Source organism: Mesoplodon bidens (assembly GCF_964165515.1).
Source record: "Mesoplodon bidens genome assembly, chromosome: X".
Lineage (NCBI taxonomy): Eukaryota > Metazoa > Chordata > Mammalia > Artiodactyla > Ziphiidae > Mesoplodon > Mesoplodon bidens.
Window position 1 is genome coordinate 129,407,617 of NC_138163.1, and position 60,948 is coordinate 129,468,564.

Sequence of the window (60,948 nt, forward strand, 5' to 3'; positions counted from 1 at the left end):
CACTGGGAGTTCTGTTTTTATTCAAGTGGAAATTAGGACCTTTTCATCTCTGTTCAAAGGTGGATTAAGTGGTCAAACTAGTGCTCACTACTTGTTTGGAATCCTTCTCTTTATTGGGAGCTTTCTGCAAATTTAAACCTTTGATGATAAGTATTAATCCATGATAGGATATTTTGTGCATCACACAAAAATTTCTAGTTGGGTATTCCTTTATGCATTCTTCACAGATAAAGACTTCAAAATGGATCTTGAAAGTAGCTTAAGAAAACAATCTAGGGCTTCCCTGGTGGTGCAGTGGTCGAGAGTCTGCCTGCCGATGCAGGGGACGCGGGTTCATGCCCCGGTCCGGGAAGATCCCACATGCCACGGAGCGGCTGGGCCCGTGAGCCATGGCCACGGGGCCTGTGCGTCCGGAGCATGTGCTCTGCAGCAGGAGAGACCACAACAGTGAGAGGCCCACATACCGCAAAAAAAAAAAGAAAAAAGAAAACAATCTAAACACTGAAATTCAGTATGCCAGAAAATCTATTGATAATGGTAAAAATGCGGAAACAAACATCCCGCGACAGAAGAGTGGTCTAGCAAATTATACTGTAGCCATTTAAAGAATATTTTGAAGCCATTTTAAATGTTGATTATGAAGGATAGCAACCTGGAAAGTGCATATCAAATAATGTTTTTTAAAAACAATATACAATCAACACCACACTGATATGCCACTTCATAACCACTAGAATGACTAAAATCAAAAAGATAGGTAATACGGGACTTCCCTGGTGGCACAGTGGTTAAGAATCGCCTGCCAGTGCAGGGGACATGGGTTCGAGTCTGGGAAGATCCCACATGCCGCGGAGCAAGTAAGCCTGTGCGCCACAACTACTGAGCCTGTGCTCTAGAGCACTCGAGCCACAACTATTAAAGACCACACACCTAGAGCCCGTGCTCCGCAACAAGAGAAGCCACCGCGATGAGAAGCCCGCGCACCGCAACAAAGAGTAGTCCCCACTCGCCACAGCTAGAGAAAGCCCGCGCACAGCAAAGAAGACCCAATGCAGCCAAAAATAAATAAATAAATTTATTTTTAAAAAAAGACAGGTAATAACAAGTGTTGGTGAGAATGTGGAGAAATTTGAATACTCATACATCGCTGATGGGAATGTAAAATTGTACAGCCACTTTGGAAAGCATTCTGGAACTTCCTCAAAAGTGCCATGTGACCCAGCAATTCTACTCCTAGATATATACCCAAAAGAATTGAAAACAAGTGTTCAAATACTTGTACACAAATGTTCATAGCAGCCCCATTCACAAGAGCCAAAAGGTGGAAACAACACAAATGTCCATCATCTGACAAATGAATTGAAAAAAATGTGATCTATCCATACAATGGGATGTTATTCAGCCATAAAAAGGAATGAAGTACTGATACATGTTACAATATGGATAAACCTTGAAAACTTTATGCTAAGTGAAAGAAGCCAGACACAAAAGATCACATATTGAATTAATCCATTTATATGAAATGTCCACAATAGGCAGATCTATAGAGACACAAAATCTCCAGAGCTGGGAGGATTGAAGGGAAATTGGGAGTGACAGCTAATGGGTACGGGATTTCTTTGGGCAGTGATGAAAATGTGCTCAAATTGATTGTGGCAACAGTTACACAACTCTGTGAATATACTAAAAACCATTGAACTGTATACTTTGAATGGGTGAATTGGATGCTATGTGAGTTACATCTCAATAAACTTCTTGTTAAAAACACCTAGTTATATGCACACTATGACTAGAGAAAAGCACACGCGTAGAGAAAAAAATCAAAGTTTAAAGTGTTTTGTAATGTGATTATATAATTATAATGACAGAAGTTTTTAATGAATCCAATTAATGGAGAGCAATTAGCACAGGGATTTCCAAGTTAATTTTGTGAGCATTCCATACAGTCTTCAGTAAAGATTCATTTTATCAGTTTCAAGCCAGACTTAGAACATCTGGAGACGAGGACTGGGGGAGTAGGAGACAATCTCCCGAAAAGTCAGATGTAGGTGATCGATTGGAAAGATGACTGGCAAGCACACAGTAGGTTCATATTAGCCAAGCAGAGGTTTCCTTCTCTCTTCTCCCTACACCCGCCCTTACAGTTTCATTCTCTCCTGTAACTTTGATTGCTTCTGAAGTCATGACCCCCAAATCTGTTTCCAGCACGGAGCTCTTCCCTGACTTTCAGACTCCTGTAGCTATCTGCCTCTTGTTAATAATAAGTTTATTAATAAGCCGTGTTCATTGCTATTAACTGTCTTCCCTTAGAATCAGCACTTGTAAGAATATCTCTGACTTTTCTTTGACCCATTGCAAGCTTGTTTATTTGAACACTCCACCTCAACACAAGGGTCATGCTAGTGGTAAGGTGCGAGGGCAGCGTGCAAGGTGGGGGAAGGAATTTAGCAGTCTTCTAGGGGACTCTCCTTTGAATTTCCACTTGGAATCCAAAACATGTGCATGTTCCAAGACAAGTCCACCCTGCAACCTCGTTCCCACTCCTGCCGTCAAATAATGAAGTATTAACATTGAGATTGTCAAGAATAGGGTCAAACAAATGATCTCAAGGATGCTGGCAAGAAGCCATAAGTGCCCCAAAATAGAAGGAGACATATTTTGGAGCTAATTTGCTCCCTGGCACTGTGTTAATGTTTCACATGCATTAGCCCATTTAAACCTCACATCAACTGCAAAGCGAGTGCTAATAATATTCATACTTCCAGATGGATTCAGGCAGGCATAGTAAGTTGCTCAAGGTTACACAGCTAGGAAGTGCGAGAATGAGAATTCGAATACAGGCAGTCAGACTCCACAGCCTCACTCTGTAGATCAGAGTTCCTTCACCTCGGTACTAGTGACATTTGGTGCCAGATAATACTGTGCTATGAAGGCTGTCCTGTGCGTTGTAGGATGTTTAGCAACAATGCTGGCCTCTACCCACTAGAAGTCAAAGGCAACACCCCAGTGGTGACAATCAAAACGGACTCCTAGAGGCCACAACAGTGAGAGGCCCGCGTACCGCAAAAAAAAAAAAAAAAAAAAAAAAAAAAGGACTCCTAGGGGGTAAAATTACCTCCAGTTGAGAACCACTGCTATAGGTGGGGAAAAAAACAAACCTAGCTTACAGATTAAATAAATTGCCGATCTATGATAACTAGTAAACAGCCTGTATTCAAAATCTAGGATGACCTCATGCCATATGCTATTAGGCTACATTGATCAATATAGCAGAAAAATCAAGAGCAGGGAAAAAAAAGGAATAAAAGAAAACATATAAGAGTATTATTTTGGAATGATTTGCTTTTATTTAAAGCAAAAGAAACAGAAAGGGTCCCTAAAGACTATTAAACACACTGTTAAGAGTGTTCAAGAAAGAGCCCCTAACCTACTTAAGCTTAACTGAGAGTAAGCAGGGATTTTCTGTAATGCAGTGTTTCCCAAACTCAGCTACATATAAAAATCACCTCGTGAGCTTTGAAAATACTGATAACTGAGTCCCAGCCCCAAGAGATTCTAATTTAAATGGTCTGGGATGCGGCCTGGGTTTGGGGTTTTCTAGAGCTCTCCAAATGCTGCTAGTGTGAATTCAAAGCTAAGAACCACTGCTATAAATGATTCAACTAGTACTTTATTTCTATGGGTCTTACCAACTATGCATATTCAATTGATTGCATTTGTTTAGCTTAAAAGAAAACCAATGGTTACCTAATAAATTGAGTACATACATTATTCTCAGCAATTATTGAGCTACTGATCATCAAATTTGTAGATATTCATAGCATCCTATAGGCAGAAAGGAAAGTATTCTCTAGTTCCTAACCTTTTGGTCATCTTGTCTCCTGTCATCATTTCCAATAGAAAATGAGCAAAAAAAGATGGAAAGGTTATTGATTATGTCATAATTTTTTACAACACTCTAAACATGTGATGGAAGAATTTTTAAATTATTGAGTAAAATGTGGTTTGGAATTTTTTCAGGGCTCTAAATACTTTCTTTTTGATTATTCCAATATGTTGGATGAAATTATTTTTCTAAAAATTAACCTTGTCCCTACCATCATGAAAAATCCAGAATTCAATAGATGTATCAGTTTCCAATGTGCGATTTATTCAGATAACAACAGGTAATTGCAGGTTTTCATTAATATAGCTTTCAAACTATGGAAAAGATAACCATAAACTCAACTTTCTATCACAATGAGCAGCCAATCTTTTCTAATCTAGACACAACACTGCTGTTCACTCCAAATATACACCCTTTCATTCCCTGGACAATCTACACCTGCCCATAGTAAGCAATAAAAGAATATAGACCTTCCCATCATTTCTCCAGTACTCATGACCATTTCTAACCATGGTGAACAAAAATTTGTCCAGCAATTTGCATTGATGCTTAGAAGATAGTCACTTCTCATGCACTGATCTAAGTGTAAGTCGCTTCTCACACACAATCCATGGAATCTGCAAGTTTCTTCAAAACTAAGCAAAGGAAACCAAAAATTATGTCCCATTGCGAATTATCTTTCAACCACTACTCTGAAGATTACAGGGTGGGTTTGCTTATTTTCTCTCATGGTTATTGACAATTTTGTTGTGTATTTTTTGGAATGAAGAGAAGGCTTGGAAGTGTAATAAGTTTTCCCAGACCCAGGAAGTCCATAAATACCTTCAAGAGTGGGGTGGAATTCAAAAATTATGGTAGAAACTCTCTTCAAAAGAATGGCTACAGGGCTTCCCTGGTGGCGCAGTGGTTGAGAATCTGCCTGCCAATGCAGGGGACATGGGTTCAAGCCCTGGTCTGGGAAGATCCCACATGCCGCGGAGCAACTAGGCCCGTGAGCCACAACTACTGAGCCTGTGCGTCTGGAGCCTGTGCTCCGCAACAACAGAGGCTGCGACAGTGAGAGGCCCGCGCACCACGATGAAGAGTGGCCCCCGCTTGCCACAACTAGAGGAACCCCACGCACAGAAGCAAAAACCCAACACAGCCAAAAATAAATAAATTAATTAATTAGTTAATTAAAAAAAAAAAGAATGGCTACACACCCAGTGTGGCCACCGTTGAGTTGAAGTCTTACTTTAGACACAAGAGCTAAAAGAAAATAGCACTGGCCCTGGGTAGCAGAAATAACTGAATTTATATAACACATATATTCCCAGAGAGTTAAGTGTTATTTAATTTAATTAATTACATTTAATTCCATTTTAATTGAACAAATGGTCCACTCTACTACAGTTCGTTATTTTGCAAAAAAAAAAAAAAAACCAGTCAGAGGAGGGAGCATAAATGCATAGTTCTTTTGAGTCTTCGTGGCATCTAGCAAGCTGCTTTGTATGTTAAAAATATGCCTTAGGGCCTCCCTGGTGGCGCAGTGGTTGGGAGTCCGCCTGCCGATGCAGGGGATACGGGTTCGTGCCCCGGTCCGGGAGGATCCCATATGCCGCGGAGCGGCTGGGCCCGTGAGCCATGGCCGCTGAGCCTGCGCATCCGGAGCCTGTGCTCCGCAACGGGAGAGGCCACAACAGTGAGAGGCCCGCATACCGCAAAAAAAAAAAAAAAAAAAAAAAAAAATATGCCTTATATGTTCAAAATCTGTGGTATTTATTAGTTGGCTAAGGGAAAAGATCCTTGAATCATGTAAATTATTATTCTCTAATTTGTTTTGTACAGTTTCTGCTTTGCCTTGTTCCATTGTTCCTTTCTAAACTGGAGGTAAATTTGTACCAGGAGGAAGTCTATGAATAGAAAGGATGACGTGACACAGGAAAAGAATGAAGCAGATGCAAGGGTGGGCTTTTGATGACTACTGATGGAATGACTCTGCTTTCACTTTCCATTGATCTGTTGGCATTGCCTGGATTTACAACTACTGTGCTTTCTTTTTTTTTTTTTTTTACTTTTTTTTAAACTGAAGTATAGTTGATTTACAATGTGTTAATTTCTGCTGTACGTGAAAGTGACTCAGTTATATACACATTCTTTCTTTTTTTTATACTCTTTTCCATTATGGTTTATCCCAGGAGATTGGATATAGTTCCCTGTGCTATACAGTAGGACTGTGCTTTGTTTCTGAGAGCCAGTATTTTATTTTCCCTGTAGCAACATGTCTCTTGTGCATAGGTCATTTCCCTGAGACCTCAGTGTATCCAGGAAACAGCCAAGAGCTGAGAAAGAAGCCAAAATACCTTTGAGCAACCAAAATAGATATGGCTGTGTCTCCACTGTCCAAACACTTACACAAAACCAAAAGCCCTTTGGAGCTCTCTGCACATAATTGCAGTAAACTCGATTGTGTGATTTTCTAACAGGGCATATTAGAAGCAGCAAATCTGTAGGGAGATTAGGAAAGAAAGGCTGCCAAAGACTGAGACACTGGCAACCACAAAAATGACACCTGATAGCCTGCAAGAGAGGAAAAGACCAAACAACAAAAAAGAAAACCCGTCAAAACACGAATCAAGGAAATCAAAACTCAGCAGAGGGCTTCCCTGGTGGCGCAGTGGTTGAGAGTCTGCCTGCCGATGCAGGGGACACGGGTTCGTGCCCCGGTCTGGGAGGATCCCACATGCCGCGGAGCGGCTGGGCCCGTGAGCCATGGCCGTTGATCCTGCGCGTCCGGAGCCTGCGCGTCCGGAGCCTGCGGGAGCCTGCGCGTCCGGAGCCTGCGGGAGCCTGCGGGAGCCTGCGGGAGCCTGCGGGAGCCTGCGGGAGCCTGCGGGTCCGGAGCCTGTGCTCCGCAACGGGAGAGGCCACAACAGTGAGAGGCCCACATACCGCAAAAAAAAAAAAAAAAAAAAAAAAAAAAAAAAAAAACTCAGCAGAGGTTAGATCATGCCATGTAGAGGCAAATAACCCTATACCTGAACTACACACGAAGACATCATTGTATTCTAGGGTGAGAGAGAAATTGATATTCATCATGGTAAATGTGAGATAGAAAGAAAAGAATATGATATGTGCAGGAAACTGTAGGAGAAGGCAGGAAAATATGCAATACGTTTTAGAAAGATTTCTAGCCAAAATGGTTTTGTTATTGTTTTTGTGTTAAGAGGAGTAAGAATCAGTTAACAGAAAAATATCAGGTTCATAAGTCGTTTACGTATGCCACTTCTTCCCTAGCATACTGGATTCACTAGGCATTACTGTATTTCAAACAAAGCATGGAAATCTCTTTAGAAGTGTCAGGTTCTGCAAATATCACTATGACAGCAATAATGTCATTTAGGAAGGAGAGAGGCACACACAGAGATAGAAATACAGAAGGAAAGAGAATGCTAACTCTCTGACATGTCAGGGGTTAGTACCATTCCGTCTTTCCTGCCATTTTTTCACAGCCACATATGCTCTCGATTTCAACACAGTTATTAACATGACACATAATTCATTCTGCTTTTAAATAAAAGCATTAGGGCTTCCCTGGTGGCACAGTGTTTGGGAGTCCACCTGCCAGTGCAGGGGACACGGGTTCGAGCCCTGGTCTGGGAAGAGCCCACATACCATGGAGCAGCTGGGCCCGTGCACCACCACTACTGAGCCTGCGCTCTAGAGCCCGTGAGCCACAACTACTGAAGCCTGCGCGCCTAGAGCCCATGCTCCGCAACAAGAGAAGCCACCGCAATGAGAAGCCCGCGCACCACAACGAAGAGTAGCCCCCACTCGCCACAACTAGAGAAAGCCCTCGCACAGCAACAAAGACCCAACACAGCCAAAAATAAATAAATTTATAAAAATAACAAAATAAAAAATAAATAAAAGCATTATTATCATTCACTAGACCATGCACTTATATAATATTCATAATGTTCTTTTTTTTAATTTTTTTTTTGTCCACACCACGCTGCATGCAGGATCTTACTTCCCGGAACAGGGATCGAACCTGTGCCCCTTGCAGTGGAAGCGTAGTGGCTTAACCACTGGACCACCAGGGAAGTCCCCATAATATGCATTTTGATGCCTGCCTAATATTCCATGTTCCTAAATCGCTTCCAATTTCACTAATTATCCATAAACAGTACTGCAATAAGCATCTCTACATATATAGCCATAATGGCCTTTTATTGTTTTGAATTCCTATCAAAAGAGAAATTCCTCAAAATACAATTAGAAATAGATCTAAAGTAAACTAAGAAACATATGTGAAGAGTGACCTACTTTACAAGGCTGCGGTAAAAGAGAAGGTTGGGACACTCATCAAAGCCTTCTTCCCAGATAAGCAGAAATCTAACTTCTCACCTGGAGCCTGCTTCCTTCCACTGCCCTGAATTGCCCAGGAACCCAGAGACTGATTCAGTCAACCTCTTCACAGAGGAAACTAGAGACTCTGGCCGCCATCTGGTGGACACTTCGTGACAGCGGCTGTTGCTTCAGATCCTCTGTCCTGTGGCACAGATGACCCCATGCATCTAAGGAGCACATATCTATGGCTCTTACACGTTGAGCACACATCGCCCAGCTGGGAAGAGGGTCTGGTGGGCATCACTGTTCCTCTAGTAACAGATGAAGATAGACTTGGAGAAGTAGTGACTTAAGGTCACACAACCAGTAAGGGACAAAGCCAGATCTTCTGTCCCCTAGAACAATTCTTTGTCCATTTCACGAGCTCTTGTGTACAATATCCATGCCAAGCAAAATCTGAAAATGTTGGGGGGGCACTATGAACCTGATTATCTCTAAATCTCTAAGAGGGATAGTGCACAGTATCTGTAGGTGGATGTGCTTTACTGCTGTGTCATGACCTGTAAGATATCTTGTGAGAACAGAGAACATGCCATATGTGAACTGATGCTCTCAAAAACCCCTACACGTTGTTGGGCGCCAATGATTTTAGCCGGGTGAAGTTAACAGTATTATTTAGAGATTAACTTTTACCTAATCCTGAGCTTATTGAAGATAAAATAACTTTTAAAAACAATGTGAAAGAAGAGAGCTGGAAGCTCAGTCAACAAAAAATATTTTATGGAACTTTTGATGTACAGTTACACTCATTTATGTGTGATGACATATGTCACTGTAGCATGTGGCCGTGAGAATAACACACTTCCTCCTTTTACTTTAAAAGTGTTTCTCCGTCAATAACTATGTACAGTGTGCCCTCTGCTGGGTGAAGATGGGTACTATTTTGTAGGTTTATCCATAGACATAATACAGTGCTTTGTAATCATAGCTATTTAAGCAAAAATTTTTATTACTTGAATTCTGGATAACCTTTCAGAAATTAGTTGGTTCTATCCCACACCAATCCCCTGGTCCTCTTTAAAAATTACTGATAAAGAATGTCATCTACCAAAGATTCAAAACACCGTTAAAGATAAGCTCAGAAAAAAATTAAAGGAAGTGTTTCCAAAAAAAAAGATAAGCTCAGAATGTTTAGTATGATCAGTTGATAGGGACCCTTGTTACTTCTCAAAAAAGTACTGGTCACTTAATATAATAATATAAACAGGGATTAATCTTTTGGAAGTTTCCCACATCTCAGAAAATACATAAGAAGCCCTTCATTATAGTATTTAAGTTTGCAAATATCCAAATAACCACAATTATTGTCCCATTTCATTTCTTTTTTTTAATTTTATTGATGTATAGTTGATTTACAATGTTATGTTAATTGCTGCTGTACAGCAGTTATCCATATATATACATTCTTTTTCATATTCTTTTCCATTATGGTTTATCACAGGATATTGAATACAGTTCCCTGTGCTCTACAGTAGGACCTTGTTGTTTATCCATCCTATATAAAATAGTTTGCATCTTCTAATCCAAACTCCCAATCCATCTCTCCCCCACCCTGTCCCATTTTATTTCATTCTTGCATTTAACCAGTATTCATTCCCAGGTAGTATGGTAGGCTGTGATGACACAGAACCAAATGAGGCCCGACCCTAGTTCTCAGGAGCTGTACCATTGAATGGAAGATGGTTTTATATGTTCTTATACACAGGAAAGAGAGTAGCATGCACATGCTTAGATGGATTAGTCTAGAACAAAAATGGGAGGACATACACTCAATATAAAGAGTGGTTATTTTTATACCATATGATATCCCTTATATGTGGAATCTAAAATATGACACAAATGAACGTATCTATGAAACAGACTCACAGACCTAGAGAACAGACTTGTGGTTGCCAAGGGGGAGGGGAGGTGAGAGAGGGATGGATTGGGAGTTTGGGACTAGCAGATGTAAACTATTATCTGTAGGATGGATAAACAACAAGGTCCTACTGTAGAGCACAGGGAACTATATTCAGTATCCTGTGATAAACCATAATGGAAGAGAATATTTTAAAAAGAATGTGTATATGTGTATAACTGAGTCACTTTGCTGTACAGCAGAGATCGGCACACCATTGTAAATCAACTACACTTCAATTTAAAAAAATTAAAAGATCTAAGAATAAATCAAAAAAACAAAAGTGGTTTCTTTTAAGTAGTGGGAGTGTCTCTTGTTGTTCTCCTTCATGCTTAAGCACATGTGTTTTTCTAGCCTTGTATTTTTGTTCTTGTGTTTGTTTTCTTCTTGTGTTTTGTGCATTGAGCCCAGGTTACTTTTGCAGTTTGGTGAGGGAAAATGTGGTAATTGCAAAGAAAGAGGCATGATCAATAGTATGAAACACTGCAGAGAGGCCAAATGAGAGTGGAGAGTAAATAGGAAAAAGTCCGCAGGGAGCCTGGGTCAGACAGATATCCTGTAACGGATGCGCCAGAAGAGAAATGGAAGTGAGTTGAGTGGAAAGAAGGCAAGAGAATCATAGTCGCCCACTTATTACAGAAGCAGGACCCAAAGGAGAAGCAGAAAGAACAGGACGGAGCGAGAGGTGAAAAATCAACCAAGACTACTGTAAGGATCAAGGAGCCTGAGTGAGGTTGCTGCTGAGGGGGAAGGGAAGCGAGGAATGCTAATATAAGAGAGAGGTGCATAACTGAGGGAGCGAGGTGCCTGTGAGGACACGGGCCTGGATCCAGGGAATAAAAGAATAGGACCAGCCTAGGCGGAAGCCAAGATACTTCTTTCTCTAAAACAAGAGGACAGTGAATGCGGAGTTCAGATGGCAATATATTTTGAAGTGATGGAATCCGCACCTGGGCACCTTCATTTTGTCCTCCACTGAAAGGGAGAGTGTGGGTGGTGGGACAGGGGCTTTCGAAGGAGGCGAAATCAAAGGGAAATTGGAGGAGAGACCTCAGAGGGGCCGAAAGCCGGGTGTGCTAGGGGATGCTCCTGGGAAATTGACCTTTTCCCAGCTTCCAGGAAAAGACTCGGGACTGTTTCCAGGCAACGGAACTGGCTCCCAACCAGTTTCTCCACAGTACTCAGGTGACAGAGGGGTGCCCGAGGGATCCACAGAGCCCCACAAGATTAGCTATGGCTTCCCAAACCTGGCGGGACCATCCACACCTGCGCATCCCTAAGGGGGACTCTGGGGCTGAGTGTCACACTCTGGGATGATTCTGAGCTACTTCCGGCTTTAGGCGTTGGCGTGTGTAGATTTCATCGCCATGGGGTTTAAAGAAAGGCTACACCCTCTCACCAGGCCTCTTGGCATCTCTCAGTCAACCTCATCTCCAGCTCTTGGGACAAGCAGAAGCAGAGCTATCCAGAGTGTCCACAACAGAATGTGTCATGCTGCAGCTGGAGCTGGAGTTTTCTCCCAGCAGTGTCTTCCCATCCCTCCCAGGCACACCGGTCCCACTCCCAGGATTCACTGACATGAGACGGCCATGGCATATGGCTTCATAGATGGTGGAATTTAGATACTCTCCTTCAAGGAATGGTTCTCAACTGGGGGCGAATTTGTCCCCCCCGCCAAGGAAGATTTGACAATGTTTAGTTGTCACAAATGGTGCTACTGGCCTCCAGTGGATAGAGGTCAAGGATGCTGCTAAAAATCCTACAGTACAAAGGACCTCAGAAGGTCAGTCACGCCAAGGGTGAGAAACCCTGCTTTGAAGAGTCCCTCCTCTTAAAGGACGCTTTAAAACTTTGCTGAAATCCAGTTAAGGGTTATTTATAATTTGAGGTTTAGGGCTGAGACTAATGAAAGAAAATACCAGACAAGAGGGTGAGGAACGGTAGGATTTCTATATTTCCACCAGATGGCGCCAAAGCACAAGTCAAAAATCCAACCTCCAGCCTCCATTTCAGAATCCAGTTTCTCCTCATGGTCAGCTCTCTGGAGTAACAATGTCCATCCTTTCCAAAAAGATTGTTACTTTTTACGTGCTTAGTTTTCCTCACCATCAATATTTTCATGCAAGTGAATCACAATGAATGATGATGAAAACTCTGCCTGGAAGATGAAAAAAACAGGGCCACCTCCTGAATCAGCTATGGAATTTCCATTCCCTGTAGCAACCAGGGTGTGGGAGAATCAGCTAGCTTCTCGCCTTCTTCTTGAGCTCGCTTTTAGCCGGGTACCTGGCCAGCAGACAGTGCCAAGATTCCTTTACCCTTAGGATGGCTGAGTGATGAAGTTCTGGCCATCAGCGGGATTTGAGCAGAAGTGTTGTAGGAAACTTAATAGTTAAAGCAGTGGTTCTCAACTGCTGTGGTGTGGACGGAACGTGGCGCGGACGTGATGTCAACCGCCGGGGGGGGGGCGTCATTTTGCCCCCAGGGGACATTTGGCAATGTCTGGGGACATTTTTGGCTGTCAAAACTGGGGGATGATGCTACTGGCATCTAGTGGGTAGAAGCCAGGGATGCTACTAAATATCCTACAACACACAAGAGAGCTCCCAGAACACAGAATTATCCAGCCTCAAATGTGAATTATGCCAAGGTGGAGAAACCATACTTTAGACGGAAGTGGCATGTCCTGGCTTCACCTTTCTCCCTTCCCACCGGCTAGAAGGTGCAGTGAAGCACCATCTTGGACCATGTGTGCCAAGGCATCAAACCGGGGAGTCTGGACCTACAAGGTAGGTGGAATTTGAGCCCCTGGCCTGGTGGGTCTCCCTTTCGACTCTGAACACCTTACACCCAGAGAGAGAGAATATATACACACACTCGTAGTACTATTGTATATGAATCATAGTACTCCAGTAACTACTCAACCTGAAACACGTCCATTCCAGGCCTGCTTTGTTCTGCTTTTACCAGGGGCCCCCTAAGCTCTTTCTCCCTGGTATCTTACCCCTCTTCTCTCTTCCCTTCCTCCCGTGATGTGGTTTCTTCCCTCTGGCAAAGACTCCACCAGGACCCAATTGATTTATCAGCCTCAATCCATCCCTGACTTCTTCTAGAAAGCACCCCTGCTATCCCCCCCACCCTTCTATCCACAAATATCTTAGTTCCTCCCACATCCACTTTCTGGAGGACGAATCTTGTCTAAAATAACCACCCTCAAAATAAACACACTTTCTGGCCCTTACCCTGCTATATTTTCTGCAAAGAGCTTATTACCATGCTGTACAATGATGTTATTTACTGTCTGCACTCTACTCAGTGGTGCTCATTTTAGGAGGTCAAAAACTGTCTTGTTTACCACCATATATCCAGTAAATGGAATACCGCTGTCCAATAGACATATATAATTATATATTGCATGCCCCATATAGAATGCTGAATGTTCTAGTAGCCACATTAATAAAGTAAAAAGATAAAGATGAAATTAATTTTAATCTTATATTTTACTTAACCTAAACAGTCCTTCTCTAACATGTTGTTACTCTTTTAAAATGAGGTATCTCACATTCACTTTTTCAAACGAATTCTGTAATAGCCACTGTGTAATTTACCCTTCCAGCCCACCTCAGTTCAGACTACATCTCAAGCTCTCAGCAGCCATGTATGGCAAGTGGCTGCAATGGACAATGCAAATGTGGAATCATACTTGACACACAGTAGGCATCCAGTACTAATTTGTTAATATTCTTCTATAGTATTTGATTCTTCTTGAGTATAGGAATAACATGGTAATAATGTTCACACCATTGATAAAGTCTAATTGAGTTAGCCATTTACTCTTATTAGGCATTTAAGTTGTTTCCACTTTCCACTTTTTGAAATAATTCTGCAATGAGCATCCGGTTTACGTCTGTTTTTCCTTGGAATAAATTCTCGGAAGTGAACATTCTAGTACAGAAATATGCCCCCTTTTAGGGCTCTTGGCGCAATTTGCCAATTTACCCCAGAAAGGATTATGCCACTTAGGCTTTGAGTGATTTATTCTTGGTTATTATTGATCCTCTGCGATGCTAACAGGACAGGTATTGCTGATCATGATTGTGATGATTTAAAAAATGTTAATTAATAGGCACCAATTTTTGTCAACTATCGCGCACCAGGCCCTGTGCACCAGGTATTTCTCACCTGTTCGGGGCGAGAACCCGAGGCTTAGGGTGGTTAATAAACTAAGCGCTAGAATCGCACTCAAACTCAGATCTGGGTGACTATTTTCAAAGCCTGGGCCACGACCACCCTCCGTTTTAGTTTTTAAAAAAAAAGCAAAGGCTAACTAAACACAAGGGAACGGAAGTGAGAAAGTTCAGAGCGAAGAGTTAAATGCCAAGGAACTGTAGCGGAGGCGGAAGCCGTGCAGAAACGACCGTCGTCTTCCCGACCCACCGCCCGACCCCGAGGCACAGGAGTGCCCCCCCCCACCCCGCGCCCCGAGTGCCGCGATCTGGTCACTACACTCTGCACCGGCCGTCCCCACGCTCCGCCCCGAGAGGCGGAGCCCCCATTTCGCGCCACTCCCGCTGCGTGGTGCGGAACGCGGCGAGGACGTGACGTCAACCACGGGGAGGGACTTCCTGCGCGTCATGGCCACGTGACCCGCACCGGACGCTCACGTGTAGTCGCCCCGGCAACAGCCTCTCCCACGCTCCACGTCTCCTGTTTCCCACCGGAAATAGGTCCCTGCTCGCCCACCGCCCAGGATTCGCAAGCTACGCGCCCTCGAGGTGACTCCGGGGGCGGCTGGGTTTCATTTGGGGAGTGAAGGAGGACCCTGGAGGCCCCTGAGCCTGGCGGCCTCTGAGCCTGACTTTCTCTGAGGCCGGGAGAGGAGAGGGCTTTCCTGTCACGTTATCGTCGTAATTATCAGCATCCCGCTAATTGTGAGAGGGAACTGGTTCCAGAGCCCCTCGGCTCTGCCGTGCGCCAGAATCACTGGATGGCTTTTAAATGCCCGGGCCTCCATCCCAGACCAGTTAAATTCGAATTTCTAGAAGTGGGCCCCCGGCATCGGTATTTTTATGAAAGCTCCCCAGTGTGATTGTGATGTGCCAGGTAATACTATGTCAAGCTAGGTCTGGAAGGTGAATTCGGACTTTGCCCATCCAGCCCAGAATCAGAACAGATCACCCAGGTCAGCCTCATCCTTAGAGGGAAGTCTAGGATATTGGCCCGTCTATTCAAAAATTGGGGTTTTCTTTTCCTCTCTTTTCCCTCGCACGTTGACCTCTGTGGGAGGTCAGAGGTTTTGATGGCAGTTATCTGGAGAACATTTGGCACCTGCGGTCTTCTGTGCGCCTTACCTGTGGAGGTGGAGAATGTCTTTTCTCTCTGTTCTTCCTCAGTAGTTAAGTGAAGTTGCACCAGTGGCCAACGAAGTACCTTTTAGCTCTGAAATCCTGAGAGTCCCTTAGTACAGACCAGATGGTTCTGAACAATTTTATTTTTTTCAGGAATGATTTTTAAAGTTGTTTCACAGGCTAGAGTCTGTATTCAGCTGTTTTGCACCTTAAGTCAGAATAACATTACTTGAAAGTTTAGACTGAAGATTAATAACACAAATAACATTTCTGGAGTTACTCTCAGAGTTCCCATGAATTATGGGGTGGGGGTAACCTTTACACGTACAGTTTTTACTAATATAGTTTATAGGAGTAACAGCCCCTTTGGGATGGCAATGTGAACAGAAACCATATATTTTCCAAGACTGCTAGCTAGTAACTATGGATAGGCATAACGGAAGGCAAGTTCACAGTAAGGTGTATAGATCTCCCCTGAGTATTCCTCGTTGTGCTGGGAAAAGATATAAACTGAAGCTCCAGAGAGAATTTTCATTCTAAAAGTGTTTTCCAGAGGGTGAAGGATTATTTTGGTTTTTAGGGTGCAACATTTAAGGATAGGGTGAAATGAGAAGGATAGGGAGGAAAACTGAACAAGTAAGCATAGAGTAGAGGTTGGAGAATTCACAAAATAGATGCGGAACTCTGGAAACTTCCTTCCGCATTCGCGGATACGTAGGGCCGACTCTACCACGCCATTTTATGTAATGGACTTGAGCATCCGCAGATTTTGGTCTCTTGCGGGGGGAGGTCCTGCAACCAATTCCCCACGAACACCGAGGGACGTCTGTACTTCTCTACAATAGGAAATCCAGCTATAGAACAGTGTAAAAAAGTGAACAGGTGAAAAAAGAGCATAACTTGTTGATCAAAGGTCAGATGATTTGAAAATATCTTTGAAAACATATTAATGTATTTAGATATCTACTTTCCGAAAAGATTTGGAGCTTTATAGCCAGAGTTATTTGAGTTACTAGCTACTCAATGATTTTAGGGAGGGTAGAGGTTGGAGGAGAGTGTTAACAGGAAATGGCGATCCCAACAGCATCCAAGGGCAGGAAATATTAGCTATGATTTTTTTATGCTGGAAGGAAAAAAGGAAATTTAAAAGGAACAGATGGCAGAATCCAGGCCTACAAGTAATTGATTAAATGCCCAAATGAGAGGGGCATAGTGAGTGCCGTTTAAATTCAGAAAAGAGAGATTAACGTGGAATTACCCTGTATGTGTTTATGGAAGGAAAATTTGAAATAAGGTTCCTGACATCCAGTGGTGACTTCCACCACTTTAAACCAGTCGTGGTTTATGCTCTTAACTTGTGTTACCTACCTGTCCAACCCTTATTCCTTCATGGTCGCACTAGGTTTTGCTGTTTGAAGAATATACTTGCAGTGAAGGGAACTTACCTGTTTCCTCTTTTGTGTTGTATTCAGTCCTTGTCGGTTACCCCAGTTTTCAGCTTTCACATTGCCTGTTGTGTTCAGGAGTCAGGGGCTAACCTTGTTCTGGGGCTGTCCTCATATTTCACTTCTGATTCTTATGTTAGTCACATGGGGATTTGGTGAACCTGCAAATAAATCCATTCCCAAATCCATCACCCTTGCTCACAAATTAAACAGTGCCGTTCTATGGGTAGAATATGGTTTGTATGAAAAAGAAGAATTGTTAACTACGTCCTTTCGGCCTTCCTCCTTCCCCATGCTGTGCCTTCATTGTGACATTGCTTCTTATTGCAACAGCCAGAAGGGTAAATTGGGGCTTGGGGTCGAGAGAATGAAAGGGAAATGAAACTCAAGTTTGAGGCTCCCTCACCCATCAGTTTTAACTATTATAGGTGGACAGAGGCAGGCCTTCTAAACACAGTAGCTTGTGCACTTGTAGGAGGCCTGTGTCTGGAGGAAAGACGGAGCTTGGACTGCTGAGGGTGGGCAAAGGCCGTTCAGACTTGAGCCATCTCTGATGTCTGAATCACTAAGCCGGGACCACGCCAAGCCACGGGAGGGAGCCTCTGAGGGCAGCAAGCCAGATGAACTTGCCAGCCTCAGATCGAAGCTGGGGGTGATGGCAAGAAGCAGGGCTCTCCAAAACACCTCATTTTCTCATTTGTCTTAGTTGAGGAAGTTCCTACCAGTGTGTGTGTTTATTGGGAGACATGTTCTCTGATAGGGTTATTACCGCATATACCGAGATTCCGTAGAACTGCATATGACTCAATGAATGTAATTCAGATTTCTCACCATACCGTCAATATTTTGAGCCATCTCCAACAGACCCCGTTTCTTCTACCTTGAAACCGTGTGTCCTGAAAGCCTAATTAGATCCCCCCAATTCTCTGGTTGGCTCAGAGAAGCAAGTTAGGGAGAGCCTTATGGGCAAGTTGCGTATCTTATTTAACGACCAATGTTGAATGTGTTTCTATGCAAAAATCAAAGCCGATGAATTTTCATGTATTTAATTTTCAGAATTCTAGTGGAAAAGGAGGATAGAGAGGAAAATCCAGTTACAGAGGATACATTATCATTTTGAAGGGAATTTGTGTTTTATTTATCTGGTTGCTATGATGCATCCTAGATCCTATATTTATAAGAATCTAAATAGGCAGTAAAAAGAATTTGTACAAGGAATTCCTTGGTGGTCCAATGGTTAGTACTCCGTGCTTCCACTGTCCGGGGCACAGGTTCAGTCCCTGGTCAGGGAACTAAGATCCCACAAGCTGTGCAGCTCGGCCAAAAAAAAATAAAAATGGAAAATGTCACTACCTTTCAACAAAGCCACATTCCTTATTGGTGGAAATGTTTAATGACTCAATGGAAATAGTCACATTTTATCCATTGAAAGCCACAAAGCTCATGTCTGTTGTTGTTCATGTATATTTATGCGTTTAAAAATGTGTCTCCCAGGATAAGCAGAGTCACTGAAGAATGAGTGCAGTTTTTAAGAAAGGCTATACGAAAAAATATACCATTCGAGACTCAGAGGCACTGCCTTTTGCCTGTGGGCCTCAGCAGTGTTTCGTGAATGACCTCAACGCTGTTTTTTTCCTTCCTCTTCTGGTGGCTGAGGACAGACGATGAATTCGGTCTCTGTACTCGCCCAGGCTCAGCTGGGCAGTGACTGTCGTGCCATTGTCCTCCCTGGGGAGTGCTGCCCAGTTGGTAGTGCCGTGAATCCCGGCCTTCCCTGACATTGACGCTCTCTTTTCCTTCAGCTCCCCCATCCCATTAGGAGAAAAGGTGCTGCGCAGTACACGGAGCCGGGTGCCAGAAAAGAGTAGGAGACACTCCGGGGAGGTGGGAATGAAAGATAAAATTAAAAACCATTGAAAGGGCAGCTCAATCTGCTGCTACCTTAAGCTTTCTTTTCTTTGAGCTGGTGGTGGTGTGTGACAGTATTGCTGTAGTGTCTAGAATTATTTTAATGTTGGCTTTTCAGAAGCCCAGGCATTTTTATTAGGTCCTTAAGCTCCTTTGTGGAACCCAGCTTTGAAAAGCTAACAGGGCCCATTCTTAGAGTAGGGTCTCACCTTCCCTTGGGTGCTAACTGATGCAGTCAGCCGGGAAGGATATGGGTTCCTTCTTCCAGGGAATAAACACTCACAACTCTCTCCTGCTTCCCAGTTCCTGCTTCCCGTCCTTGTTGGGTTCCTGCCTAGCCCAGGGCAGCTAGTAGAATCTCCATCAGAAATCATGGCACTACATATGCTTTCTAAGCCCTGTTGATTGATCCTGTTTTGCAGGAGTTAGGGTGGGGTTTTTTTTTTGGTTTTTGTTTTTCTTAATTAAGTCTTTAAATGTCTATGGAGCTCTTTAAGAAATGGTCCGATTTGCTTATTTAGTCACAGAGAGGATTCTTCTGTCCCCAGTGTTAGGAACTGGTCACCAAATTGCTGTTGGTCATAATCACAGTTTTCTCGCTTCCACTAGTCTTATTCTGAGCCTAATAACTTATGAGATGGGTGAGAATCTCAGAGTTCCTCCACTGATTTCCAAGTGCAAAGCGAGGAACAATTAGGATGCTCAACATACTGAGGGCAGAGTCTATGGAGGCTCGTAATGCATTAACATAAAGCAGGGGTGGGCAAGTGATGGCCCATGGCTAAGAATGATGTTTACATTTTTAAAGGGTTGTTTTTTTAATTTAAGAAAAAGAGGACGGCTATGTAACAGTATATGTGACACACAAGCCCAGAATATTTACTATTTGGCACTTTAGAGAAAAAAAATTGCTGATATAAAATACCAACAGTAATACTGGAAATAGCGAGCTCATAATAAAGTCCTATGCAAGCTGCTCTTTCTTTAGATGTGTTTTTCTATATATATATATATATTTTTTTTTTTTTTTTTTTTCTGTACGCGGGCCTCTCACTGTTGTGGCCTCTCCCGTTGCGGAGCACAGGCTCTGGACGTGCAGGCTCAGCGGCCATGGATCACGGGCCCAGCCGCTCCGCGGCATGTGGGATCTTCCCGGACCGGGGCACGAACCCGTGTCCCCTGCATCAGCAGGCGGACTCTCAACCACTGCGCCACCAAGGAAGCCCTATACTTTTTCTTATTTGATTTGAGAGAGACTGATTAATTTGTCATTCATTCTCAGGATTATTTTGTTCAACTTGAAGAAAATTTTATTTATTTATTATTTTTATTGAAGTATAATTGATTTACAATGTTGTATTCGTTTCAAGTGTACAGCAAAATGATTCAGTTATATATTCTTTTTCAGATTCTTTTTCCTTATAGGTTATTACAAAATACTGAGTAGACTTCCCTGTGCTATACAGTAGGTGCTTGTTGGTTACCTATTTTATATAGAGTAGTGTATATATGCTAATCCCAACCTCCTAGTGTATCCCTCCCCCCCTTCCCCCTTTGGTAACCTTAAGTTCGTTTTCTGTCTGTGGATCTCTTTCTGTTTTGTATATAAGTTCATTTATTATATCATTTTTTTTAGATTCCACATATAAGCGATACTCTTTTTAATTGAGTATCTACAGGATTTTAGGAATCTTAAAGATACTTAAAATGTACAAGGATATGATACATAGGCTTTGGAATTTGGGGAGGGAAAATAATAAATCCAAGGGTGACATGAGCAGCATATTGAACATAGAGCCTGAGGACTCTAAACATGCTGTAAGATGGCAGCAGATTTGATTATAAGTGTCCCAGTGGACAAAGCAGTGAGGAAAGCATAATCAGAAGAAAATCGATGACAAAGGTGCCTGTGTTCCATGATTAATGTAAATTCATCTTTCCTTAATGGCCTGGGTCTTAAAAGAGGTCAGCATCTCGGCAGATTAGTTGATATGCTTTATAGGTAGTCAGCAGCCTGCGCTGAATCTGAACGGCTTCTGGTCCAAATGCTGGGACTGGCTTTCTTCAGCCATCCCAGCTCTTAGTCCTGGCTGCTTTCTTGCAAAAGTGCTCAGGGTGCCTTTCGTGATTTCTGACGCAGTGGAACATGGCAGCCGTTCTATCAAATTATTTGTTGAATCAAAGGCATAAGTAAGTAACCACTCCTCAAATTAGCACTCCCATCCCTTTTTAATCACAGCCATTGGCATTTGAACAGCCTGGGGCACTCGTTGAATTACACTTGAACCTCTTAAACAGTTGTTTACTCTACCACGCATGCCTAACTTCTAGCTCTGCAGAAGGGAGCCTCTCATAAGCCATCTTGTGCATTTTCAGAATACTGGTCCTACTGCTTCTAGAGCCAGGCTGGATTTTCCCAGTTATAAATAAAAACAGGATCGTCTGAGGTCTGTAGTAGTGTTCAATCACAATAATAGTTATTACATATCTGAAGTTGTCAGATCTCCCAGTTCGAGATAATTAATATTTACATTGATCTGGTTCTAAGTAGGTATTTTATAAGGCATAGAAGTCTGGATTCAAAACTCTTAATTTCCCCAAGATGCGCAGATGTCTCATAGGCTTTTTAAATTTAATTCCTATGCTAATTGTTAATCTCTAAAACAAATTTGATTAAGATACCCATGGAGTTCACTTTAATGTCATTTTGTGCTTCAGGCACTCAGAAAGCTGTTCAGATTTCAGTGGTAGACATATAAAACCTGGCTGGAGTGAATTAGCCACTTAAAGGCTGCACCTTACACTTTAGCACTCAAGTGTATACTGATTTCTACTGTAATTTCTTTTGTGTTGGTTTTACTTCTGTAGGTGGTTAGCCCCTTAGTTGTACTGACTGTTTTTATATGTATTTCTTCGGTAGCCTATAAAGCACATAGCAGTTAGCCAGGTTTTCAGGTAATTGTTTATGTTTTAAGCCTTTAAGTTATAGTTGTAAAGTAATGTGAACAATAATTTACACTTGTATTTTCACTGCATTTGTTAGCTTTTCCCCGGTTTACATTCACTGCATGTGTGTGTCTTTGTGAATTTAGAACAGGGAACAGGAAGTGTGGGCTGTGTTTAAGATAAATTTACAGAAGACCGTGTCAGCCCTCTTGGAAATACCCTCTTTGAAAGCTTATTATATTTAAAAAGAATGTGAATCGTTCTCTTTAGGCTAAATCTTAAAAGATGTGGTCAATTTAACATCTCAGTGTTCCGCATTAACCATAGCAAAGCATCTGGTGGAGATTACAAAATAAGTCAAATTTATTTCTTAAGGCTTGGAGATTTTAAAATTCTACCCTATAATTAAGTAAAGTAGGAAAAATAGGACTCCTTCAGTATCTGATTTCCAGAGTTTCAAAACCTAAGTACCTGTTTGCTCAGCATCACATTGTATTAGGGGTTTTGTCTCATAGATGCTTAAATTCTCATGCATTTTAGGCTATTGCTTTTGTTTAACTTTTAAAGTACATTCTGGTGTCAGCTGGCACTTGAGCATCTCTGAACCCTTGAACAGAAGGGAAGAAATTGAAGTGTGTTTTAAATAGGTTGTAAAAGGTGCAGATGCAGATTAAACTTTACCTTGAGGTGTTTCCTGCCATATCAGTAAATCACAAGAGGTATATAGTACGGAAGGGAGTAAATCCTGGTAGAGCAAGGCTGTTGGGCAAAGGTATTCTACGCGATCACTTGGTGGAGTCTCCAAGTGACCAGTTCCTCCTCCCGCAGAGACGCAGCGTGGGTAGGCAGGGAGAGTGTAGTGTCACACGCTGGCTGGAAGATGCTTTTTGCAATCAAAACCAAAGCAAGGTGCATTTGGGGGGCTTAAAGCCCAGGGTACAACCCAGCCGAGAGAGTTGTTTTATTTAGAGAGGCTTCTCCAAGTCCCAGGCCTGCAGCAAGACCCAACAAAGGTTTCCAGTGAGTTGGCAAGATGTATCCTATTCTACTCAGGCCTCTGGGAGATCCAGGGTTAACTTATTTTATTTTTTTATGAACTTTTTTTTAATATATAAATTTATTTATTCATTTAATTTTTGGCTGCAATGGGTCTTTGTTGCTGTGCGCGAGCTTTCTCTAGTTGCGGCGAGCGGGGGCTACTCTGTTGCGGTGCGCGGGCTTCTCATTGCGGTGGCTTGTCTTGTTGCGGAGCACGGGCTCTAGGCACGCGGGCTTCAGTAGTTGTGGCTCGCGGGCTCTAGAGCACGGGTTTCAGTAGTTGTGGCTCACAGGCTCTAGAGCGCAGGCTCAGTAGTTGTGGCGCACAGGCTTAGTTGCTCCGCGGCATGTGCGATCTTCCCGGACCAGGGCTTGAACACGTGTCACCTGCATTGGCAGGCGGATTCTTAACCACTGTGCCACCAGGGAAGCCTTCCAGGGTTAATTTAAATAGGCATTGGCATGAACTATGGGTTAGTAAATAAAGTAATAGTTGTACATTTTTAGTTCATGTTCCGCGTATTATTTTTTACATACATATGACTAGCTATTTATGTGGTTACTCTCGTGGACTTTACTTTCAATAGGGAAACAAGTACTATACTTGAAAAATGCAGTGTCCTTTGAGCCACTGAATCACACCTAAGGGGATCCCTCCTTTTCAGACCACTCACCCAGGTGTCGGTGCTGTCGTGGTGTGTTGCATGAAGATCAGGCACCGTCCTGGGGAGGTAACAGCCTCTGAGGAGCTGCTGTGCAAACCGCAAAATAGCTACAAATATCACAGCCCTGGACTGACCAGACGTCTGCACTCTGCTTGTTCTTTCCTAGTTTCGGCGCTCGTTTGGACTCTCACAATCAGAGATGGCAGCAGAGGTAAGTTTTTTTTTTTTAACTGATGAGAGAAAAGGTAAGTTTTAGTCTTTAAGGTCTTGGTGTCTCACTGCATGATGGAGAAGACCAAAGAAATACATCAGAAAACTAAAGGGAGAGCAGCATCGGGTGTGTTGCTCGTCAGCTTTTGTCCCAGGCACTGAGGAGTGGGCCGCCAGCACGTGTTTAGGGGACAGAGAGGGAGGGACCGGAGAACATCATGTTCACCAGTCCACGTGGTTCTTGGCAGGCGTTTCTAACTTGGAATTAGTCATTTAATCACAGTGGGTAGAAAGGCCCAAGATGATAGACATCAGGTCCTCTTGCCCCCTGCGTCTCATCTAGAAATGATCATTATTAGCCTCTGTCCCCACTTTATAATGGGCCGTAACCTCAAACTAATTGTTCTGTGTGTGCCTCATGCGCATGTACTTCAGAGCAAGTGTGCACGTGCCTGGCGCCCCTCGTGGGCGTGGACCCATCTTATATTCTCCTTGGCCCCGTAGCACCCTCGTGGAGAGGAGATATTTACTAGATACCCAGTAAACACATGGTTAGTTGATTGAACATTTGAAGGTTTCTCTTGAAGCTGAACCATGTGGTGTCTAGCCTACATTTCTTTTTGTTTTGTAGCCAGCAACAGCGCAAGCTCTGGCGTCTTGGTCCTCTCATCCGGTCTACGCAAGATACTGGCAACATTACCATCAAGCGATGGCGTGGATGCGCAGCCACCAGATTGCCTATCGGAAGGCCATGGAATCTTTCTTCATGTCCCCGTGGTACTCTTCCGCCATGGGCCTTCCCCAGAGTGCTTATGCTAAGGAGGGCAGAAGGCCTCAGTCCCGCTACGAGCATCCCCCGGCCTCCCGGGGCTCCCACCACAGTCATTCACATGCTGGCGGGCGTGGACAACGTCCACGCGGCAGAGAAGAGCCAGCTTGGTCCGCAGAGGAGGAGAAGGAGAAAGAGAGCGAGTCCGACGATGGAGGCATAGAATGCGACGTGAGCAACATGGAGATCACGGAGGAGCTACGCCAGTACTTCGCCCAGACCGAGAGGCACCAGAAGGAGCGCCGTAAGTGCAGCCCGCCCCCTCCGCGGCCCCGCCCCGCCCCGGCCTTGTCTCCTGCCCACATTTATTTTTATTTATTTATTTATGTTGGCCGCCCTGGCTCTTACTTGTTGCATGCAGCATCTTCATTTCAGCACTCGCTGGCCTGCAGGCTTCTTAGTTGCAGCATGCATGCCGGATCTAGTTCCCCAACCAGGAATTGAACCCAGGCCCCCCTGCTTCGGGAGCATGGAGTCTTACCCACTGGACCACCAGGGAAGTCCCGTCCGGCCCTCATTTATAACCTTCTAAGTCCTCCCTTGGGTACAGATAATATTTCAAACCCAATCCTAAGCCTGGAAAAGCTCTGGTGATGTGGTACCTCACTTATATTAGTTTTCAGGGTTGTTTTAATATAGGACTTTTTTTTTTTTTTTAGTTCTAGAACAAAACTTATCCTAATAGTACCTCTGCCATTTACTGAATTTCAGACACTACACCAGATGGGGTGTGTGCATGCATGTGTGTGTGTGTGTGTGTGTGTGCATTCCCTACTCTACACAACAGTCCCTCAAGGTTTTAAGCCCATTTCACATATAAGGAAAGTGAACCTTCAGGAGCTTCATTGACGTGTTCTGTGGTATCAACTAGTAATTTGCTGTTAGGATTCAAAGCAAGGTGTGTGCGACTCCAGTTCCTGTGCTTGTTCCTGTAGCACAGGCTCAGGGCTTAGGGCCACAGGTGCCTGAAATGCCGCTGCCGCCTCACTGGTGCACAGCTCAGAGACCGCCCTGGTGTTGCAGAGCCACCGGCTCTTAAATCTCAAGCTCCCTTCAGAGTAGACACCAGTGGGAACCTAAAAAGAATAACAAAATGCCTGGTATTGAACTTCTCCGGTTTGATCCTGTCCCGTGGCTGTCTGTTCCTGGGGTTAGAGAATGGTGATAATGGCCTGAAATCTTCAGTCGGAAAGCAGGAATTTTATTTTTTGAATTTCTTACTAACTTGCCACACAAAACTAAAACTGCTTTTTGTGCTTTCCTTACTGTTAAGGTTCACCAGCCCATTTACATTTTCAGTGTCTCTAACAGACATACAAATGCTCTTCTCCCTATTACGACATGCCGTCTCAATATTGTTTTTATTGAGTTCTAATTATATATTTTGCCTAGAACTTTCTAGTAAACGGAGACATAGAAGCCTGGGGATGGGTGCATTTCATTTACATCTTGATTGATCTGTGTTTTCCTAATGATGGGTGAGCATTTATTGATTCCCCCACTGGGTGCCAGGAACTGAGCAATGGGCTGTGTATAAAGTCTCATGCCTTTTAGTGTCTGCCTATGATTCTTCACTGTTCATTCAGCTTTACTTCCCTTCTTTTGATTAAACCTTTGACTTCTTTGATGCATATTAGAAAGTATATGCAAACAAGTATTTTTAAAACAGTACTTTCTATTATGCATAGAATGCATGTCTTTCCTTGATCTTCGGGAATAAATTTTACCTTTTTTCAAAATACAGTTGAAATAACTGTTAGTCTCGTTTAAAAGTATGTGACAGATGAGGGAGACTTGGCATTGGAGCATGTCCATGTGTGGTTGGAATGCTGTTTGTTACAGCTTTTGAAAAAGAAAATATGATGGAGACAGGGCTTGTTTCTGTTGTCCGTACCCAAAGGCAGAAGAACATGTTTTTCCCACGAGGGAGAGTGCCACATTTATGATAGAAGTTGTAATTAAGGATGGGAGCAAACCCCAGCCATCTAAAAGGCCATTTTGAATGACCTGCTAATTTAAAATAAACCTGACAGAGTTATTTAGTGAAAAATAGAGATGAGTGACGTGAAAATAGAATAATGAAATGTGTCCTTCACGTGTCAGCAGTTCAGTTACAGATGTCTGGTTAAGAACCATCCCTGTTTCTCCGTCTTGCCATTGTCAGGTAGAATTCTAGGTAGGTTAAGAGAAAGTCATGAAAATTGCCTGCTAAGTTTTGCCTGGCACTTAATATTATTTTGAATGAATGAATGAAGTCTTTCAGTATCAATTATGAGCCTTAAATCAGAACTTTTCAAACCTTATCCCATGAAGTGCTAAACTTGCTGTGGTTCTTTGGGCCATTTTACAAGGTGAGGTAGGCATTGAATATTTTATAAACTTGAGGAACTGCATGTTTCATTTGGTATCATCCCTAGATCTGCTTAGTTTACATCAGGGCTCCAAGTCCTATTATTATCATCACTGTTATGGGTTGAATTGTGTCCGCTAAAAAAAGATTTGTTGGAGTCCTAACCCCCACCCAGACCTCAGGATGTGACCTTATTTGGAGAGAGGGTCTTCACAGAGGTAACAAATTAAAATGAGATTAGGGTGGGCCCTGATCCAGTATGACTGGTGTCCTTATAAAAAGAGAAAAATTTGGAAACAGAGGCAGATGCGCACCCAGGGAGAACGGGATGAGAGGACTGGAGTTCTGCTGCCACAAGCCAAGAACTGCCAGAAGCTGGGAGAAGGGCCTGGAACAGACCTTCCCTAGCGCCTCTGGACGGGCACGGCCCTGCTGACAGCTTGATCTCAGACTTCTGTCCTCCCCAGCTGTGAGACAAGACATTTCTGTTGTTCTAAGGCACCCAGTGTGCTGCATTTTGTTACAGCAGCCCTAGGAAACTAATACAGTCACCCTGTCAGAATTTTCTTTGTTTCCAAATGCAGTCTGTGAGTGGGACGTAAAGTGAACCACACAGGTCTTGTCATTGCTGTGAAGAAAATCTGGTACGTGTTTGTTTTACCGTGGTCTAGATAGCAAACCAACAAAAAAGGGAATTTTATGGAAACTATTACAACCTCCATCCCTACTCACCAATACTTACATTATTGTTAGTAGAATTACACAGGGGTAGCTGTGGCAGGACTGCTGGAATCAGAGGCTTCCAGCCCCACTCCAGCACTTACTAGCTGGAGGTTCTTATCCTGTGCACCGCTACCCTGTGCCTCAGTCTCCTCATCTGTGAAATGGGGATTCTAATGAATGGGGTGGTAACTATGAAGATTAAATGAGATAAGAAAAGTTATACAGCAGTGCTCTGTGCGGAAGTCAGTGCCCAAGAAGTGTTAGTGTTATGGTTTGTTGCTAATAACTCATCCTTTAACATGGATTATTAACCGTGAACTGGTTTTACTCTGATACTGTCTTGATTAGTGCTTGATTGTTATTTTTTTAATTGAAGTATAGTTGATTTACAATGTCATGTCAATTACTGCTGCATAGCAAAGTGACTCAGTTGTACATTTATATATTCTTTTTCATGTTCTTTTCCATTATGGTTTATCACAGGATATTGAATATAGTTCCCTGTGCTCTACAGTAGGACCTTGTTGTTTATCCATTCTATATAGAATAGCTTACATCTGCTAATCCCAAACTCCCACTCCATCCCTCTCCCACCTCCCCTCCCTCTTGGCAACAACAAGTCTGTTGTCTATGTCCGTGAGTCCGTTTCTGTTTCATAGGTTCATTTGTGTCATATTTTAGGTTCCACATATAAGGGATATTATATGGTATTTGTCTTTCTCTGTCTGACTTACTTCACTTAGTATGATCATCTCTGGTTGCTGATTAGTGAGTGCTTGATTGAGATTCTGCATATTTTTAATAAAGTATTCTCTGACTTCGAAAAAAATGAAGTCATATATTTCTGCCCTAGGCAGCACTTTTCAAACTCTTAAATTGATTTAGAATATTTAAAACATAAAAGAATGAAAAGCTTTGATATCTGTCGAATTGAGCCACTAATACAATTTTGTCAAAGTAGTCATTACCACAACTTTTAGTTCTGTTCCGAGGACATTCTTGCTTGATATAAGTTAATATAGTAAACTACACGGGCTGGGGAAATGAACCTGCTTCCACCTTCCTCATAACAGCACTAAACGCATTGAGCTTCCGCTACTTTGTGCTTTAAAAATGTGTAATTGTAACATAATTCAAAATTGCTCGTGCTGGGACCTCTGGTGCTCTTGTGTCCTGCAGTCCGCCCTGAAAGCTTTATCAGGTCCCCGGGAGACATGAGAGTTGTCTGGCGAGGGTGAGAACAGGCTTTGGTGTCGGAATCTAATCTTCCTGCGAAAGATGCGGTCTCTGTGAGAAGCAGCTGCCAGGGCCTGACGCTGCCCCACCAAAAATAATGGGCAGCACTTCACCAGCGCTAGGTTTTTCACCAGCACTTTGAGTGGCTTATAGGATCAATTCGTGTTCCTTGGAGCAGTCCTGAGTGATGGCATTCAGACATAAGGAATCAGAATGCCCGTGGCGCTTCCCAATCCGTTACCTTCGCTGGAAATGCTCACAGAGGTTTAGTTACATACACAGTTGGGAAATGTTTGAATAAAGAGATGAGGGACCTGAGTCATGTGAATACTCGGTTCAAGTTGTTTTGCCCTTTGAGCCACTAGAAACTACTTATTCAATTAGGACAAATTCAGCCCTGAACATGAATCATTTAGAGAACACAGATTGTATAAAATATTACTAGCAAAGGAAGATGTAGCTAAACTGGAAAGATTTCGCTTTTCAGGACTATTCACCTCCAGAGGAATGTATACGTTCTATAATTCATCATCATCTGAGTCTTATTTAATATTTTCTTGGGATAAAATCCTTTAGACTGGACAACGTGTTCTTGTTTGTGATTACTATTCCTCCAGACAGTCTCTCATTTCACATATTTCAGCAATAAAAACCAAAAAAATATTAAGTAGCATAAACAAAGAACTCTTTTTTGTGCAGCGGTAACAGGCATGCTTTTGATTATATTATATGTCATCGTTTCCTAGCGAGGTATTGCTGTTATTTAAAACTTCACTGGTAACATTACTTATGGGAAAGTAGACAGTTGTGAAGTTTTAAAAGGTCAGCTGTGCTGTCAGTTATTTCTTAGGAAAAATGTTTATTGTTAGGTTAAGGAAGGTATCATTTTTTAGTCATAAATATAACCATCAGTTGAGACTGCGAGGTCCTCGTCCCAATACTTAGAGGGAAAATGAGTGAAAGTTCTCATTCCCCGTAGAGAAGCAGGCGCCCCGAAACAAACCCTTGCCACTGTTGTCTGGGCACGAGCCAATCAGATAGTTGTCACCTGTGTCTTGGGGGTAGATGTCGGGCCCAAACAGGGACATTTCTCAAAGAGCATAAACCCACGTGGGAAGAGAAGACAAAATCAAGTTTAAAATGACACCTACAAGAGCCCTTTATGGTGTGGGCCACGGGTAGTTTTGCAAATGAGGGGACGAGCCAGTGAGTGGACTCAGTGGTCAGAGGAGCTCCACGGGCTGGTGGTGGAGAAACGGAGTGCACACTAGGCTTTGAGGGATGGGGGCAGTGTGGAATGAGAGGGAAAGAAAGGGCTCAGTGCCTTCCCCGCCCAGCACTCAGAAAGTGCTGGTCTTACCAAGGGCCCAGGTGTACCTTGTAGACATTTGATGGGCGACATCTGCTCCTTTACGTCATGTCCACCCGAGCAGGAAGGTTTAGACTCTCGTCTTCCTAGCGAGCCTTCAGTCAGTCTGCTGGAACCCGTCCCGCTCTCCCTCATTCCGCCCTCACAGAAAACCTAGAAGATGTAATGAAACCTACGGCCCAGCGCTTAGGGAGCTGGCTTAGTTTCGTCAATGAGATTCAAGCGTGGAATCAAACTGATTGAGCACAATTCCGCCATGTGTGTGTTTCATCTAGTCCAGATGTTCAGGGCATCAAACCAGTCCGTGAGAAGATACGTGGCCATAGAAAATGGCCATAGAAAAATGGAAGGGAGGGATGGAAATGCACTTTTATTCTGAAAGTAAACATGGTGATTGCCCACGGACTTGGGGATTACATCTGTCGTCGAGTGAGGGATGTGGGGTGAGGCTGGAAGACCCGTCAGTAATGGCTCCAGCTCTGCTGGCAAGCACCTGTGTTCTGGGTGTGTTGCTGACAAGCCAGAAACGAGGCATTCGTGATATAAATCAAGTCTGTGCTTTCGCTCGGTTGTGCTGAGGTCATTAATTCTGGCAACACAGCAGAGAATATAATCAGACATGCTAATCCTAGGAAAATGGGGGGAAATCACATTCTTTAACGCTCATTTGTCTTAGTGCTTTGTCCTCCAAAATGTTCTGCCTTTGAGCTAATTATCTTGGGATACTGAATGAATGTTTTCCTGCTATGTCAGGGTCTCTGAAGTCCAAGTCACTTCCCATGATTGTTTTTTCCTTTATAGACTTTAAGCCTACATTGGTAACACCATGTAAATGTATAGATTGAGGCAAAAAATATCAAGGTTATATATCCTGAACACAGATGGAGTCCAGTAGAGTTTCTCCTTAATAGTATAATCCTGTTTTTCCTGTTTTAACTCTGTATGCATGTTAACCCCTGAATTAGTTTCCTAGTACTGTTGTAACAGATTACCACAAAGCATGTGGCTTAAAACTACAGAAATTTATTCTCTTACAGTTCTGCAGGCCAGAAGACCAAAATCAAGTTGTCGGCAGGGCCACGCTTCCTCCCAAGGGCTCTAGGGCCTGCCTCTTCCAGCTTCTGGCAGCTCCTGGCTTTCATTGGCTTGTGGCAGCAAGGCTGCCATCTCTGCCGCCATCTTTACATGGTTTCCCCCTGTGTCTGTATGTGTCCTTTTCTGTCTCACATAAGGACACACTCACTGGATTTAGGACCCACCCTAATCTAGAATCATCTCATCTCAATCCTTAATTACATCCCCAAAGACCCTATTTCCAAATAAGATCACATTCTGAGGTTCTGGGTTGATGGAAATTTGCGGGGAGGCTATTCACCCCACTACAACCCTGTTTTAAAGCTGAAATTGAAAAAGATACTCTGATTTGTGTTAACACAAATTGCCTTGGTCAGATATCCTACAAGAAAAAAGTGCTTGGTAACATTGAGTCCCACAGCCGTTTTGGGGAAAAATGACCGACCTCTGCATGACAAGGCCCCTGTTCAGCTATTTCTGAAGTGTGTTGTTCGACTTCCCTGCTTCAGTCAGATGACTCTCCATCTGGCTGGCTGAGTCCTCACCTTGTTTTGACAGGAAGAAAAACTGCCAGTGATTGAGAATCCTGTCTTTCATTGGGAGGGAGGAAGCAATAAATAGAACCTAGAATAAGTGGATGCCTTCAAATGAGTATTGCATCCTAAGGCTTGCTTGGTCCCCTAGGTCGGTATACACTAAAGTACTTTCACGTGCTACCTGTAGCCTCCAGCGCGCAGCTAGCCTGAGGGTCTTTAGTTTTAAGCTGACTGGTTTTCAAATTTATAGTCTAATGTTAGAACTTTGTGTGTGTGTGTGTGTGTGTGTGTGTGTGTAAATAGAGGCAAAGCAACTCGAATGTAAGTGAACAAAATCAGACCCCCAACTCAGCGGTGCCCCGTCCTTCCCCCTCCCCCAACCTCTCCCCCATGGAGACTCAGGGACCTGCGGGAGGGGGCTCTACGTAGCGCCTTTTGAGAGTTGAGCATCTCTTTCTCTATCCCTGGGTTGTCATTTTTCTCCAGTAGCATCTGGAAGGAGCAGCTGTTTACAAAAAATAATGTCTGGCCTTTGTCTGAGCTCTCTTTTGACAACCTCTGAGCACCTGCTTTGGGTCGGGCATTGCGGCCTCCCCCAGGGCTGGGGAGATGGTGAGTAAAGGCCACAGTGCCCTCCCCCGTAGTGGACTCCCGTGGTGGGCCGCTGGTGCCAGGGGACCCGCTTCCCGTCCCTCCGCTCTATGTTTGAGGGCAACTACCTGCCGTGCAGGAAACCAGGAAACCTCCACACTTCTTGTGAGACTGGGAGGGGACCAGGGTTTGGGCCTTAAATTTTCATGAGGAAACCTGGATGGGAAGGAGATAAAAATAGAGAACCGAGAGCAGAGGGCCGTGTCTTTTATTCTTTTATTCTTACACCGTATAAAGTCTATTAAGAACTAAAACCCTGTGATGGTTGCCGTGATGAGCACATGCTGAGTGCAGACTTGGAAAACAGCACAGGCTTCACTGACGGCCAGCCAGCTGGGGTTGCTTTGGCGTCACGTAGCATTTCGTCCACAGCTGTCAATAAGAGGAAAGGGCTCTTGGCGTATAAATTGTTAGACCGATTGAACGTCTGCAAGATAGTTTTTGTCAGAAGGGCAGCAGAAAGAAGCATCGTTATAACCATGTTGAGTTATAAGGAAAATAAAAATAAAGATGCAAAAGTAAAAAGGTTAAATTCACATATCCTAACGGCAGAGAGCAACACTTATAAGACAGCCAAGATTCCAGTGTTTATTAAAACTTTTAAACTGAGACACTGATTTCAACAGGAAGTTGAACATCTGTTGTGTCACTAAATCTGTCAGTGAGGATGATGGTAGTCTTGGGACAACTTCGAGAGTGAAAGGCCTGTGGTCTGGGAGCCCCTGTCGTCTACATGCAGAGGCTCTGAGGGATCACGTGGGATCGTCCCCTCGGGGCCGAGGATTGGTAACGTGTCACAGGTGGCAGAGGGGCTCTTCTGTCCCTGGCTCGGGTGGAGATGCCAAGCCTTTGGAAGAGTAGTCCCCAGGGGAGGAGGGGGTACAATGCAGACACCCATGAGAACTGAACGTCTTAAATCCTGAAGTTTCAGATTTGCCAGAAAGACCAAAAATGAGAAACAAATGCTTGTTGACCTCCCATTCATTTGCATATCAGGCCAATATTTTGGTTTAGTTCCGCCTTTCACGGTAGGTCAATTCTGTCTTTTTCATGGATAAGGTTACAGTTACATTGCATGTCTTTTGCGTGACAGTCATTTGCCTTGTTCCCATAGTACTTCCTTGTATAAAAACAAACTGCAGAAGCGACGGTGGAGGTCAGTCCCAGCCTCCTAATTTTACAAATGAGAAACTCCAAATCTAGTGAGGCAAAGTGCCTTTTCTAAAATTGTAAGCAGTAAAGCTTGATGTAGAGCTGGAACCTTTTATCTTCACGTCCCGCATTCTTTTCTCTGTTTGCAGGGGAGCAGCATCACCAAGTGTAGGGGGAAGATGGTGGCACTGACTCCAGGGGGAAAATTTTTTTTAATTAAAAATAAACTGCAGATGTGCTAAGAGACAAATGGCCGTATGTATTTTTAATAATGTTTCCAAGAGTATAAAACTCCTTCCCTCCAGCTCCAAGGTGCGATTTATAAAGAACGGGATTTGTGAGTGTCTGTGCCTAGCCACATAAATAGCATAGCCATGTAAATATCTTGCCAGTCACTTGATTTGCTCACTGTTGTGTTCCCTTCCATACTCAGCTTTCATTCTACTACTTTTTTTTTTTTTTTTTTTTTTTTTTTTTTTTTTTTTTTTCGGTACGCGGGCCTCTCACTGTTGTGGCCTCTCCCGCTGCGGAGCACAGGCTCCGGGCACGCAGGCTCAGCGGCCATGGCTCACGGGCCCAGCCGCTCCGCGGCATGTGGGATCTTCCCAAACCGGGGCACGAACCCGTGTTCCCTGCATCGGCAGGCGGACTCTCAACCACTGCGCCACCAGGGAAGCCCCTACTACTTTTTTTTTAACGAAGGAAAAAATGATTTATATCATGGTTTTATTCCCCTACAACCATCTTCCACTCCTTAGTATTTCTCTTGCTAGCGGTGGCTACAGATGTGTGCATTCTGCTATCAGTTTCTCTGTTCTTGACAGTCACAAAATCTGTAAGTTGGCTAAATTTGACCTTATGTTTTGTTGACATTTTTATGTTGTTTCTATTTACATAAGAATACAAGTTATGATACTAGGACTTGTTACAGTAAAAATCGAGAGGGGAGAATAACCTGAGTAAATCTGTCTTGCTTTACAAGAATCCATTTAAATTCGTAGGATTGGAGCATATCACCTCCCACCTGAAGTTTAGCCTAAGCTGACCTGGGAGGTGACGGGGCAGGTCCCATCCCTCAGTGAGGCAGGGGGCCGGCTGCTGCGGGCAACACAGCAGCAAGACGAGGTGGCCAAGGCCTCCCTGCCATCTGCAGAATTATCCTTTCTTGGCCCTTTTACCTTCGACAGGGGTTGGATCGGTTAGCCTTTCCTTGTGTGGTGTGGTTTGCGTTTGCGACGCACGCAGGGATCATGATCGTGGTGGAGTTCTCTAGCTGCTAGCCTTGCCCTTTTCCGGATGACCTCAAACCCATACCTCTTGCAAAGAGGTGACTTTTTTCCCCACCATCTCATTTGTGGTGGGAAGTACTACTTCTTGCAACACTGGACTTTTCCGGGAAGCGTTTCCTTTCCCTGCCGGCCTGGTGCAGTGTTTGAAACCATGGGAGCGCCACCAGCCATGCCCCACTGGGCAGCTTGTGGGCAGCGGTGTAGATGAAGAGAGAGACCCATATGGTTGCATTTCTCTCCTCTGTTTTCAGGGCCCGTTGCAGAGGTTGGATAACTTGGGCTGACACGTTTCCTGGTGGCTTGTTGCCACTTCTATTTGCCTGTAGCCCTCTGATAAGTGAGTGAGCGATGTGCCTCCTAACTAAGGAGACAACGATAATCCAGCGCAGGTCACGCCGTAGAGTCCGAGAACCACCCAGCCGGCGGGGCAGGCGCGGGGCACTTAGAGGGGGAGGGCGGAGGGGGCCGGGGGCCAGCCGAAATCACCCGGCTCACGGCGCCGGCGCGCGTGTCACTTGCTTCCCAGGGCAGCAGCAGCAGCTGGACGCAGCGCGCCTGGACGACTACGTGAACGCGGATCACGACCTGTACCGCGACACGCGCCGCCGCTCCGCGCTGCCCCCGGCTGAGCGGCCGGGTGAGCGGCGCCGGGCTGAGATGCGGCAACTGTACGGGGCCAGCGCCGCCAAGATCCAGGCCATGGAGGCGGCCGTGCAGCTCAGCTTCGACAAGCACTGCGACCGCAAGCAGCCGAAGTACTGGCCAGTCATCCCGCTCAAGTTCTGAGCCGCGCCCCTTCCTCTCGCGGTCCCCCTGTCCCCCCTCTCCCGTGGCTCTTCTCTGGGTAAGGCTGACTAATGAGCGCATTCACCAAAGTCCCCCGGGGGCGGGGGTAATGTCAGCCACCTGGGGGTGGGCAGGACGTGTCCTGCTGCCAACATGAGAGATCTTCTCTTGAGGTAAAATGAGAATTTCATATACATCCCACTGGTTTGTTTGTTTGTTTGTTTGTTTGCGGTACGCGGGCCTCTCACTGCTGTGGCCTCTCCCGTCGTGGAGCACAGGCTCTGGACGCGCAGGCTCAGCGGCCATAGCTCACGGGTCTAGCCGCTCTGCGGCGTGTGGGATCTTCCCAGACCGGGGCACGAACCCGTGTCCCCTGCATCGGCAGGCGGACTCTCAACCACTGCGCCACCAGGGAAGCCCCCCACTGGTTTTTAATGTCAATACGAGCGACCAGTTCATTAAAGTTCTTGCTTGGAGATATTGCCTAGTTGCTGCGTTTCTGTTTTCTTGTATCTTTAACCCAACCGAACTAGGCAGAGGCCTTCAGTGAGTCAGGTGTCCTCTCCCACTCCAAGTCCTTTAGCCCCGCAGAAAAGGATGCAAGCCCGCTGGACGGATACAGCTTCTCCAGCACAGAGCTCAGCGTGCGTGTTCTGTCAAGGGCCTGAGAGTTCCTAGTTTTGGCTTTCAGGCCAGGTGGGCTGTGTCCTGGCTCCTGCGTTCTGCCCTTGCAGCAGGAAAGCAGCCAGAGATGGTAAGTAAACAACTGGGTGTGGCTGCATGCCAATAAAACTTTATTTATAAAAACAGGCCGCAGGCCAGATTTGGCCTGTGGGTGGTAGCTTGCCAACTCCTGCTCTAAAGGAATGAGAATCCCTGTCTGATGTCCTTCTGGTTATCTGTTTGTCTCTACAGAGCTTGAATGTCATCCAGAATTGAGAGCCGAGGACGGTAGTTCCCAAACCCGCTCACCTCTGCAGTCTCCTCTGTTGTAGAAAAGGTATAACTGAGCTCTTACTACAGGGAGCGACTATTGTTTTGATAAAAGAATACATTTCTGAGAACGAAAACCTAAAAATGGACGCGACAGTCCATTTGTAAAAGCCACCTGCCTTTTAAATAAGTTATTACAGTGTGTTGCCGGGTGAGCCGCGCTGACCTGAGAATCTTACCGCGTCCATCAAAGGTTGGTGAAAAGATGTAGTATTAACATGCTTCTCCCTCGGAACACTTAGCTGCACATTTCAGCCCCTGCCCTGAGACAAATGCATTACTTTCATCAGCCCTGGGTGCTTATTTTTCCAAGTTCCTGTTTTATTACTGGAGTTGCAGTTTGTGCTTGGGTATTGCAGACAAAAATCAGAATTAACTTCCCCTGAGGTGACACGTGACCAAAATTTCAAATCTTTACCAGTTCTCTTTTTTTATTTGAAACCCGTACGCCTAAATAGAAAATTAACGTGACTGAGGCACACATACAAACCGAAGTCTATAATTGCAGCAGGTTCTTAGCTATTTGAGAGTGAAGTGTTTCTCTTTCCAAAGGACTCTCCTACCTTCCCCCAGAGAAACCACCAGGCTGGTCCCACCCCTGCTGGCTAGTTACTTCCACCTCCCAGTGCTTGGTGTTCCTCACTCTTGAGGTGGGCATTCATGATTCCCCCACATGCGGTCCTTGTGTGGACCACCTGGAGTTAGTGCCTGGAAAATGCACAGCGCTGGCCACACGGTATATACTCAGTCAGTGTTGACACTTATTTATTCTCTGTCTTTAATTTTTATTTTGGTTGCTCTGGTTCTTAGTTGCGGCTTGTGGGCTCCTTAGTTGTGGTTCGAGAGCTCCTTAGTTGCAGCTCATCAGCTCCTGAGTTGTGGCGTGTGGGCTCCTTAGTTGCGGCACGCGGGCTCCTTAGTTGTGGCCTGTGAACTCTTAGTTGCAGCATGCATGCAGGATCTAGTTCCCTGACCAGGGATCGAACCCGGGTGCCCTGCATTGGGAGCACGGAGTCTTATCCACTGTGCCACCAGGGAAGTCCTATTCCCTGTCTTTAAAGATTGCCAAAGAGTGCCAGCTATGGAACTTCTTCCAGATATGGAGACATGTCTCTCTGTCAGCAATTGGAATGGATGGACTGGCTCTTGACACCTGAGTCCCACCTGTCCTTCCCTGATGTCTCATTTGTGATAGGAGGGACCCATGACTTGTTCATTAATTTACACAGCAGGTGGTTAGTCCTTTCCATCCCAGTTAGCTGGACCATGGCCTCTTCCCTCGGGGAAGTGGCAGCCTGGGAGGGGCAGGCAGGTGTGCGATGGTTGTAGTATGTGCACAGTGGAGAGAGAGGTGAGGGCAGGCTTTGTCGGCCTCAGCATTGGTGACATTCGGGGCTGGATCATCCTTTGTTCTAAAATAGTACATACCATGGATGCATACATATGTACTCAAATTGAGAAACTCTCTTCAAAAAGATTTACACACACCAGCTTCAGAATAGAGGTTAGTTCTGAGCAGGGAGAGGATAGGAGTGCCAAGCCAAAGGGGTTTTTCTGTTTCCCTGATGTAATTTCTTTATAACAGAAAAGCTATGGCAGCAACCCAGCTTTGATGGAGGCCCCCAAATTCATCAAACTTCTGACACAGAATAGTTTATCTTTCACTTCATTTTTAGGGTTAACTGTAACATGAAATGTTTATTTATCAAACACTGATACAGGGTTTACTATGGGCCACATACTTTTCTAATTGCTTTACAAATATTAATGTCTTTAGCAATCAACCTATGACATACCTATGAAGTAGCTATTATAGGTATACAACCTGTTTTCCAAAACTCTTAGGTCAGGTGTGTTTCAGAATTCAGACATTGTACTTCTGAAAAGTAGAACAGCATATTGTGGAACTTGTCCCAGTGGGCTGGGGCAGCAGCCTGCCATCAAAGCCAGTTGCAGTAAAATGGAAGAATATTCTAAGTGGGATAAGTAAAGACCATAAATATCCCCAATTCCATTCACGTCAGGTTTTGTCATCAAATCCTTATAGTCAAGTCAGGTTTGGCTGCCAAACAAATTATTTAAAAACAAAACGTAACACAACTTCCTGTTTCCAGAGATTTGGGGATTTCAGGAAAGTGGTGAAGGAATATTATTTCCATTTCACAGATGAGGAAAGTGAAGCACGGAGAAATTAACCAACTTAAGTTTGCTCTCAGTGGTGGAAGTGAGGGTCAAACCCAGATGTTGTGACTCCTGAACGCCCCACTTTTAGCTGCTCCACCCTGCTGAACTTGGCCTCTACAACCATATTCACAATATGTGTAAAGCACAGTGTATCCAGAGCACGGTGAAGAATCTGGAGCTGATTATGGCCCTCAGCGAGATTCCAGTGTGTTCCATGCTGGAGCACGGAGTTAGGCTCTAGTCCTGCTGGAGAATGTGTGACTCTGGATAATGTACTTGTTCTTTGTCTGAATTTTAGAAATGAGCCTGTAGCAGCAAGAAGAGGGGACACAGTCGAGCTATGGAAGAAATGGATGTTCTGGGGAAATTTGGGGCAGGTGAGGAAAAGTCTAGGATGGCTTGGGTTTCTGTCTTGGATAGTGGTTCTCATCATTGAGCTAAAGAAAACACTGAGAAACAGGTTTAGGAAGAAGGATAATTAACTCCATTTGGGGACACAGTGAGTTTGAATAGCTCACAGCATATCCAGTGACATCCTGTCGGTCACTGGATATTTGGGCTTGGAACCCAGTGGAGAGGGTCCGCATCAAAGACACAGACTTCTGGGACTTCCTTGGTGGCACAGTGGTTAAGAATCTGCCTGCCAATGCAGGGGACACGGGTTCGATCCCCAGTCCGGGAAGATCCCACATGCCGTGGAGCAACTAAGACCGTGTGCCACAACTACTGAGCCCGCGTGCCTAGAGCCCGTGCTCCACAATAAGAGAAGCCACCGGAATGAGAAGCTTGCACACCGCAACGAAGAGTAGCCCCCGCTCGCCACAACTAGAGAAAGCCCACGCGCAGCAACGAAGACCCAATGCAGCCAAAAATAAAATAATATATATATAGACTTCTGAGTCCTCAGCCTTATGAATATGGAAAAGGGGACCATATACAGACTAGGAGGAATGGACCAGTGACAGTGGGGCACTGAAAACAATGACTTTAACATGCAGGTAAAGAGGAGTCTGTAAAAGGAACTGAGAAGAAATGGCAAAGACAAAGAAGAGGAGAACCAGGAGCCAGAGGCGTTTCAAAAGGGAAAATTATAAGTGGGACAGGTGGACAATATGGCTTCTACTGTGATGCATTAGGAAGTTGACTTACCCACCAATGAAGTATTTTTGTAAATATATATATATAAATAAAGATATAGATAAATTGATTTATGTATCAAACATATTACAAATATTTTTGTAAATATGAAAATCTAATTAAGACTTTACATCAAATTACCAATTTATAGGAAGTTCAAGGACTAGACTAATATGTTACAAGGCACCGTGAAGACACAATCAGCCAAATCCAGAATTGGGAAATTTGATAGGACAGAAAACCCAATTTCTTCAACAAATGGACTTTTAAAAAGTGTGTGTTGGAGAAGGGGTCATGGCGGAGGGAGGGACTGTCAATGAGATGTAATGTGTGGCATGAAAGGATGCTCAACATCACTAATCATTAGAGAAATGCAAATCAAAACTACCATGAGGTATCACCTCTCACCAGTCAGAATGGCCATCATCAAAAAAATCTACAAACAGTAAATGCTGGAGAGGGTGTGGAGAAAAGGGAACCCTCTTGCACTGTTGGTGGGAATGTAAATTGATACAGCCACTATGGAGAACAGTATGGAGGTTCCTTAAAAAACTAAAAATAGAACTACCATATGACCCAGCAATCCCACTACTGGGCATATACCCTGAGAAAACCATAATTCAAAAAGAGTCATGTACCACAATGTTCATTGCAGCACTATTTACAATAGCCAGAACATGGAAGCAACCTAAGTGTCCATCGAGAGATGAATGGATAAAGAAGATGTGGCACATATATACAATGGAATATTACTCAGCCATAAAAAGAAACGAAATTGAGCTATTTGTAGTGAGGTGGATGGACCTAGAGTCTGTCCTACAGAGTGAAGTAAGTCAGAAAGAGAAAAACAAATACCATATGCTAACACATATATATGGAATCTAAAAAAAAAAATGGTTCTGAAGAACCGAAGGGCAGTACGGGAATAATTACGCAGACGTAAAGAATGGACTTGAGGACATAGAGTGGGAAGGGTAAGCTGGGACGAAGTGAGAGAGTGGCGTTGACATATATACACTACCAAACGTAAAATAGATAGCTAGTGGGAAGCAGCCGCATAGCACAGGGAGATCAGCTCCGTGCTTTGTGACCACCTAGAGGGGTGGGATAGGGAGGGTGGGAGGGAGATGCAAGAGGGAGGGGATATGGGGATATATGTATGCGTATGGCTGATTCACTTTGTTGTACAGCAGAAACTAATATAACATTGTGAAGCAATTATACTCCAATAAAGATGTTTAAAAAATTAATAAAAATAAAAGATGTAATGTGTGGACTTTGTATGGATCCTAACTTGAACAAATAAATTATTAAAATTTGGGAGGAAATTTGAATATGGACTGAGTATTAGAGGATATTAAAGAATTATGAATTTTGTTACATGTAATCATTGTTTTGTGGTTATATATTTTTTTAAAGTTCTGAGCTGTTGAAGACACAACTCTTTACAATTGAACTCATATGTTCTTTACAGTTGAACTCTTATGATGTCTGGGGTTTCCTTTAAGGTTTGTATTCCAGTGGCAGAGCATGGGGGAGGTGAAACGAGTTGAAACAAGGTGGGCAAAATGCTGAGAATTGTTGAAGCTGGGTGATGGATACATGGAGATTCATTATGCTCTTTTCTCTAGCTTTGTTTATGTTTAAAAATTCCATAGTACATTTTTAAAAAATGAAATGGAATTTGAAAGAAAGAGATTAATAGTATTGTCACAGAAAGGTCTGCAAACTAAGAACAGACAAATAGACTTTGGCCTGACAATCTAGAAACCATTGTAACATAAAAGACCTTAAAGCAATTTCAGTGGATAGGTGGGGAAGAAAACCAAAGTTTACATCAAAAGCTAAGATACTGGGGAAAAAAAAGGATTGCACCATGTCAAAGGGACATGGGAGCCAGTCTGAAAGATCTCCCACTGGCCAAACTGGAGCGATTCAAGCAAAAAAATATATAACAGAGAATTGGATTATAACCCAAATTATAAAAGAAATACACACAAGTCCGTACTGATAAGTGATTAAATAAAAAATGGCAAGAAGAGACACATCTTCTAGAATTCTAAATAATGGCTGTAGATACTGCCCCCTCGAGGGGGGCTGACCTTCCTCTCTTAGAGTAGGGGCTAAACTAGTAACAATTCCAAAGAACAGAGTACAGAAAAGGGAAAATAACAACCTTCAGTGGAGAAACTTTGCCGATACCACATTATCCAAGTGTTCGAGGTCAACATCACCAGCGATATGTTCTACAGGTACCTTGTCCTACCACCTGATGTGATCTGATGTAATGAGAAGGGCACTTCACCCCCGTGGTAGCCTCAAAACCTATAACTGCAGTCTCATCATAAGAAAATATCAGATAAAACCCAACTGAGGGACATTCTGCAAAATACCTGACCAGTATTCTGAAAAACCCTCCAGGTCATGAAAAGCAAAGAAAGACAGAAACTGTCAGAGGAGACTAAAGAGACATGATGACGAATTGCAGTGTGGGAGGCTGGTTGCATCTTGGAGCACAAAAGGGTATTAGAGGAGAAACTGGTGAAATCCAGATAAAGTATGTAGTTGTACTGAATAGCAGTGTGCCAGTGTTAATTCCTTACCTCTGATGAATGTCCCATGGTCAGGTAAAAGGTTAACAACGGGGGAAACTGGGTGAAGGTTCACAGGAACCGTATTATCTTTACAATTTTTCTATAAATCTAAAATAATTCCAAAATAAAAAGAGGCTTAAAATAAAAACAAATTTAATACAGGTTTTTGCTGATGGTCTTTAGAGCAGTTACTCTTCCACCTTTCAAAGAGGGGAAATACATTTTTATTTTTCTAAAGAAAGGAATTTACAAAGCCTTTTTTCTTCTGAATGCTGTAGACTCTGACATCCAGGACACCAGAATGACGAGACCGAAGGCAAAGTGAAGGAAGGATCCGACCTTTACTAGGTACCTGATGTGTGTAGTGCTGGGCAATTTATACACATTACCTGCGTTGTTTCTCTTAACAGCTTGATAAAGCAGGATCCCCAATTTTCTTAAGAGCAGATTGATTCAAAGTAAGAAGTAGTAACATGTCTAATGGCTGGGGGGTTGGATGGAAATTCGGGGGGGGACTGCAGATGGGAGTAGGCTTTTCTTTCGAGGTGAGGAAAATATTTTGGAACTTGAAAGAGGTGGTGTTTACACAACACTGTGAATGTACTAAATGCCACTGAACTGTTCACTTGAAAATGGTTACTTTCATGTTATGTGAATTTCAGCTCCATGAAAGAAGATGTAATATTTTTAAAAGGTTGAGAAGCTGTGGTCTGGGGATGGGAGAAACATGTGGAGAGTGACTTGCAGAAATCACGTGGTGTGTAATAGTTCCAATTTTCATCTTTTTGGCCAAAGAACAGTCCCACAAATAAGTATTAGTATATGACAGAACACTACTACTACATAGAACACAGTTTGAGAAACACCTTTTCGGGCTTCCCTGGTGGCGCAGTGGTTGGGAGTCCGCCTGCCGATGCAGGGGACACGGGTTCGTGCCCTGGTCCGGGAGGATCCCACATGCTGCGGAGCGGCTGGGCCCGTGAGCCATGGCCGCTGAGCCTGCGCGTCCGGAGTCTGTGCTCCGCAATGGGAGAGGCCACAGCAGTGAGAGGCCCGCGTACCGCAAGAAAAAAAATAATAATAAATAAATAAAAAAAAAATAAAAGAGAAACACCTTTTCATTGAATGAGGCCTCATTTTAACAAAGAGAACAATGTAGGGGTCTTATTTGGCTGCAAGTGCCATAGAAGCCACCCACGTGGCTTCAGGAAATAGAAGAGGACCCAAGACCAGTTTGAAGAGAAGCTGTACTGGGGCTCATTCTATTCCTAGAACTGATATGTCAGACAATATGGAGATGGTACGGACACACACTCCAGGTAGAGCGACCAGCGACAGGCAGAAATTTTGGTTGTGTATGGGAAACAGAATGGAGATCCATCTGCCAAACTTCTAAGGTTCTCAGACCTGGGGGCATATTAGGGTCACTTGGATCCACTCCAGCCAATTCCATCAGCATTGCCAGGGTTAGGGGCCCAGGCACCGGTATTTTATTGGAAGCTCTCTAGGTGATCCTGATGTGCAGCCGGGGTTGAGCCCACTAGTCTGGATCAACTGTTCTCAAAATATGATGTAAGAGCCTAGTGATGTTCGATTTGCGGTGTGAACATCTCCAAGTTTAGCATGTGTAAGAATCACCTGGGGAGCTCGTTACAACACAGATTCCTGGGCCCTACTGTCAGATTCTGATTTCGCAGTCTGGGGTGAGGCCCATAAACTTGCATCAGTATCAAGCTCCCAGGTGATGCTGCTGGTCCGTGGACTCCACATCGCGTAGCACTGATGTAAGCCCTGTGATACAACAATAAAGGAAGTTTGCCAACGGTTTGCTTTCTTCAGGTGTATATAACAAAAATAGATTAAAGTGAATGGGAGACGATGTGGTGGTTTAAGGGTCACCACGCCAGGATTTGCAAATATCCCACAGCTTTTCATCCTCCATAGTATGTACATCACGATGGCGAGGACGTGAAGCCCTGGGCGAGAGTGATGGGTTCATGAAGGTGAGTAATGACCCAGAAGTGGGGGAAAGGGCCAGTTTATGAAGGGTCTTCCATGCTAGACTATGGACTCTAAGCAACCGTAAGGTCTTTGCAAAGGCCTGGACTGAACAAAGCCATTTCTCAAGAAGAAGGTGTTTGCAGCATCTGTTTGAAGGCAATTACAGTAATGGGAATTAATGGGGCGTGACTAGAGAAGTGGCAGTGGAACTGGAGAGAGAAGATGGGTGTGAGAGATGGGGCAGAAATGGCAACTCCATCCTTCCAAGTGCTCAAGTGACTCTTTCACTCCTCCAACCAATCCATCAGAAATCCTCTCACCTGCGTTCATTCAGCGGCTTCCTAACCACCTTTGCCCTCCTACAATTTGTTCTTAACACAGCTCCTGCAGAGATGCCTTTAAAACATACGCCAGATCACATCACTTCCCGGCCCCCATCTACTTCACAATGACAGCGCAAGTCCTCACAGTGTGCTCTAAGGCATGGTGAGATCTGGTCCTCTATTATCTGTCTGACATCCGTTCCATTTACTTGCCCACGCTCTCATTTTGCTCCAACCCCACTGATGATCTAACTCTTTCTAGGACCTTGCTCCTCAAAGTGAGGTCCCTGGACCAGCAGCATCATTATCATCTGGGAGCTCATTAGAAATGCGGTGTCTCAGGTCCCATCCAGACCTACTGAATCAAAATCCGCATTTTAACAAGACCCCCAGGGTATTCCTCTACACAGCTCTGTGCACACTGCTGTCCGCAGGATTTTCCATTTGTCGTTCCTCTACCCAGACGGCTTCGCCTCTGAGTATCCACAAAAATCATTCACTCCTTTATTCATATGGCACCTTTTCCGTGTCCTATTTAAAGCTGCAAAAGCCACTCCACCGGGAGGGCACTCCTTAAGCCCTCTGTTGCCTTTCTTTCCCCGACGTCACTTATCACCACCTGAAAATTGTGGCCTCTGGGGAGTGGAATCAGGTGTGGAATGATGGGGGCTAGGTCTGTGACTTTTCTGAGCCCGTCTTGCAGGATTATTTGACTTTTAAACTCCGCGTGTATACACCTTTCATTTGTTGAGATTAAAAACTGCAGAGTCTGGTTCCACGTGTAAGGAGGCTGGGAGTCCCCACTCCGTCTCAACAACAAGTAGAAGCTGAGCAGCCTGAAAAATCAACAGTTCTTCTTGGATCTGTAAGGGGAGGAAAGCAGAGCAAACCGCTGCCCCCAGGATTGGAGAGACGAGCGAATACAAGGAGTCACGGCTACCGCAGCAGAGACTCCGGAGCGGAAACCTCGCGGGAACCAGTGTCGGAGTAGGAAAACAGGAACTGCAGCTGACAAATTGCTGGAGGCTCCGTGTGGACAAGTCTGAGGGTTAAAAACTCCAGGGGGTCCAGTCATAAGGGGGTCCCCACACTACATGGTGGTATTTCTCTCCAGGAGCTTGACCAGATTCCCACAGTGAATACTGGAGAAGGATCCCCTCGGTTTCCAGCCAGGGAAGAGGAACGGTGAAATTAGCCAGAGTACTTCGTTTTTCTTTGCAAGGCCTGCCCTCAGGGCAACGAGTTAGCCACAGCCTAACCTGCTGGGGTGTTATCAGAGCCTAACTGACCTGGGGATGGGAAATACCCAACTCCAGCCATCCTGTGCACCTAAGGGAGGAGAAAAAAACTGAGAAGCATTTGTGAAGTTCACAGTCGAGAGACATAGGCTCATTGAAAGACTGAGACCTAATCACAGGACTATAGAATGCTTCCCCTCCCCCAACTCCTCACCACATTACTAAAGGCCCACTTATAGCATTTCCTTTTACCCGGTACATCATGTCCAACTATCAAGAAAAGATTAACGAGGCATACCAGAAGGCACAAAACATAGTTTGAAGAGACAAAGCAGCCATCAGAACCAGACATAGCAGGAATGCTGGAATTATCAGCCCAGGAATTTAAAACAACTCCGATTAATATGCTAAGGAGTCCGATGCATAAAATCGCATGTAAGAACAGATGGGCAGTGGAAGCAGAGAGATGGTAATACTAAAAAGAACCAAAAAGTAATGCTAGAGATCAAAAAACACTAACAAATGAAGAATGCCTTTGATGGGCTTGTTAGTAGACTGGACACAGTTGAGGAAAAACAGCTCTGATCAATAGAATCCTCAAACACCAAAAAGCAAAGAAAGACTGAAAAAAGCGACAACATAATATACAAGGACTGTGGGACAACTAAAAAAGGTGTAATACACATGTAATTGGGACCAGGAGGAGGAGAAAAAGGAACAGAAGAAATATTTGAAACGATAATGACTGAGAATTTCTGCAAGTCAATATCAGACATCAAGCCATAGATCCAGGCAGCTCAGAGAACACCAAGCAAGATAAATAGCCCCCAAAAACTACAACTTGGCATATCATCTTCAAATTACAGAAAATCAAAAATAAAGAAAAAATCCTGAAAGAAGCTAGACCAAAAAAACAGCTTTCCTATAGAGAAACAAAGATAAGAATTATGTCCAAATTCTCTGCAGAAACCATGCAAGCAAGAAGAGAGTGAAGTGAAATATTTAAAGGATTGAGAGAAAAAAACTCACCAACTTAGATTTCTGTACCCAGAGAAATAAAGAATTTCTCAAACAAAAATTGGACAAATTTGTTGCCAAGGTACCTGCCTTGCAAGAAATGTTAGAAGTTTTTTAAGAGAGAAGGAAAATAATACAGGTCAGAAACTCGGATCTACATGAAGAAAGGAAGAGCATCAAAGAAGGGATAAATGAAGGTAAGACAAAACTTTTTTTTTTTTTCATTTCATAGTTGGGTTATTTTGATGCAATTTGTTTAAGGTGGTATGGCTATGTTAAGTGGTTCATTCCCATCCTGAAGAAAACACTAACAGCCTCTATCCTATGTAATTTTGTCAAATTCAAACATGACTCTTTGGCCAGTTTTTTAAAAATATTTTTTTACATATCTTGATAAGATTTTTTTTTCCTGGAACTTTTTTTTTTTAATGTTCATGGATCATTTTTTAAGTCTTCAAGTAGTTTGGAAACATTTGCTGATTTGCTCATTCCTCTGGCTAGAGCGTGTCAGAGCATTTATCCCACCTGTACTGAAAATCTCTGTTCTCCCTGCTGGTGGTAGGACAGCTTGATGGAGGTGATCAGGGAGAAATGAGGAGTGAGCAAGCTTTATAAACTTCTAATTCTCTTAATCAGTAGGCTCTGATCCACCCCAGCTTCTGCAAAATCAGACCTGAAAATACTTGGCCAAAAAGCAGGATTCTAACTAGTACCAAAATAAATTTTAAATAAAATACAATCTCTATAGGAAAGAGAATTAGATTATGCTTCCCATTCCCACTCTTGCTTTAAGATATCTGTATATTTAAGTCCAAGGGGGACTTAGAAAGCTGTTCTGCCTCAAGTAAAAATTTGGAATGTCTGAGTACATTTATTTTGCAAAGTTACAGGGAAGTTTCTTTGGGAAACGCTGCAGCACGTCCCCCCAAAATGGTTGGTGATTAACGATACAGTTGGTGTGCAAACAGGTGACATGTAAGACATGGAGGTCAAAGAGGGTGAGGCCTAATCATGGGCTAAAAAACAATTCTGAAATGTGATCATTTGAAAACTTGAGCTGATTATAAAGCATCATCATTTAACAGCATGTCTTGTTAAGCTATCCAGCTACCTCTTTTGCAAGCTGAATTCCAACATGGATCTTACTTAGAATTTTCTTTTTACTTTTTATTTTACTTAAAATTTCTAAAAATTTTTAATTGCGATGTAGTTGATATATAACATTGTATTCATTTGTGGCATACAGCATAATAATTTGATGTATGTATGCAATGCAAAATGATGACCACAGTAAGTAGTTAATATCCATCACCTCACCTAGTTACATTTTTTTTCCTTGTGATGAAAACTTAAGATTTATTCTCTTAGCATATTTCAAATATACATATATTATTAATATTATTAATATTACAATTAATAAATAGTTAACTACAGTCACCATGCTGTACATTACATCCCCAGGACTTATGTATCTTATAACTGGAAGTTTGTTCCTTTTGACCCCCTTCACCCATTTTGCCCAACCCCCATTCCCTGCCTCTGGCAAACACCAATCATTACTCCGTATCTATTAGTTCATGGGTTTTTTAGATTCCCCATATAAATGAGATCATACGGTATTTGTCTTTCTCTGTCTGACTTATCTCACTTAGCATAATGCCCTCTAGGTCCATCCATGTTGTCGAAAATGGCAGGATTTCCTTCTTTTTGTGGCTGAATAATATTCCATTGTATATTTATACATTTTCTTATGCATTCATCTGTCATCACGTAGGCTGTTTCCATGTTACAGGTATCATGAATGATGCTGCAATGAACATTAGTGTGCAGATATCTCTTCAAGATAATGATTTCATTTCCTTTGGATATATCCCCAAAAGTAGGATCCTTAGATTATATGGTAGTTCTGTCTTTAATTTGAGGGGGGAACCACCATACTGTTCTCCATAGTGGCTGCACCAATTTACATTCCCACCAACAGTGCACAAAGGTTCCTTTTCTCTGCATTCTCGCCAACAGTTGTTATTTCTTGTCTTTTTGATAGTAGCCATTCTAAAAGATGTGAGGTGATATCTCATTGTGGTTTTGATTTGCATTTCCCTGATGATTAGTGATGTGAAGCACCTTTTCATGTGCCTGTTGGCCATTTGTATGTCTTCTTTGGAAAAATGTCTATTCAGATTCTCTGCCCATTTTTAAGTCAGATTGTTTGTTTTCTGAGTTGTATGAGTTCTTTGTATATTTTGGATATTAACCCCTTTTCAGGTATGTGATTTGCAAAATTTTCTCCTATTCAATAGGTTGCTTTTTCATTTTGTTGATAGCTTCCTTTGCTATACAGAAGCTTTAGAGTTTGATGTAGCCCCACTTGTTGATTTTTACTTTTGTCACCTTTTGGTGTCAAATCCAACAAATTATTGCCAAGACCTATGTCTGGAAGCTTACCCCCTATGTTTTCTTCTACAAGATTTGTAGTTTCAGGTCTTACATCCAAGTCTTTAATACATTTTCAGTTGATTTTTGTGTATGGTGTAAGATTATTTTACCTTTTACTTTTATTTTTTACTTTTTATTTTTCTTATTCTTAATTGATCTAAGAGATAACAGTCCAAAATAAGAGCAACAATGTATTCAATTACATATGTCTGTGTGTGTGTGTGTGTATATATATATATATATATATATATCGTGTGTGTGTGTGTATATGCTTATGTATGCTCATGTATGAGTGAAATGAATGACAGCAATGATACTAGGGATGAGAGGGAGGAGTTAGGATTATTTTGTTATTTAAGGTACTCACACTACCTGTAAAGTGGTATAGCGTTATTTTAAAGTGGATTTGGAGTAGTTGTAAAATATTGTAAACTCTAGGGCAACCACTGAAAAAAGTAAAAAACAAAAAAGTGGTATAGCTGATGTGAGAAAGTAGAGAAATTGGAATCCTAGAAAATGCTTCATTAAAATCACAAAAGTCAGAAAATAGGTGGAAGATAAAAATTGGAACAAAGAACTCTAAGAAAGAGAGGCACAAATTACTAATATCAGTAATGAAATAAGGCACATCACTCCAGATCCTATGGAAATTAAAAGGATAATAAAGGAATACTATGAACAGCTCTCTGCCCACAAATATGATAACCTAGATAAAATGGACCAATTCCTTGAAAGACACAATCTTCCAAAACTCTTAGAAGAAGAAATAGGTGATCTGAATAGGCCTGTCTATTTAAAAATTGAATCAATAATTAATAACCTTCCAAAACAGAAAGCACCGGGCCCAGATGGGTTCACTGATGGACACTATCAAACATTTAAGGAAGAAATTATACCAAGTCTTTACAATCTCTTTCAGAGGATAGAAGCACAGGGAATACTCCCTAACTCATCCTGTGAGGCCAGCATTATCCTAAGGCCCAAACCAGACAAAGACACTACCAGAAAAAAAAACTACAGAGCATTATCTCTCATGAATGTAGATGTGAAAATCCTCAACAGAGAAGATATACAGATGGCAAATAAGCATATGAAAAGATGTTCCACATCATATGTCATCAGATAAATATACACATCAGAGAAATGCAGATTAAAACAGTAATGAGATACCACTTCACATCTGTTAGAGAATGGCCACAGCCTAGGCCACTGACAACACCACCTGCTGATGAGGATGCGGAGCAAAAGAAACTCTCATTCATTGCTGCTGGGAATGCAAAATCGTACAGCTACTTTGAAACACAGTTTGGTGGTTTCTTACAAGACTAAATGTACTCTTGCCATACAGTCAGTCCAGCAGTATATTGGTATTTACCCAAAGGAGTTGAAAAGTTATGTCCACACAAAAACCTGCACATGGATGTTTGTAGCATCTTTATTCATAATTGCCAAAAGTTGGAAGCAACCAAGATGTCCTTCAGTAGGTGAATGGATAAACTGTGATACATCCAGACAACACAGTATTATGCAGCACGAAAAAGAAATGATCCATTGGTCCAGGAAAAGACATGGGGGAACCTTAAATGCACATTACTAAGTGAAAGAAGCCAACCCGAAAAGGCATATACTGTGCCATTCCAACTATATGACATTCTGGAAAAGGCAAAATTTTGGACACAGTTAAAAGACCAGTGTTTGCTGGTGGGAGTGGTGGGGGCAATGACTAGATACAACACAGAGAAATTTTAGTGCAGTGAAAATACTCTGTGATATTACAGTGATGGATAGATGTCATTATACATTTGTCCAAACCCATAGAATGTCCAACACCAAGAGTGAACCCTAAGGAAAGCTGTGGACTTCGGATGGTAGTATGTGTCAGTATAGGTTTATCCTTGGTAACAAAGGTACCACTCTAGTGAGAGATGTTGATAATGGGGAGGCTGTGCATATGTGGAGGCACGGGCTGTAAGGGAGATCTCTGTACCTTCCTCTCAATTTTACTGTAAACCTAAAACTGCTCGAAAAAAAAAAAAAGCTAAGTCTTTTGAAAACCTGCCAGAGAATGGATACCTGTGAGGGCCTCTGGTTCCAGCAGAAGCTGGAAAAGGGACAGTTCCACCACTATGGCACTGCTCTGGCTATTGTGAGCTCAGGCATTGAGTGTCATGACAACAAGGAAGGAGCAGCAGCCTGGAGGCTCAGTGAATGTCAGTCTTCACGCTTATAAAACTGTGAGAAAAAGAGCTTAGGCAAATGTGGGATGTCCATACCCACCGAAGTGTAGAAATGGAAGAAAGGAATGCACGCAGTTGGTTGGACATCTGAAGGAGTGTGTGCCTCATCAGTGCCGTGCACAGATATTTCCAGTCCTCCTTCCACCCAGCGTAGGACTGGAAGGTAGCCAAGCCACGTGATTGCTTTGGCCAATGAAATGCAAGCAGAAGCTTTTCAGAGCCTGTGCACAATGATTCCTTTTTCCTTGGCCCCAGCAATGCTAGTGCTTGGATGATGTGAGGCCCTGGACGGTGAGCCCCATCAGTCTGCGTGAGTGAGGCTGTGGAGTTCAGCCTGCAGCCACCCACATGGTAGTGCAGTCCCACAAGGGACATGGAGAGTGAGCAGGAAATAAACCTTTGCTGTTAAAAGCCATGACCTTTTAGAGTGATTCGCACAGCCTAACGTAACTTCTCCTGACTGGTGCAGGAAGGGACGGCTGAAGAGCGAGATGCAGCTTTCGAAAGGCTCAATAGGATGAGGCTTAGTAAACGGTCACAGCAGTGCCATTTCCTCTACCTGGAAATCATAACTCAAATTTATAGGATGCACACTCTTGCTGAAGGGCTGCAAGTAGCCCACAGATATGCTTTCTTTGGCCAGGTTAGTATGATATTAGTTTAAAGGTTTAAATCTGGGAGATGGGATGTGAGTGATTTATTTCCTTCTTAACTATATTACTTACAGCATCCTCACTTGACTCGTGTACTTGCCTACGTAGCCCCTGAAGGCGCTTGGGTTTACATGCATCAAACCCGTTGAGAGAGACTAGGATAGGCGTGACCATGTTCACCTAATAGACATGAAAACAGAGGCTCTGAGAGGTCCAGAGGCTTCAACAGTGACCCAGCAAGTCAATGGCAGAGTTCAAGCCTGAACCCGGGACTCCCGATGCCTCTGTGCAGGGCAGGCTGCGGATATCCGACCCCGGAGACTGCTGCTGCTGCAGTCATCCCAGGAGGTTAATCCACTGACTGCATCCTCTACTGTCTCATCAGCCCACACACTGCCTGAGTTTATCACCAAGCAAATTCCCATTCGTTTTTTTTTTTGTTTTTTTTTTTTTGCGGTACACGGGCCTGACACTGTTGTGGCCTCTCCCGTTGCGGAGCACAGGCTCCGGACGCACAGCCTCAGCGGCCATGGCTCACGGGCCCAGCCGCTCCGCGGCATGTGGGATCTTCCCGGACCGGGGCACGAACCCGTGTCCCCTGCATCGGCAGGCGGACTCTCAACCACTGCGCCACCAGGGAAGCCCCCCATTTGTTTTTAATGGGAAAATCACGCCATCCTGAACTGCCTTGAACCAAGCTCTGCAGCCTCAACAAACAGCTTGCCTTCTAAATCCATAAGCTAAACACAAATCTCTTTGCATTCTTTCAGCCAAGCCATTGCAGCTCTTTTTCTCTTTAAGTCCGAATTTTTTCGTGATGAAGACAGCCAAGCGGAGGAAATTAAGGAAATGACCACAAGGAAATATCTCCAGGATACACTGTACTATTAAGTGCAAAAAGCAAAGTGCAGAAGAGTATGTATGGAATGGTCCCATCTGTATAAATGAAAAAAAAAGAAACATGTTTTTACATATATGTATTTCTATTTATAGATGCAAAAATGTCCTTAAGGATATGCGTGAAATATTACGGTAGTATCTGGAGAGCAGGCTGGGGTCAGGAGTGGCAGAGACAGGCAGTGTCCATGCCCCAAGCACTCAGGCCTTGGCAACCCTAACCACTTCCCTGCATGACCCGGCCGGAAGGCTCCCTCTGGCTACAGAGCCTTCTGAGTCCACGCCCTGAGCAGGTGGAACTGCCCAAGAATGAACACCCCTCAATCAATCCTCAGTCAATGACTGACGGGATTTGGTGGAGAAACACACCGACTCCTTTACCTCTCTGGCGGGGTGATTCTGAGATAATCGGTGTGTGCTCTACACTGGCTCCCAGAGTGCAGACGTGCCTTCCTTTCCTGTCTCACCTTCCCACTCCCTTATCCTTTCAAATCCATGCCAAACCCTGTGTCAGGGCTGGTTTCTGAAGGAACAATGCCGTCTAATAGAACTGTCTTCGATGATGGAAATGTTCGGTGTCGGCACTGTCCAGTCCAGCGGCCACGAGCCAAGTGTGGCATCTAACTTTAAATTGCTTAAAATTGAAAATGCAGTTCCTCAGTCCCATGGGCCACATTTCAGGTGCTCCACAGCAACGTGGACAGCACAGAGTGGAACACTTCCAGCATCACACGAGTTTCTATTGGACAGTACTGGTTGGCAGTCATCATTGGAGGAAATGAGTGTAGATCTGTACCATATGCACCGAGAAGCAAACAGATGTTTTTAGAGGGGGAAAAGGTATGATCTCACCTCTGTGAGGCCCTCTGACATCTATGTGTGGGGTCTTTTGGTGAAGCCTGTTTCTGACCCAAGCATCCTCCTGTCTACTGCCTAAACCTAAACCCTTTCCATTCTCAGCTAAGGGAAGGGCTGCTGCCAGCCCATAAGGCAGCTTTATGCACATAAGACCAAAGCGCCCCTCCCTCCCGGTGGATGCGGGCCCATGCCAGTGCACGCCGGACCTCAGCAGAGCCACCAAACAGGGCAGTGAACAGGGCAATGAAGAGGTTCTTCCTCGTTCTTCTTTCTGCATTTCAAGCCTTCCCTTGGTAATGAGAACAGGCAGAATGGCAGGGCTTGCATGTACAAATTGGCAGGAGGAAATACCAAGAACAACAGTTTTTAAAAAGCAACACTAAGGGCTTCCCTGGTGGCGCAGTGGTTGAGAGTCCGCCTGCCGATGCAGGGAACACGGGTTCGTGCCCCGGTCTGGGAAGATCCCACATGCCGCGGAGCAGCTGGGCCCGTGAGCCATGGCCGCTGAGCCTGCGTGTCCGGAGCCTGTGCTCCGCAAGGGGAGAGGCCACAATAGTGAGAGGCCCGCGTACCGCAAAAAAAAAAAAAAAGCAACACTAATAATACTACAAGTAAAAAATATGATCTTGGGACTTCCCTGGTGGTCCAGTGGTTAAGAACCTGTACTTCCACTGCCAGGTGCCTGGGTTCGATCCCTGGTCGGGGAACTAAGATCCCACAAGATATATGGCATGGCCAAAAAATTTTTTTAATAAAATTTAGAAAATATATATGATCTTATCATATTACTATTAATTTTCAAATAGCTCAGATATTCTACTAAAGGAATTAATGGTTGTCTCAACTTTTTTCATATATGCCTTGACAATGGCCTGATTATGTGATTGTGCCCATTTAGTGACAAATGTGGCTCTCTCTAGTCTGTTTAACTGTAGCAATACTACTTATGAGGATGATGACATTCACGGCCACTTACAGTATCTGACTATTATGTAATCCATCCGTATGCAATGTCCAGAATAGGCAAACCCATACAGACAGAAAGTAGATTGGTGTTTGCCATGGGCTAAGAAGATTGAGGGGGAAAGGGAATGTTAATGAGTGTGGGGTTTCTTTGGGGGGGGTGATGAAAATGTTCAAAAATTGATTGTGGCGATGGTTGCACAGCTCTGAATATACTAAAAGCCATTAAATGGTACATTTTAGATCTCTGAGTCATATGGTATGTGAGTTATATCTCTATAAAGCTGTTATAAAAATGCTAAAAAATATATATAAAGAAGGTCTTATCTACAGTGAGAAGGAAATTTTACACTAAATCTCTATAGCTCCAGTCTTTGAACATCTCAACATTTTGCTAAGTTTCTACCGAACATAGTCAATAGCTTCCCTATCCTCTGTGTTACGAGCTTTGTTCTTAGTAAATAAGCTTTACCCCTCAAGCTGCTCTTAACTCGGAGTGTAACAGTTGGCACAAATTCGAGGTATTCTGTAACCCAGTTCTACCACCTTTCTGTTGGGCATCATAGCACTGGAGGTGGTCCCTCCCATCTTGAACACTTTTCAATTCTCTTTCTTTCCATGCCCTTCATGTGTGAAACAGGCATGACTTATTAATCCTGTAGTGACTCAAATAATATTCTAGTTATCTTGGCTTAAGCTGGTACCCCTCATCTTTCTGATCTAGATATTCCCTTTCAGGAAAATCAGAAAGTTCGGGGGACCTAAAATGTCATCTCACTTGACTTGTGAATGCACAGGTTAGTGTTCAAATCTGTTGGCTTATTTGACAGCTCCCTTTCCTGCCCCTGAGAGGTCTGTATTGCTTGAGTTTTTACTGACAGTCACGTGCTAGGGGTACAAAACCAAGCTTCTGCCCTCAAGGAGCTGCAGGCTATCCTGGGGACACAGATGACTATGACAAAAAAATATTCTCCCCTGTCACCCTACCCTACCCAGTCATTCGTTAACTCAGGGAAGGGATGAGGACCAGAAATAGAGAAGCTGAGTCATCTGTGGGTTTTTGAGTTCCAAAAGCCTCACACTCAGAAGGGATAAATGGAACTCGTGTGTGCAAATACCATTGATGGTGGAGAATATGAGATAAATTAAAGCAGTGCTTTGTCACCCTCTCTCAGCCACTCTGCCGCACTAGATAATTCCCAGGAGGGAGGGAATTGGCTGAGGGGCAGTTATATGTGCAGAGATACATTTTGGGTTTTACACCCCCTCCCTCAGAAGAGCCTGGAGCAAAGAGAGGACAGACAGAAGCTGTGGCAGACACCATTGGTTGATACTGTAACAAGGTGCTGAGCCCCAGGGAATGAATCATGCTTGTTCTAAACCAGCCAAGGTAATCCTGCTCTTTGCCAGTCGGTGGTTTTGGGGGTGCCCTGTGTCCCAGTTCTGCCTAGTGAGTTGTTAAGGAGCAGGGTTCCAGAAAGGTTTTTCCTCCTCGAGAGAAAGCAGAGGACCACTGCTTCCTGCTTTGGATGCAGTCATGGGAGAATGTGATACTTAGCGCTGCAGCAAGTATTTTATGACGAAGAGAGGGAAGCCAAGAGAATGGCAGAGAATTAGCCTGTCTACTTCCAACCTTCTTGTCATGTGAGATGATTCAGTCCATGCTTTCTGCCTCTCGACATGCCGCCAAAAGCCTTCTAACTCATACCAATCCCACACAGGGATCCTAGAGGAGGCGGGAACAAGACCCCAGAAAAATATGGCCCCATGGTCTCTGGCAGAGGGGTCTCAGGCAGCCAGTCATAGGCACCACAGGCTGTTCCCCATGTGTTTGAGGGTGGCAGAAGTGGACAGTGTCTCAGGGAGCTCCACAGAAGTTCCCATGGACAGTCGCTTTTAAAAAAAACTATTAAAAAATCACCACATTGCACAAATTTGCTTACATTTCAGCAGAGCCCAGTGAAAACTTCGTTGTGGGTTGGCACTGGTTCTAAGGACCAGCATTTGGGAACAACACATGGAGGACACATCCCAGTGATCAATTTCTGGCTCACTGTGGCAGAGACTGCCAGTTGTACCCCAATATGCAACCTTCTTTCTTCCATAGTAATAGAAACCCTGATTTGTAGCTGGATGCATGGAAAGACTACACTTCCCAGCATACCTTGCGGTTAGGTGTGGCCATGTGACCGTGTCCTGGCTAATGAGGTCCCATGGTTGCTGCCAGATACCTCCTTTAAAAGACAGCTGGCACATGCCATTGTGCAGCTTTCTTCTTCATCCCTTCACCCTCCTACTGCCCAGAATTCCGGTGTGGCGGCTGGTGTCCTGACCTTCATGTTAGACCGTAGGTGGAAGGTCACAACACCCTGGGGGTTGGGGAGCAGTGAGATGAAAGGAGTCTGGATCCTTGAGGACTTTGAGAAGCGCAACAGCCGCATCAGCTCTGGACCACCCTGTCTTGACTTTTACGTGAGAGAAGTAAATTTCTATCTCCTTGACCTCTTACGATTTAGAGTCTTTGCTACCTACAGCTACACCTAATCCTTTCTGATACATGCACCCTGCAGCCATACTGTGAGAAAGCCCTATGTCAGGACAGTCAGGATCTCGGCTGTTCAGGATGGAGAGCAGCCGTGGTAACTTCCTCCCATCATCAGCACACGTCCTCTGCTCCCCTTAATCACATTTATAGTAACTTACTTTGTCTGACTTTTCTATTTCCCTACACATAGATACTTTCCTTTCTGTTTTCTCTTAGAACCATTTCGTGAGATGCTTCAAGATGTTTTTTTTTTAAGTACAGTAGAAATAGAAGTAGTTACCAAATAGAAGCAACACAAGTAGCAGAGAACCTCATTGTAACCATGCATGCAGTGAAAAGCAAAGGCATATAAAAATCAAGTTTCTAAAAAGAAACCATAAAAGGCATTACTGTTCTCTCATATGTGATTCCTTCTGCTTTCCCTGGGGTAAATGGGACTCCCTGTGCAAGTCTCTCTTGATGGTGGACATGCACATCTGTTATTTCTGTTTTAGAATATGATATGTCTCTTTGGGTCACAAAAGGCGATTGTTCCCCCAAGTGATGAAAAGAAGAATATTAATCCATCATGAGCATTTTCCAGCACATAGAACTTTTCTGTCATCTTTCCAGCAAAACAGTTTGTGTACTAATTAGAAAAGCAGATTTTTGATACAACATTCTATATTCTGTACTTAGTCTTGTTTCATATAAGGAAATAAATGTACTGAATAAATATAGCCGCAAGACACCCATTCCACAAATTGGGCATTGTTTCAGTCTTTCACAGTAATTTGTTAGGTTGTGTTAAGAACCTAAGGAAGTAAGTTAGTGCATAGAAATAATAATTATCTGTGGTGTTTAAGAGCCTGATCAATTGCCACCCTCTTTCCACCCAAGTTCAGAACCAATTGAGAAATAAATTTAAGAGTCCAACCGATGGAGATGGAAATATCAACTTTGTTACTGAAGAGATGATTGAAGAATGTGGCCTTAAATCCAGGGGCAAGTGGACTTCCCAATACATTCCCACTGATTTGAACTCTGGGCTCCACTCTTTCTGGGGCAACACTCACCCCATAAGCAGCTCCTCTCGTAGTGGAGAGCAGGCCTACTCTATGGACCCTCTTTGTGGGCAAGCAAATCTGAAAGAGAAATAACTCAAGAAACCCTGAGCCAAGCATGTTCATCTTCTTCTTCCAAATTCACCAAACAGATGTGCCACTCCTTCTTCTCTGGGGAGAGATGATTAGTCAGGTGGGGGCGTGGAGAGAAGCTGGACTTGTCCACATGTCCTTTTCCCTCCTGTAGCAGACCCTGTTCCTGCTCTGCCTCTATCCATCAGGATTTACCACTCAAGGCTGACTTCCAACTGCCTGTATTGCTATCTTTTTGCTCAAGGGATTTCTCCAAAGTGAGGGAAGCAGCAGCCCACAACCAATAACAGATGGGAGTTGAATACCCTTGCTCCCTTGCCCATCACATAGATAACTCTGTGGTACATGTTCTCTGCTGCTTCACAGAGCTTTCTGGTGGGATTAAATCCCAGTCACCCACAATGATAGTCAGCCGACTCAATAACATACTCTTCTTTTTTTAATTGAACTATATAGTGGGTTAACAATATTGTGTTAGTTTCAGGTGTACAGCAAATTGATTCTCACACACACATATATATAAAACATAGTTCCCTGTGCTATACAGTAAATCCTTGTTATCTATTTTATATATAGTGGTGTGTATCTGTTAGTCCCATACTCCTAACTGATCCCTCCCCACCCTCTCCCATTTGGTAACCATCAGTTTGCTTTCTATGTCTATGAGTCTCTTTCTGTTTTCTAAATAAGTTCATTTGTATTATTTTTTAGATTCCATATAGAAATGATACCATATAACATTTGTCTTTCTTGGTCTGAATTACTTCACTTAGTCTGATAATCTCTAGTTCCATCCTTGTTGCTGCAAATGGCAATATTTCATTCTTTTTTATGGCTAATATTCCATTGTATATATGTGCCACATCTTCTTTATCCAGTCATCTGTTGATGGACACTTAGTTTGCATCCATGTCTTGGCTGTTGTAAATAGTGCTGCTATAAACACTGGGGTGCATGTATCTTTTCAAATTAGAGTTTTCGTCTTTTCTGGGTATATGCCCAGGAGTGGGATTGCTGGATCCTATGGTAACATTTTTTTTAGTTTTTTAAGGAACCTCCATACTGTTTTCCATAGTGACTGCACCAATTTGCATTCCCACCAACAGTGTACAAGGGTTCCTGTTTATCCACACCCTCTTCAGCATTTATTATTTGTAGGTTTTTTTGATGATAGCCATTTTGACTGGTGTGAGGTGATACCTCTTTGTGGTTTTGATTTGCATTTCTCTAATAATTTGTGATGTGGAGCATCTTTTCATGTGTCTATCGGCCATCTGTATGTCTTCTTTGGAGAAATGTCTATTTAGGTCTTCTGCCCATTTTTTGATTGGGTGTTTTGTTTTTTTGATTTTGAGTTGTATGAGATGTATGTGTATTTTAAAAATTAAGACCTTGTTGGTCACATCATTTGCAAATATTTTCTCCCGGTCCATAGGTTGTCTTTTCATTTTCTTTATGGCTTCCTTTGCTGTGCAAAAGCTTATATGTTTGATTAGGTCCCATTTTGTATATTTTTGCTTTTATTTCTTTTGCCTTGGGAGACTGACCTAAGAAAACATTGCTACAATTTATGTCAGAGAATGTTTTGCCTGTGTTCTCTTTTAGGAGTTTTATGGGGTCATGTCTTATTATTTAAGTCTTTAAGCCATTTTGAGTTTATTTTTGTGTATGGTGTAAGGGAGTGTTCTAAATTCATTGATTTACATGTGGCTGTCCAGCTTTCCCATTACCACTTGCTGAAGAGACGGTCTTTTCCCAATTGTATATTCCTGCCTCTTTTGTTAAAGATTAATCAACTGTAGTTGTGTGCATTTATTTCTAGATTCTCTATTCTGTTCCATTGATACATATGTCTGTCTTTGGTGCCAGTACCACACTATTTTTATTACTGTAGCTTTGTACTATTGTCTGAAGTCTGGGAGGGTTATGCCTCCAGCTTTGTTCTTTTTTCTCAGGATTGCTTTGGCAATTCTGGGTCTTTTGTGGTGACAAGTAAATTTTAAGGG

The 60,948-nt window shown here is 43.5% G+C and overlaps 1 protein-coding gene and 2 long non-coding RNA genes across 4 annotated transcripts; all 3 read left to right on the top strand.

The window, feature by feature from the left end:
• Positions 1 to 14,824: 14,824 nt before the first annotated feature.
• Positions 14,825 to 35,978, top strand: GEMIN8 (gem nuclear organelle associated protein 8). Of its 2 annotated transcripts, none has more exons than XM_081221948.1 (4): positions 14,825 to 14,950; positions 23,526 to 23,736; positions 24,367 to 24,808; positions 35,471 to 35,978. In XM_081221948.1, the coding sequence occupies exons 2-4, from the start codon at positions 23,725 to 23,727 to the stop codon at positions 35,728 to 35,730; spliced, it is 714 nt and encodes a 237-aa protein (XP_081078074.1). In that variant the 5' UTR covers positions 14,825 to 14,950; positions 23,526 to 23,724; the 3' UTR covers positions 35,731 to 35,978. The 2 variants fall into 2 exon arrangements, with proteins under 2 accessions (XP_081078074.1, XP_081078075.1); XM_081221949.1 differs by having other exon boundaries at positions 23,692 to 23,736.
• Positions 35,979 to 36,083: 105 nt separating this feature from the next.
• LOC308608723 lies at positions 36,084 to 40,018 on the top strand. The gene is made up of 3 exons (XR_014014219.1): positions 36,084 to 36,484; positions 36,646 to 36,730; positions 38,890 to 40,018. It is a non-coding gene; the product is annotated as an uncharacterized lncRNA (long non-coding RNA).
• A 4,415-nt stretch (positions 40,019 to 44,433) lies between these two features.
• LOC308608724 lies at positions 44,434 to 47,158 on the top strand. The gene is made up of 3 exons (XR_014014220.1): positions 44,434 to 44,477; positions 44,583 to 44,641; positions 45,715 to 47,158. It is a non-coding gene; the product is annotated as an uncharacterized lncRNA (long non-coding RNA).
• The last annotated feature ends 13,790 nt before the right edge of the window (positions 47,159 to 60,948 follow it).

Bases quoted from the DNA above. Each gene is read 5' to 3' on its own strand.
- GEMIN8 (XM_081221948.1), top strand. The intron at 24,809-35,470 runs GTAAGTGCAGCC...CTTGCTTCCCAG, and splicing joins GAGGCACCAGAAGGAGCGCC to GGCAGCAGCAGCAGCTGGAC.